General features: G+C 47.3%; 2 protein-coding genes across 2 annotated transcripts; one reads left to right on the forward strand and one right to left on the reverse strand.

Moving 5' to 3' along the window:
• Positions 1–36,862: 36,862 nt before the first annotated feature.
• Positions 36,863–52,548, reverse strand: LOC311528151 (uncharacterized protein). The gene is made up of 4 exons (XM_084642842.1): positions 52,302–52,548; positions 42,086–42,273; positions 39,193–39,327; positions 36,863–37,402 (listed from the first exon to the last, which is right to left on the reverse strand). Exons 1-4 carry the CDS (start codon positions 52,358–52,360, stop codon positions 37,260–37,262), a joined length of 525 nt encoding a protein of 174 aa, XP_084498968.1. The 5' UTR covers positions 52,361–52,548; the 3' UTR covers positions 36,863–37,259.
• Positions 52,549–67,064: 14,516 nt separating this feature from the next.
• Positions 67,065–68,502, forward strand: LOC311528573 (uncharacterized protein; the record flags this gene model as incomplete). The annotated part of the gene is made up of 3 exons (XM_084643784.1): positions 67,065–67,358; positions 67,792–68,192; positions 68,362–68,502. The coding sequence occupies exons 2-3, from the start codon at positions 67,842–67,844 to the stop codon at positions 68,500–68,502; spliced, it is 492 nt and encodes a 163-aa protein (XP_084499910.1). The 5' UTR covers positions 67,065–67,358; positions 67,792–67,841.
• Between the last annotated feature and the right edge of the window lie 3,166 nt (positions 68,503–71,668).

Consider the following 71,668-nt stretch of genomic DNA (forward strand, 5'->3'; position numbering starts at 1 on the left):
CTCAGTGGTAGCGGATGACAGGACAAGGAGTAATGGTCTCAAGTTGCAGTGGGGGAGGTTTAGGTTGGATATTAGGAAAAACTTTTTCACTAGGAGGGTGGTGAAACACTGGAATGCGTTACCTAGGGAGGTGGTGGAATCTCCTTCCTTAGATATTTTTAAGGTCAGGCTTGACAAAGCCCTGGCTAGGATGATTTAGTTGGGGATTGGTCCTGCTTTGAGCAGGGGGTTGGATTAGATGACTCCTGAGGTCCCTCCCAACCCTGATATTCTATGATTCTATGAAAAGATATGAAGAGGGGGAAAATTAAGAAAACAGAGGAAAAGAAGGCAGAGAAGGAGTAATAGGGAGAAAAATAATTCATTTCTAGTAATATTTGATTTTACAGGCAATGTCATATTCATTGGGATCAGAATTCAAATATTGGCTCCAAAAATCTGAAGACAAACACGACTCTCAGCCCAGGATGGGCTCTGCCCTTCATTGTGTATCTTTGAATAATTGTATAGCTACTTGTACAGTGACAAGGTTTTTTTAACCTATGCAGCCACCTGTACCACAGATATCCAAATCCAGAGTCAGAATCCTAGTTACAGCCAAGAAAAGGAAAAGACATTGCTCTCCTCGTTCAACAATTTATTACAGCACTGTACCTTGGCTCCCATCTACACCACTTTAACCCTTCTGCTGCTAATGACTCTACCAGGGATATTCCACAGCCACACTGTACCTGACCTGTGTTACTAAACCAAGAAACATAGGACCTACCATATCAAGTCAGAGCAATGATCCATGTAGTCTAGTAGCAAGTGGCAAGTACCAGATGCACTAGAGGCAAGAGCAAGAAACCCATTTCCAGTTAATGGACTTATCTGCACAGAGGGAAAGCTTGTCAGCTGCCAGATGATTTATACTCTGATGCCTGAGGGTTTATATACCATAATACATTCACCCTACCTAATGCATTTGTGAATGTTCTGATTATCTTTGTAAATGTCCCATCCTTCTTTGAAATTCTACTAACATCTTGACCTCAGGTACATCTTGTGGCAATGAGTTCCACAGGCTAATTAACATTCCTTGAGCTACACAGGCATGACGCTGAAATTCTAGGGCCAGGACTATGAAAAAGGGCCCTACCTAGATTCAAGCGTTCGGAGTACTGGAAAGGCTATGCACGCTGTGCCATGATCTGATTCCATTTTCTATTAAGAAAGCAACCCTTGTTCAAGACTGGTGGGAGAGAAACTGGAGCAGGATTGCCAGGTGATTGAACAGTTGGGAGGTCTGCAAGAAGTAAGAGAAATTTATTCAAGCCAGTAGAACATTATAGCATAGCCCTCCGGGGAAGGCAGCTCTCTGCCTTTCATCTTTCTGGCAGTTCACTTTGTTTTTGAGATGATAGCTTGAGCTTACTCAATTGAAGAGTCCTTCTGCAAAGCAATCCTTGTTGAATTGGGACCTGCAGACATTGGGGCAGTTCCCAGTAGCAGGCCATTCCCAAGGCCTCGTGCTTTGCCCACAAGCTACGATTACATTTTTAAAGCACATGTTGTGGGGGAGGGAAAGACTGTGTGGCAGTGTAGGTTAGTCTGCATGTGTTACCAGGAAAAGATTACAGAGACAGAGACTTCAATCAGGCCACATAGCCTGAGACCTCAGGGTAGGACTGTCAAAGGAAAAGGAGACATGTGGGTGTCCAAATCCTGGTGACCACCGAGTGGCTAAATCCCTCAGGCTCCACAGCCAGTTCCAGCCTTCCAGTGATAGTCTGGCCCCAAATCACAGAGAACAGCCTACGGTTGGGGCCTCCTTACTCCGTGCCAGAGCGATGCAGATAGAGCCAGAAGTGCAGGTGAGCAGAGGAGACCATGGGGGAAAGGCTCCTTTTTTCTGGCACCTGTCAAGGGGGTGCCTCAGCCCTCTCTGATGTGATGGCTTCCCGGGGTCCCATCACTGGTATTCAGGCTTGGGTCTCCCAGCTGGCAACAAAGTTCTATCTCCCAGCCCTAACCTCTCAGTGACCTCCTGAACCCTGGGGACCTGCCCTTTGTCTGTAAGGGGGGCTGCACCATAAATGAAATTAAAAGGGATTTTCCTGGTTATTCTACAACCAGCTCATTCACACTGGGATGGGCAGGTGGGTGAGCTTTCACCCCAATGTGGCCAGGAGGTCATTGCACAAAACTGTATCATCCCCTTCCATATTTCATCCACTAAAATCCCTTCCAGTTTGAATCTGAATTAGGGAGCTGCTGAATTTCCAGCAGGGCTGGCTTACAAGATGGCTGGGAAGCCCAAGGGGACTGCATGTTGGGCCCTGGCTGCGGTTTACAGCCCCCACACAAAGGAAGCTGGGGAAGTGATGGAGAGACTGCCTGCAGGAAAGCAGATAGGCTGCAACTGCTAAAATAGAAGGGTCTATGGGGGAGGGACCAGGACTGTGAGTGAGACTCTGCCGGGAGGCCAGGGCCAGACTCTCCCTCACCTCTTGACTAGGAGGAACAACTGGACTCTTTTTTTGCTTCTGTCTTTTTTTCGCCTCTGTCTTCATGAACAAGGTCAGCTCGCAGACTACTGCACTGGGCAGCACAGCATGGGGAGGAGGTGACCAGCCCTCTGTGGAGAAAGAAGTGGTTCGGGACTATTTAGAAAAGCTGGACGTGCACAAGTCCATGGGGCCGGATGCGTTTTATCTGAGAGTGCTAAAGGAGTTGGCGGATGTGATTGCGGAGCCACTGTCCATTATCTTTGAAAACTCAAGGCAATCCGGGGAAGTCCCAGACGACTGGGAAAAGGCTAATGTAGTGCCCATCTTTAAAAAAGGGAAGAAGGAGGATCCTGGGAACTACAGGCCAGTCAGCCTCACCTCAGTCCCTGGAAAAATCATGGAGCAGGTCCTCAAAGAATCAATTCTGAAGCACTTAGATGAGAGGAAAGTGATCAGGAACAGTCAGCATGGATTCACCAAGGGCAAGTCATGCCTGACTAATCTAATTGCCTTCTATGACGAGATAACTGGTTCTGTGGATGAAGGGAAAGCAGTGGATGTGTTGTTCCTTGACTTTAGCAAAGCTTTTGACACTGTGTCCCACAGTATTCTTGTCAGCAAGTTAAAGAAGTATGGGTTGGATGAATGCACTATGAGGTGGGTAAAAAGTTGGCTAGATTGTCGGGCTCAACGGGTAGTGATCAATGGCTCCATGTCTAGTTGGCAGCCAGTATCAAGCGGAGTGCCCCAAAGGTCGGTCCTGGAGCCGGTTTTGTTCAATATCTTCATAAATGATCTGGAGGATGGTGTGGATTGCACCCGAAGCAAGTTTGCAGACGACACTAAACTGGGAGGAGTGGTAGATACGCTGGAGGGTAGGTATAGGATATAGAGGGACCTAGACAAATTGGAGGATTGGGCAAAAAGAAATCTGATGAGGTTCAACAATGACAAGTGCAGAGTCCTGCACTTAGGACGGAAGAATCCAATGCACCGCTACAGACTAGGGACCGAATGGCTCGGCAGCAGTTCTGCAGAAAAGGACCTAGGGGTTACAGTGGACGAGAAGCTGGATATGAGTCAGCAGTGTGCCCTGGTTGCCAAGAAGGCCAATGGCATTTGGGGATGTATAAGTAGGGGTATTGCCAGCAGATCGAGGGACGTGATTGTTCCCCTCTATTCAACATTGGTGAGGCCTCATCTGGAGTACTGTGTCCAGTTTTGGGCCCCACACTACAAGAAGGATGTGGAAAAATTGGAGAGAGTCCAGTGGAGGGCAACAAAAATGATTAGGGGACTGGAACACATGAGTTATGAGGAGAGGCTGAGGGAACTGGGATTGTTTAGTCTGCGGAAGAGAAGAATGAGGGGGGATTTGATAGCTGCTTTCAACTACCTGAGAGGTGGTTCCAGAGAGGATGGCTCTAGACTGTTCTGAGTGGTAGCGGATGACAGGACAAGGAGTAATGGTCTCAAAGTTGCAGTGGGGAGGTTTAGGTTGGATATTAGGAAAAACTTTTTCACTAGGAGGGTGGTGAAACACTGGAATGCGTTACCTAGGGAAGTGGTGGAATCCCCTTCCTTAGAAGTTTTTAAGGTCAGGCTTGACAAAGCCCTGGCTGGGATGATTTAGTTGGGGATTGGTCCTGCTTTGAGCAGTGGGTTGGACTAGATGACCTCCTGAGGTCCCTTCCAACCCTGATATTCTATGATTCTGTGAATTTAAACAGCCAGAGAGCAGGGCTATTAGAGGGGCCCAGTGCGGGGGCTGCAAGGATTAGGGATGCCTTGAGGGAGCAATTTGAGGCTGAAAGCCACCAGTAATTTCTGTTGCCCTGCACGGGAGCGAACTGCAGTGGTTCCAATGTTAGTAGGAATCTGTGTTTGCTACGCTGACTTACAGTGCCAGTTTCTTTCCTGGGCTAAGGTATCTTTAACTTTATGCAATAATAAAGAATGTTTTCAAAGCCAAAAAATTCATTTATTGAAAAGAAACAGAACTGCTTGGGAAACAGAAAGGGTAAGGGGCGGGGGGAATGGTGCAATCACAGATTTGTGTATGTCCTGTTCTCATACTCAGAGTGCTGTGCAATGAGTGCTGCACTTCAGGATGGCTATACTGCATGGTGATGGGGGTTGAGTGAAGAGGGTAAGGGTCGTAGTTTTCAGGGCTGGGTGGTGAAGCTACACGTGTTGAAGTCAGCTGGTGGTGGTAAGAACCCGGATGTTGGGGAAAGTGGGTTGGAGGTGACATGGGGACACAAGGGAAAGAGTTTTGGGACAAGGGCTGCGGGGGGTGGAGGGCGGCGCGGGCGTGGTTCCGCTTTGCCTGCATGGCTTTGAGCGCTTGGATAGAGTCCGCTTGGTGCTCCATTATGCTTATCAGCCGATCCGTGTGTTGCTGCCGGAGCACCGCACTTTTGTGCCGGCGCTCCTCATTCTGCTGGTGGATCCTCCTTTCCCTGTCCCGCCACTCCTGCACTTTTTGATTTTCATTACTGGAATGCTGCATTACTTCATGCAACATGTCTTCCTTGCTTCTACGTGGCCTCTTTCTGATTCTTTGTAGTCTTTCGGCCGGTGATAACACAGACGGCTGAGATCTCAAGGTTGCATCTGTAAAGCAAAATGCAACACTTAACAGAGACAGCATTGTTCACACCAGACAGAGCAGTGATTCCCCCGTACTTAAGGGCAAGCACAGTCTACACAATAGCATAATTTGCCCATCCCAAAGCGAGCGCCCATAACCCATGGGAGCCCCAAAATGGTGAGTAAGCACTGGGTGAAGGGGGACTGATTGTTTCACGGCCGTACTGTCCTCTGGGGTTCTGTGCCTTGGGGAGAGCCAACAGTGGCAGGGGACCCCTATACTGAACACTGTCCCCACATTTTCCACAGGATGAGTTCGTTCTGGAAGATATCTTGCCGCTGAGGGTGACCTGGGAAGCAAGGGAGAGTCTTCTAATACAATGCGGCTTCCGCCCTGGCCCATATGCAGCTTGCCTGTGTGCAGCAATGGTCCCCCCGCCCCTCACGGCACAGTGGCGCAGACAAGTTAGCCTTACTGGGACAAGGACCACAGTGGCTCTCCCAAGAAACCTGCACAAGCGGATTGCCCAGGTTCTGGATGAGACCTTTGAAGAAATCACTGAGGCCGATTACCACAATGTGAGAGAGCACATCAATGCCCTATTCTGCATCGAGGCATGCATGCAGCCATAACCCTCCTCACCCCAAGAGCCCGCACCGAATAACTTCCTTCCCAAAATAAAAGCTGCTTACTGGGAACCTCCTCTGGTGTTTGTCCTTCCCCAAGCACCGGCTTGGCTGGCTACCTTCCTCCTGGCTTGCATGCATCTAGAGAACAGCTTCTGGCTGCATGCATCTAGGGATTCCGGGGTGTCTTCCAACGTCTCAACACCCTTGCTCCCGCTTTGCTCCTCCTCCTCCTCCTCCTGCCTAGTTGCACTGGGCTCTGAAGTGTCCATGGTGGTCCTCGGAATGGAGGTGGGGTCGCCCCCAAGTATCGCATCCAGCTCTTTGTAGAAACGGCAGGTTGCAGGGGCAGCACCGGAGTGGCGGTTTGCCTCGTGGGCTTTGCGGCAGGCATTCCGCAGTTCCTTCATTTTAATCCTGCACTGCAGTGCGTCCCGGTCATGGCCCCTTTCCATCATGTCTCTTGATATCTGCTCGAAGGTATCGTAATTTCTACAGCTGGAGCACAGCTGGGACTGGACAGCTTCCTCCCCCCAAACACTGATGAGCACCTTGCCATTGCTCCATACTGGGGATCGCCTGGTGCGTGGAGGAATGGTCACCTGGAAAGATTCGCTGACAGCACTCCATGCCTGGCTGAGCAAACAGGAAGGGGATTTTCAAAATTCCCAGAGAATTTAAAGGGTGGGTCTGACGGTTGGTCACCTGAGGGCAGGACAGTAGAGTTCAAAGTGATGACCAGAGTGGCTAGAACAGGCATTGTGGGACACTTCTGGAGGCCAATCACAGCGCACTAACAGACCAGGGTGTCCACACTGGCACCGTGGTGCTCCAGCGGGGGTGCACCAAACGTTATTCCACTCGCCGAGGTGGAGTACCAGGAGCACTCTAGCCGCAGAGTCAGAGCACTCTACATGCCTTGCCAGTGTGGGCGGGTAGTGAGCTAGTGCGCCCGGGGCTCCTCTAATGTGCTCTAATTCACAAGTGTAGCCAAGCCCTTACTGGAAGGCATTTGATTCAGCCTCTGATGAGTCACTCCTCATTCTGAAGGTGCTCAGAATGGCTGAGACAGTCACAGATGAGGTCGTAAATGCACTGGAGGCATTCATGTGCCAAGTTTACCATTTGACGACCAACATTATGACACTTGCAGAGCTATGTTGGTGGATGTTTTCCAAGAAGTAGACAAACAGAGATAAATTGCCACTGATGAGGGCCGCATTTATACCTCCCACCAAGAGGACAAATTATCAAGGAATGGAATGAATCTGAGATGACTGAGTGCATCCAAAACCACCTCCCCTGCCAGGCACGGAGGATGGACTGATTAGACCAGTTATGACCAGTTATGTCCCAAATCAGTCCCTCAGCTAATCAAATGCTGGTGTGCAAAGACCAGATGCTCACCATCCTTCAAATATTTGGCCAGCAACCTGCCTTGTACGGAGATGTGCATGTGCAGCACGGGCAAGGATCAGTGTGACAAAGTGTCTAGCAGCAGTGTCTTAGATGGAGATGACACGGATGACGACTTTGATGAATAAAAGTTTTCAGTCGTACATGTCAGGGCCAACTTCTCTATGATTCCCGAAGAGCAATGCCTTTTTTTATGTAAGTAACGCATCCCTGCAGTAAAGTATAACTACAAACAGTTGATTTTTAAACATTTTCTCAAATACGTATCTACATAATTGCTCTAGGTTTGTCATGTTTGGTACCACTGTATTTGTGGATGAAAGGGCTTTCAAAGGATACCTAACTCGACCCATTTCCAATGACACTATTATCAAAATTTCCACCACCCACAGCACCTGGAGGTGGGTGGTGGGGCAGCAGGTTCCCCTAGCCATGTTGCAGAGGGTGACACCACTGCAATGATGATTCTGTAGATTTTTATGAATCAAATGATCCCCCACACCCACACACTTACCTTTCTGTCACTAACTTGCAACATTTTATCACATTATGCTCCCAAGTACATATCACCCACATATCCAGCACACAGGGGGACAGAACACACACTGCCCAGGAGGCTACGTATGTGCTCTGAGTGCCGGGCTTCCTGCTACAACCTGGACCAAGAGGTTTTTAAAAGATTTAAGAAAACAAACATTAAAAAACTCCCAAATTTCAGATCCCCTCAAATGACTATACTGTATGAACAGAGACAGCAGGCTGAGCACCCACAAAGGAAATCCTACCAAGAGGAAACAAAAATGGAGGGAAAACAAATCTTACCTTGCTCCTCCCAGAAGCAACTCATCTGTTACATGCGGTCTCATGAGGGTATGTCAGCATCACCAATCAACTCACTTTAAGTGCCACACTTGGAGGCCACCCCCACAGGAGGTGCAGAAATGGCCATGTAATTGTATATACTATAAATACAGCCCACGCACGGCAAGAAAGGCTTCTCGTTTTGTGAATTTGTGAAACGTTAGGTGGAGCAAAATGGGCCCAGCTCTCCTGCCAGGTGCTCAAGTATTTTAATTATGCTAAGTGTTGACATGATGTAGACAACTAGGAAGAAAGCCAGGCCATCTCATGGCTCCTGTTCTGGAAACAGAGGCATGGTACATTCCCTCAGCATGGAGGAGAGGCTGCCAGCTGTATCTTCAGGACAGAGAGCTGTCAGGGGCCTTCCATAACTACTGGGAAGGCTCTGGGAAACAATGTTGATCTTTCCATGCCTGTTGCTTTAGGTGGTGTTATGAGAGTGCTCTAGAAAAGGGATGTGTGTCTGTTCACCTGTAAGCAGTTAACAAACCATCTTCACTGGTTTTGTAGAAGCAACAGACATTGTGGTGTACTGCAACTGGCTCCTTATGGGCAGCTCTTCACATGCTGCTCTTCACGGGTGACACCCTGATCTTTTTACCAGAAGCACTATTCCCGAATGTCAACAGCAAGTAGCAAGGGTTTGGTCTCAAAGGCAGACAAACAAAGGCAATTACATCCAGTGTCAGGTCAGCCAACGGTGCATGCAGGAATATTGCAAAATCTGGCGGCAGGTCAAGTACAGGAACTTCAGGCCAATGAGAGCAGGAGACCCAAAGCATGGCTGCAGATGCAGGGATTTAACACCGCTCCTGATACAAAGACTTCAGTTGTCTGATTTTGGCTTGCCTCCCAAAACAATACTTAACTGTCACATACTGGTCAGGTGACTAGTCCCTTTTGCCAGGTAACAGTGTACTCTCACTTCTGCCAAGACCATCCTTTCACACCCATCCATTCCATCTGGCAGCGCCACATCCATAGCACTGGAAGCCAGTCAAGCCATGGTCCAGAATTATATTCCAGATCTTTATATACAAAGATTTTTCAGACCTATATCATCCAAGAAAGGAAAAACTAAAGGAGAGTTCTGACCTCATTCCTTCCACTAATAGGAACAGACACTGAGTCAAAGAACGTCACGGGGACCAATTTGAAATTGCTCTTATGGTTATGATAGTAACTATGATAGAGGGTCAGGGGCTGTTTTCCCAGTGACCACCCCATCTCACAGAGAGTCCACCTTAAAATCAAGGCTTTTGCTTTGAAGATCAGCAGCAAGTCTTCCCGTCTCTTGAAGACATGAAACCTCATTCTTTTATTAGCAGGTGCCTACCACTGGAGCCAACATTGCAAAACATTTACCAAATGTACCATATCAAGGAGACTGGAGAGGAATGTTGCATACTCTCTGCCCTGCATGTGTACTGTCTTTGCTCCTTTAAATGCAAACAGCTTCCACTATCTCATTCAGACAAACATGGAACACCAAAAAAGCCATATCTGCATTCCCTCATCCACCAAACCAGTTACCCTATCAAAGAAGGAAATCAAGCTGGTTTGGCATGATTTGTTCTTGGTAAATCCATGACCAACAGGACCCACTGAGAAAGGAGAAGGGTTGCCTTGCCTTTGCCCAAATTCTCATGGCCCTCCCCTCCAACAGAATATCCTTTTGTGTCTCTGCTCTCAGCTGCAAAAGCCTCTCTTATCTAACAGTTACTGCTCTGCAACACTGAAATAGCTGCTTGCACAATCAGCTTGTCAAAATAACCCGCCTGGCAGCCCTTCAGCATTTCTTAGCACTACGGCTCGATTTTTAGTACTGAAGTTCCTGTCCTACTGGCAGGAAACAAAGTGGAATAATTCACATGTGAGGAACTGCCTTCTCTGTGGGATTAATCAGATGATCTGAAGAAGCTTCACTTCTGTTTGTGTGCTTGTTTCTGCTAATATATCTGCTGCATAGGCCCAGATAACTTGGTAGTGCCTGGTACATCCCATTATATCAGAGCAGAGTGTTGATGTTGAAAAAGCAGTGCATTTCTCTGGCATGAACTATGGTGGATCAGACACACCAGTAGGGCAGGGAAGGTCTTGTGGTTAAGGCATTAGACTAGGACTTGAAAGGCTTGAGTTCAATTCCCCACACAATCGCAGACTTGTAGGGCCTTGGGTAAATCACAGGGCTTGGCTACACAGAACACTCAGGAAGACTGCTTTTTTTAAAAAAAATCACTTTTAAAGTGGATTAGTTGAAATGCCTATTGGGATGCTCTTATTCAGAATAAAGCATTCTGAATTTTATTTAGTTTAACTTACCTTGAAGTGAATTAAAATGAATTAGACTAAATTGAGGAAAGATCACTTTACTTCCGAGTAAGGGCATCCACACAGGGTTCAATGCAGTTTAACAAATCTATTTGAAATTCACACCTTTAGTTCATTCAGATTAACATTCCTGAATGTCCCAGGAAGACAAGCCCTCCAGCTCCCTTGTGCCTCAGTTTCCCCATCTGTCAAGTGGAGACACAGCCCCCTACCTTCCAGGCATGTTGCGAAGGATAAAATCATTAATGATTATGCTGTGTTCAGATACTATGGTTATGGAGGCATCTAAGTAGGACAGTAATATTTCTATGGGATTGTTTTCTTTGCCTGTTTTACCCATTTTTATCTTCAAAAACCCAAGAGGAGCAAAAGACTTAACAACAAGAGGAAAGTCAAAATGACATTATCAGTGGCTGAATGCTGATATTCTGAACACAGAGGTGATTCAGATTCCAGATTTTCCAGGACTGAGTTTCACTCCCTAGTGAGATACAGGTCCCCGCCACTGGAGCTCCCAGCCCCCCAACAAATTCTGGGTGGATGAGATAAAGTCCAAGATTAACTATGGTTCAGAGAAAGTCTTTAATAAGTTAAAACACACTGCATGGCTGTGTGTTTGTGACAAGGACACAGTGTCTTTAGATGATCCCTTCTCCTTCCCTACTGCACCATGGTATTGCTTTCTGCCTAAATGAACATGAGGTACACAAACACACCCATGTTGTATCAGAAATAGTACATGCTGGATAACGTCACAGGTAACTAATCTGGATTCAAATGCGCCCCAGAATCTTTCCTGGAAGATCTGGAAGTGTTAGTCTTGGAAGTTAGGTATTGTCAGTTAGGCTGGGATAAAAAGACACTAAGCATAATGAAGTGTCTCTGGCATTCCACTGTGTCTGAAAACCTGCCATTCGTCTTCATCAGGAAAGCACAATGACCTAGAGGCCTGGACTAGGAGGTGACCAAAGGGCTCTGCTCAGTAGTGAGTGACCTTGCCAGGAAACAGGGGGCCCAGCCCAGCTTTTAGATGCATGCTTGGCTTTCTCCAATGAAGCAAGACATGTAAATCCTGGGCTGTGAAAATCACTGACAGTATCTCAGAGTGAAATGGGACTAAAGAATAGTGCTCATAAGAAAACAAGAGAACCACTCACCCCAGCCCAAATTGAAACACCCATCCACCCACCAACCCACAGCTAAAAGGATTCAGCTACCATTCAGAAGATTAAGGAGAAGGCTCAGCCCTGTCTATGGGGTGGGAAGTATATGTGCCACCCCAGAAAGGAATTTTGATTCCCTGCTGCTCTGATGGGTGGGGAGAGAAGAGGTAAATAGAAACCATCCCTCTCAACTTCCAAGCCTACCTATTCATGGAAAATGACCTGCATGCACAACAACTGTGTTTTGTTGTATGTCACACCATCATTTACAGACTCTACTGGTTCTTAACTATAAAAGCTGCTGGGCAAGGTGGCACAGATCAGGGAAGAACCAGTAACGCCCAGAAGGCCTGAAAAAAAAAATTAGGTCACGAATTAGCAGTGAATCCTCCCAAATGAAAATAGCAGCATATTGCCCACCCATTTGGAACCTAGATTAGGACAAAAGTTCTAAGATGTAGCATCACCAACATCTATAGAAGTGGGGGTTGGACTAGATGACCTTCAGGGGTCCCTTCCAACCCTGATATTCTATGATTCTATGAAGTGCAAGGTGCTATTGCATCTATTTGCCTTGCTCATGTTCACCATCAGCTCTGCTGAGCTGGCTTTTTAAAACCAGAATCTAAAACATATTCTCTTTCCCCATATTCTCTTTCTCCCTTTGTCACTTGTGGAACTGCCCTCTTCTAAGGCCTGATTATTCCCTTCCAGGATTTTCTTTTTTCACTATTCTCCCATACAAATTCTTCAGTCACACAGTGCAGTGCTTTAACAAACAAAGCCAACCTGACACGCAGGCGGCAGTTCCATGACTCCATAAAAATGAGAAATATTCACTCAAAAGGCCTCAAGGCCTCATCTCTTCAGTAATGATTCCCTCTCAAACTCACATGAGCAGTAGCCCACCGCCTCCCCTTATCTCTAGTCTATACATAGGGCATCTGATTTTCAGTTTTAACTAACAAACACTCTCTCTCTCTCACACACACACACACACAGAAGAGAGAGAAATAGGTGTTTATCTAACAAATATCAGGCAAACCCTGGACCTAATTAATGGTATCTAAGGGCTTATCTACACAAAGTAGTAATGCTGACTATGGGGGTATGATTTCTAAAGCACACCACTGTGTTGTGCTTTAATAGGTCTGTGTAGACTAGGGGTTCTCAAAATGGGGGTTGTGACCATGAGGTTATTACATGGGGGAGTCACAAGCCGTCAGCCTCCACCCCCAAAGCCTGGTTCACTTCCAGCATTTATAATAGTGTTAAATCTAAAAAATGTGTTTTGAATTTATAAGGGGGTGGGGAGGTCACACTCAGAGGTTTGCTGTGTGAAAGGGGTCACCAATACAAAAGCTTGAGAACCACTGGTGTAGACCCTGCTGGTGCGGACTAAAGGTTCCCGAGTCTGCTTTTACTTAGTGCTGTTTGAAACACTAGGGAACGTTACAAAGATTACTCGTTATAGTATCTACATTACTCATTACAGTATATACAAAGAGAAATCCCCCATCCCCCCCAAGACTGATTTTTGGACATCGACATAGTACTAAAAATTGCTAAAATTGACATTAATACTCCACCCCTTCCCCCCTATCTATGCTCTATCTTCCAAAGTAGATTTACTGTGGCAATGCAAGACTTACAAGCAACGCTCCCTACACACTTTGGTGTGTGCACTAGGGGGTACGACTACAAAGCAAAAAAGAAACCCCCCATGGCAGCGAGTCTCAGAACCTGGTTCTACAGACCTGGACTCACAGGGTTCCCACTATGGCACTAAAAATAGCTATGGTAGATGTTATGGCTCAGGCTGCATCTCGGGCTCTGAAGCCTGGAGTGGGCTGGGTTCCAGAGTACAAGCTCAAACATATACATTGCTATTGTGCTGTAGTGTAAGCCCAAGTCTGTAGACCCAGGCTCCAGGCTCACTGCCATGGGTTTTTTTGCCGTGTAGATGTACCCTAAAGCACTCCATATTTGGACATGACAGAAGCACTTGAAAATATTTTCAACATCCAGCAACTTAAACGACTGTTAAAAATCGAACAGTTGGCAGAAAGGTTGGCCCCTCTCCACTCTCTGTCCTTTCAGATGAAGGAACCACAGTGCATCAACTGTCTCTCCCACAGGACTGCAGGCCAAACTTCACTGCTTCAGACAGGTATCTTGCATGTTCTGGTCTCGGGCTCAGGTGGAGGATTGAGCCAAAAGCAGGAGGGCAAAGGGGGAAGCCAGCATTATAGAATTAACACAGAGCAGTCATCAGACGAACACTTCGGGGGGCCCACACTGATAGCCAATGAACAGGCAGATGATGCTTTGCTGCATGGGAAGGGGATTAGACACTCAGAGCTCTTCTCTCTTCTCAGACAGGTTTCTCCCACAGAACTCACCAAGGAGCAAAAGCCATTCATGTATTTTTAGCCCAAGGAGGAAAAAGGGAAGACTTTAAGCCTAAAATGTAGGCTTTAAAAATGAAATTCTAGGGGAACAAAAAAACTTGAGCTGAAGTGTTTTCATGGTTTTTTTCCTTTTCCTTTCAGAAAACAGCTGGGGGTGGGGGGGCCGTAGGAAACACAATCACTGCCTTGCACAGCTGGAAGAAAATACCTAAGTGATAGCTGATAATAGCCCCAAGAGGCCTCAACTGCTCCTGCATCACAGGCCAGGCAGCAGGGCTGCAAAGCTCGAGAGGTCACGTTGGTGGCTCCACAGAGAGGTGACCGTCAAAGACTGACCAATTGTGAGATCGTTCTGGAACAACAGACAAAGCCCTGACTGGGATGGTTTAGTTGGGGTTGGTCCTGCTTTGAGCAGGGGTTTGGACTAGATGACCTGAGGTCTCTTCCAACCCAAAATCTTCTATGATTCTATGAACAGAGTGGATCCTGAGGATGCTGTCTTGGCAACAGAGATGTAGTGGGCAGACAGTGGCTGTCATCAACAGTACCAGCTACTTTCCTCATCTATCAGTTAAGACTTAATCCTGGGCCTGGGAGTTTTTCCATGGATTTGGACGGGAGTAGGGTCAGTGCATGGAGCTGGGTTGGGGGAGTGCCTATGTCCCCGAACTGAACGCCGTGGGATAAACCGGAGAGACCATTCCAAGCACAAGGTATCCAACTAACTCGCCAGGAACAAAGGGGACCCTCCACTATAGGTAGTCATATCAAATGCCATGAAGCTGAAACCATTAAACTCATCTTGCCCAGGCATTCCAGAAGAAGGCATTATGCCATTTTAGTCACTCAGAGGTTTCTGGGAAGAAGCTTTAAAAAAATGTCATTTATTATATATAAACACACATTTTCCGAATAACTTCTTGGAGCCCACATTTGTTCAATTTTGTTCCATAATTTCAAATATGGATTGGAAAAATGCATGTTTAGAGTGAAACTTCCCTCGCCCACCCACACAATGAGAGTTCCTGGTGGATTCTCCATCCTTTGAAGCTTTTAAAACAAGACTGGATGTCTTTTGAAAGATGCGTTGTAGCTAAACCACAAGTTAAGGGCTTGATGCAGAATTTCCTGGGTGAAATTCTACTGTCTGTGTTACGTAATGGTCCCACTAGGGTAGCCTTAAAACCTATGTGTCTGTGTGTGACATCATGATTTCTTTGTTCACAGCAAGTGGTGTCATAAACACCCAATTAGAACTCCATTGCAGAATCCAGGGAGGGCAGAAGCTGGCTGGGGGTGGTGGTCTTATTGAAGAAACACGCTGGGCCTCTTCAGTGGCAAGACAAAAAGAAAGTCACAGGCAGAGCAGTTGGAGCTTCCACTGTGAAAGAATCTTGCAAGAGAAGTCCCAGAACTGGACCAGCGCACTAGAACATGTATAGAGGGAAGCAGTACAGCTCTACAAGGGGAATGGACTGGGACACTGTATATTTTATCCCTGGTTCTAATGTCTGAGATTCTATGAAAGTTGGCTGCTTTGCCTTGTTCAGTTATTTTTACTTTCAAATGCATCCCAGTACAAGAGCACTTCTTTAACCCAGAGAGAGAGCTTCCAGATGAAAGCGACTCCAAAAGGATGGGCTTCCACCTGGAGGAAGTCTTAAACTATTGCAAGGACAAGTCCAGGCCAGAACCTGGTTTCTTGCACTCTCCAATTTCACTTATGGATGCATTTGCCCCCATCCCCTAAGGGTGGAAGGATAGTTGTAATTTGATACATTTGGTTTCTACAAGACAGACAGACAGACATATTTGTCCTTCCTCCTAGGAAAACAGAAATCTTCTGGGGTGAAGCAACAAGAAAGCAGCAGCATTATTTTAACTCCTGTATTTTAACTTTGTCAGAATTCAGTTGGGTTCCTGAAAACAATTGTCATTACAGTGTAGATGGGAAAAAAAAGAAACATGGAACTGCTGTCCACATGACTGCAAACAGGACACAACAGGAGACAGTTCCTCTCATGGGAAGAATATGAGCTGGACAGTTCCTAGCAGAGTGGAAAGGTTATGGCATGTGACAAAGCTCTGTCCTTGGCTCCATGGGTCCTGTGTTTCCTGGAGGATTTTGCTATCCTCAGAGGCTCACTGTGACCCTCCACGTAACCCTTCTTTCTCTAGAGACAAGGGTCACAGTCTACTGAGCCATTTTCATCATAAGCCAGCAAGGGAGGTGAGGAGAAATTATCCTTCCTTGCACAGTCTCTGTTGTCTCCCAGTCTCAGTGATTAATCAGGGGGCAAAGGTGTGTGGGGGGGGGAGAGCCCGGGCCCACCCTCTACTCCTGGCTCCAGCCCAGGGACCCTAATAGTATCAGCTATGGTAGCTGACCTTTTAGAAACAAGACATGTACAATTCCCTGGGCTACTTCCCCCACAGCAGCCCTCACTTCCTCAAGCTCCACTTCACCCTTACCTCAGGGCCTCCTTCCTTGTGCCTGATATGGTGTGTACTACTCAGCTTCTCCAACAGCACAACTTCCTCCCACAGCTCCTGACATGCACACCCACCTGACTGACTGGGAGGCTTCTAACTAGTTTCAGCCAGCCCCTGATTGGCTTCAGGTGTCCCAATCAAACTAGCATTCTCCCTGCCTTCTGGAAAGTTCTTAATTGGCCCCAGGTGTCTTAATTGACCTGGAGCAGCTTCCATTTCACTTAACCTGGTACCAGGGATTTGTTTAGCCTGGAGCTAATATATCTCTCTCCTACTACTTTTCTATAGCCATCTGGCCTTGCCCCGTCACAGGCAATAATTGTCTCTGTAAGAGGATGGGGGATAAAGGATCATATAGGTGTTGTAGCAACCAGGCAAGGTACTAACAAACTTCAACAGGACTTTATTTTTAAAGTGGAAACCTCTTTACCAAGCTGCTGCTGCACCCTCGGTAGCTCTCTCTCAGCCTCCTCAACTTCCCCCCACCTTCCTGTTTCCTGTCCTTTCAGACTCCCAGCAGCCAGTGCTCCCAGTTCTAATAATTACAAGCAGCATCAAAACACCACATTCCCTCCTATCTTAAGAAACTCTCCCAATTAAAATAAACATTGTTGTTCTAACCACAGAAACAAATATGAAACAAGACACTATACTGTTGGCAGAAATATTACACTGAAAACACTGTAGATACTACATAACAGTCTCTAGTCCAGACAAGTGGTTGTCTGGGTCTGACAGGCCAACTCTCAAGCCCTGGTTCCAGTGCAATGTCTTGTTGTGTTGATACTACGGTGAAGTCATCCAATGCAGACTGGGTGTTGGCATAATCTCCTCTTGGTGCATAGGCAGGTGCAAGATAAGAAGCATTCCATACCCGCCCATCAGAAAGTCGATAGGTGTAAGGTCCCTTCTTCTCTATGATTTTAAGAGGAGCTGTGAATTTATGGTCCCCTTTATGTAAAATTCCAGGTTTTCCTATTCTAACGAAGGAACCACACTCAAACTTTGGTTCCTTACCACCCCGCCACTTGTCTGTGAAAGCCTTAGACTTCGCTTGGTTCTGTTCAACTGTTTTTCTCACATCATGCTCGGTTGGGGCATCAGGTCGTGCCTTTAACAATCCAGCAATGGTTAGTTTAGTATTCATCTGTTTCCCATGCAGTAACTCTGCGGGTGATCTTTGCATTGTGGCATGTCATGTAGCCCAGTGTGCTGCAAGAAATCAGTAGTGAAGGTTATCCACAATCGCCCTTCCAGTTTAGCTGTTTGCAAACTCTCTTTCAAACTTTGGTTAAACCGTTCGATTTCCCAATTGGCTTGAGGGTAATATAGGGATGACCTTCTGTATAAAATGTTCCTCTATGCTAGAAAAGTTTCAAACTCCAGGGAAGTAAATTGATTGCCATTATCTGAAACCAGTTCTTTAGGGTTACCGTCCCTGCTAAAAACTGAAGTGAGGAACTTAATTACTGTAGCAGAAGAGATTTGCGATGTAAACGCTACCTCACGCCATTTACTGAAATAGTCTATTAAAGTGATGGCATAACGGCAGTCAATTGGAGCAGTATCAAAGGGTCCTACAATGTCAATCGCCACATTTTCCCATGCAGATTCAGGAAGAGGAACAGGCTGTAATGGAGGGGTACATATCACTGCTGTCTTATCATGCTTTTGGCAAGAGAAACAGGATTTTATGAGTGCTTCAATTTGAGAGTCCATCCCTGGCCACCAATACAGATCCCATAGTTGTTGTTTGGTTCTGACAATTCCTTGATGAGTATCGTGTGTCAGGTGTATGAGTTTTGACTGTAATTCTTCCGCCACAAGTAGCCTCATGTGTGTACCTCATAGCACACAGCCATCAAGCAAAGAAAGTTCATCCCAAACTCTAAAATAAGGCAGCAAAACTGGGTCAAGGTTTTTAGGGTTACGGGGCCATCTCTTTGTCAGAAATTCCTGTAGTTTTGGTTGAATTGGACACGCTGAACAAGCAGCTTGAAATCATTCTTTTGTAACTGCAGTGAGAGTGCTTGTAATAAGCGCAACCACTACATCCTCATCCTCCAGTGGACCACCTGGTGAAGGCAAAGGCAGGTGAGAAAGTCAATCAGCTACCACATTTTGGTTTCCAGGCTTATATTCCAGTTCATAATTGAAAGAGAGTAGTCTTGCAGACCATCAAGCAATACGATATCCTGCTCTTCCCAGTCCTTTCGTGGTGAGCAATGTCATCAAAGGGCTGTGGTCTGTGCACAACTTGAACGTGCGGCCCCACAGGTAAGTTCTCCATTTTTCAGTAGCCCAGACACAAGCAAGTGTTTCTTTTTCGACTGTAGAATATTTTCTCTCAGCATTACTTAGTGTCCTTGAAGCAAATGCAACAGTCCTCTCTGAGTTGTCCTCATGAAGTTGTGTGTGAACAGCCCCAAGTCCATAATCAGAAGCATCAGTAGTTACAATTGTGGGCAATGTAGGAGTGAATAGTGCAAGTACTGGACTATGTACAATCAAGTCTTTCACCATTTCAAAACTAGCTTGTGCATCCATTGTCCACACTAAGGTTGAACTCCTCCGTAGTAATTCTTGTAACAGTTCAATGACAGAAGCATAACTGGGAATTAATTTTGCATACTAGGAGGTAAGACCCAAGAAGGAACGTAAGGTCTGCAAATCTGTTGGAGGAGGAGCATTTGAAATTGCCAGGATATGATCTGGATCGGGTTTTAGTCCAGCCTGTGAAATTGTATGCCCCAGAAAGGAAAGTTCAGTTTGTCTAAAATTGCATTTGGACCTATTGAGCTTGAGGTCTGCTTTGCTGATGCAGTTTAGTATAGACTGCAGGTTATTGTCATGCTCCTCAGAAGTATTTCCAAACACGATAATATCATCCAGATAGCACTGAACTCCATGTTGATTCTTCAGAATCAATTACATCATTTTTGGAAGCAATTAGGGCAGATGCGAAACCGCACGGAACACGTTTAAAACAAAATAGTCCCTCATGTGTAATAAATGCTGTGAAGTCTCTGCTATCTTCATGCAACATAACCTGGTGGTTGCACTCTGCAAATCAAGAGTAGAAAACATCTTTGCTCCATGGAGTTCTGCAAATACTTCTTCTATGTGAGGAAGAGGATGGCTGTCAATCACAATAGCTTTATTTGGCTCCTTTAAGTCCACACAAAGGTGAATGCCTCCACCCTTCTTCTGCATCACTGCTATAGGTGAAACCCATTCCGAGGAGTCAATCTCCTCAATAATGTCCTTTTGAACAAGTTTTTTAAGTTCCTCTGAAACAGCTTCCCTGACTGAAAATGGTAAGCGCAGTAACTTCTGTCCTACAGGCATCACATTATTCCACATTTTAACTTTATGCAGAAACCCATAAGCACAGCCGAGTTTCTCCTCAACCTGGTGTTGTGTCCCAGCTGAAACTGGTGTGTGTACCGCAAGAGTGCTTTGCTGAGGAAGACCAATTCATCCATTAGCTACCCTGAGATTTAAAGCAGCCAATAAATCTCTGCCAAGGACAGGATTGGCTTTGTGGACAATGTAGAGCTCTGCAGTTACACAGCAATCACCAAAAGTAACTATTACTGGCAGACAGCCATGTACTGGAATATGGTTTTTCAAATAGCACACCAAGTGAAGTTTGGGTTCAATAAGAGGTACATCTTTAAAATAATGCAAATAGATGGAATCAGGTAGTATAGATACTGTTGAGCCAGTGTCCAACATTAGCTGAATAGAGTGTGGTTTGCCTGAGGGTATGGCAAAAACATTTACAGTGCACTTTATCTGTTCTGGAATATGCGCAGTAGTGATTTTGTCCACGCTCAGCACAGTAACCTCTGGTATTGTAACTGCATGCACCTGTTGATTGAACAGGCTGCTACGACATACTTCAGCAAAATGTCCAATCTTTTTGCAATGATTGCACTGAGCGACTTTTGCCGGATATCCTGTGTAGCTTGTAAGGTGTTGTGGGGATCTACAGCGAAAACAAGCTTTTACTCTATTTTGAATTTGCTAATTTGGTGGTTTTCTATTTGTTTTCCTCCTGTAATTGTTTGTCTGCAGCGATAGTGAACTTTTCTGCAAAGGAGTCACAGCCTTGACTGTGCTTTCTATATCCATGCTCATTATTTTGGCTTCAGCTGTAGCTGACTCAATCTGAGTAGCAATGGTTATTGCTTTTTCTAGTGTAAGTTGTTGTCAAGGTTCCTCCCCCACTCTGAACTCTAGGGTACAGATGTGGGGACCTGCATGAAAAACCTCCTAAGCTTATCTTTACCAGCTTAGGTCAAAACTTCCCTAAGGTACAAAATATTCCACCCTTTGTCCTTGGATTGGCCGCTACCACCACCAAACTAATACTGGTTACTGGGGAAGAGCTGTTTGGACGCGTCCTTCCCCCCAAAATACTTCCCAAAACCTTGCACCCCACTTCCTGGACAAGGTTTGGTAAAAAGCCTCACCAATTTGTCTAGGTGACTACAGACCCAGACCCTTGGATCTTAAGAACAATGAACAATCCTCCCAACACTTGCACCCCCCCTTTCCTGGGAAATGTTGGATAAAAAGCCTCACCAATTTGCATAGGTGAGCACAGACCCAAACCCTTGGATCTGAGAACAATGAAAAAGCATTCAGTGTTTTACAAGAAGACTTTTAATAAAAAATAGAAGTAAATAGAAATAAAGAAATCCCCCCTGTAAAATCAGGATGGTAGATATCTTACAGGGTAATTAGATTCAAAAACATAGAGAACCCCTCTAGGCAAAACCTTAAGTTACAAAAAAGATACACAGACAGAAATAGTTATTCTATTCAGCACAGTTCTTTCCTCAGCCATTTAAAGAAATCATAATCTAACACGTACCTAGCTAGATTACTTACTAAAAGTTCTAAGACTCCATTCCTGGTCTATCCCCGACAAAGACAGACTATAGACAGACACACAGACCCTTTGTTTCTCTCCCTCCTCCCAGCTTTTCAGTAGATGATCACTCTATTTGGAAGCGTATTTGCTGGGATCCAGGCAGGTTTCCTAACTGACATAGGGATGCTGACAGTACTTGTCATCTTCTGCTACCAAAAAAATGGTAGAAAAATATCTAACCCATGGGCAGATTAATGGGGAATGGCAGGTGTACAGTCCACTGACCTAGAGAGAATTTCAGCCTCTCTCCTCAATACTGTAGGTATGCACAGCTCAGTTTGGACTTTGGAGGGGCTGCAGCCCTTAAAGAGCATTACAGTGGAGTTGACACGCAGAAGATATAATGAGTATATGGTATCTGGGTTGCAAAAGAACTGTCTAAACACTCCCTGCTCAGAGTTTCCTCTGACTTCCTGGATAATGGAGGAGACCCTTCCACCTCTCATCTGGGTACAGGAGCAAAGGGAAGCTGGGTGTCCTGTCTCAATGCCCAATGGCTCTTTCGAAAAATCAGTCATTAGCACAAGCACCCTCAGGACTGTGTGACACATACCAAAAGCTACCCCATACTCCTGCAATAGCTTTGCATGGAGGTGCAAAGTCCATACCGAAGACTGGTGGCACCTTCCGTGCTAATAAGGAGTACTAAATGAATGAATTAGAGCTATACCAAAGATGGCACGCGAGCCCATTTTTACTGGCACGCTGCAGCCTGCTGGGATCCCTTGCGCGGGGGCAGGTGGCAAGGGGCAAGGGGCAGAAGCTTGGTCCTGCCGGCTCCCCTGCCTCTTCCCGCAGTGTGCTGGATTCCTGCCCCTCTTCCTCCTCTTCATCCCTCCCTCCCTGCCAGCCCTTGTGAGCAGTGTGCTCACTGCTCCTGGTGGAGGCAGAGAAGAAGTGGGGGCAGGGCCTTGGGGAAGCGGGGCATATCCCTTCCAGCCCATGACTCCAGCCCACACCACCAGCCCTCTGCCCTGACCCTACCTCACACACACCCAGCCCTCTGCCCTGAGCCCTGCACAACCCCCAGACTCCTGCCCTGAGCCCTGTACCCACCTCACACACACCCAGCCCTCTGCTTGACTCCTTCACTCCCCCCCCCGACTCCAGCCCTGACTCTGGCACCCCCACACATACCCAGACCCCCCACACCCCATGCCCTGACACCTGCACCCCCCTCACATGCCCCCAGCCCTCTGCCCTGACTCTTGCACCCCCCACATCCACACCCCCACCCTTAGCACCAAACAGGAGCTCCTGCACCTCCCCCCCCACATTCCCACCTGCACCCCTCCCACCAAATGGGAGCTGCCCAGGTAAGCACTCCACACCCAAACCTCCTGCCCCAACCCTGAGCCCCCTCCCTCATTCTAGCTCCTGGCCAGACCCTACACCCCAACCCCCAGCCTGCTCCTTCACCCCCAGCCCTGTGCTCAGTGCACTCCCACCCTCAGCTCAGTGCAGAGAGAGGAAGAGAATGGGCTAGAACCAGGGAGAAGGTAGGTACCCACTCTATGTGGGCAGGGCCGGGATCCCAGACCGGCAGCGGGCTGAGCGGGGCCAACAGCTGGGATCCCAGCTGGCAGGAGCCGGCAGATGGAACCCCTGAGCGGCAGCGGGCTGAGCCGCTCAGCCCACTGCCAGTCTGGGGTTCTGGCTGCCAGTCCCTTGCCAGCCAGGGTCCTGGCCGCAGGCCCCACTCAGCCCGGGGCTGTCCTAGGTGAACAGAATCCCAGACCAGCAGCGGGCTGAGCAGGCCAGTGGCGCAAGATCAACATTTTAATTTAATTTTAAATGAAGCTTCTTAAACATTTTGAAAACCTTGTTTAGTTATATAATATATAGACTTATAGAGCGAGCCCTTCTAAAAAACATTAAAATGTAAGGGTGAACCCTTAAATTAAAGTAAATAAATGAAGACTTGGCACACCACTTCTGAAAGGCTGCCGAACCCTGGACTAAAGCATGTACACCAAGGAGGACTATAAGCCTTCCGTACAAATGCTCATATCAAAAATAACCTGAATTTTGGGTTTTAGCCCACGAAAGCTCATGCCCAAATAAATTTGTTAGTCTCTAAGGTGCCACAAGTACTCCTCATTCTTTTTTCATCAACATTGTTGCTTTATGCTGTTAAACAGATGGCAAGTCCCACCCCAACAGGTGGGTGAATTTCAGCAGCAGAGGAAGCAGTCCCATCTATACACACCCACAGTGTGGGTTACGTATCCGCTTGTGAAGCACCAGGGAATTCTGTCAAATGAACCATGTTCTATCCTGGAGACGGCAGACACGCTCGGGGAAGAGCAGTAGTATTAGAAGCAGGGCCGGCTCCAGGCACCAGCGTCCCAGGCCGGTGCTTGGGGCAGCACTGGGAAAGGGGTGGGAGTCCGTGTGCCGTCAGGGTGGCACTCATCTTTCCGCGGCAGCGGCAATTCAGTGGCGGCTTCACGCTGCAGGCTGTGCTGCGGCAGCAATTCGGTGGCAGCCCTACTCTGGAGGCTGCGCCATTGGTGGGAATTCGGTGGCAGCTTTACTCTTCTTGCTGCCACAGCGGCAATTCAGCAGCAGCTTCTGTCTTCAGACATCCTGCTTGGGGCGGCAAAAACGGTAGAGCCGGCCCTGATTAGAAGGGTGTAAATGATCAGCAATAATACCCAAGGGATAAAACATTGAGAAGCTCACTGAGTAGAGAATCTGTTACTTTATGACATGTTTTACTCCCTTCTTTTCTGTGCCATTGAGGAGAGGAGTAATTTGCCAGCACGGGAAGTCTCCATAATGCCATTTAAGAGGCAGAACAGCTGGAGAGGCAAACACAAGTAGATTGGTTTGCCAAATAAATCAGCTTAAAGTCTTTTCCTGCACAAATGAATTGGGCTCACTGGGTATTATGTGTCATATTAAATATCATAAAACATGCTTATTGGAAAAACAAATCCTCTGGTTTTCTTGAATCCATCTATCATGGCTGATCCTGGGGAAGGGGTTTTCTAAGGCTGTGGCAACACACAGCTTCAGAGACCACAAAGTGGTGGGGAAAGCAAATGGAGTGAAGAAACTACTGAATTGAACAAGTGTTTTAGAGGAAGCTTGTATCAGCAGATCAGCATCAGCACCAAACTCACCCAGCCCCAATGGCCTTTCCTGTTTTGCAACCTCCTTCCTGTTAAGGGAAAGGACAATTGGTGGAGAATGCACTGGACTGAGGCACAAATTCCATGCTCCGGTCCCAACTCTGTCACAGACACCTTGTGTGACTTGGCCACTTACTCTCTCTGCGCCTCAGTTCCCCATATGTAAAATGGAGATAATAAAGCTCCCTTTTCCCCCACCCTTTACCTGCCTTGTCTATTTAGACTGTGAGCTCTTCAGGGTAGGGCTCTCCCTTACTATGTGTTTATACAGCACCCTGCACCATCAGGCCCTGATCTGGATTGGGACCGCTAGCAGCTACTGCAATCAGGCAGTCCTCGGACTTACGACACAATTGGTTCCTGAGAACCGCATCGTAAGTTGAAAACATCGTAACTTGAATCCCATAGGAAAACTATAGGATCGAGCATTGTAAAGTCAGAACAGGATGTCAATTTACAAATAAGAGATCCAGATGATCTACTGTCAAACGCAAGAGCTGCAATAGCACTAAAACCTCCACTTCTAGGCTGGGTGAAACCTAGCTGTACACGGCAAGTGCACACACAAATGCTACATCATCACCTTATTCCCTTTTACTGGTTGAACACTGCAATTGACAAGAATTTTATTCTCCCAGGTGGGCCCTTCAGAAAAAGAGGAACTCATCATTTTACTCCTCTCTTCCTAGGCTCCTAAGGAAAGATCAGCAGCGTGCAATCTGGATGGACTTGTGAGCATATGCAACTGTATCAAATCAGCACCCATACCAGATTCAGGGCTGCTTGTCAGTGAGTCACTTAGCCCAGGCCCTGGGATTTCAAGATGGACAGAGCCATCACTTAGGTCAGGGCTGAGACAGAATCCAAAACTTATCAGTGGTGCATTTTAAACAAGTGAGATGTTATATGATTAAAATATGACCACATAGATCATTGCTGCTACCACTGTTATGCAATTGCAACAAATCTTGTACAAAATATGTCATCTAGGGTGTCAATGGAAAAGTTAGGGCTTACTGAATGTGATGATCCTATTTGTCTTCATGTATCATTTTTGTATCTGGAGTTATGAATATTGACTATGTACCTGTTGGTAATAGCTCAGCTTACCTGATCACTCTTGTTACAGTGTGTATGGTAACACCCATTGTTTCATGTTCTCCATGTATATAAAATCGCCCTACTGTATTTTCCACTGCATGCATCTGATGAAGTGAGCTGTAGCTCACGAAAGCTTATGCTCAAATAAATTTGTTAGTCTCTAAGGTGCCACAAGTACTCCTTGATTATGTACCTGTATTTCAAATGTGTTTGCTCCTGGGTAACACCCACAAGGTATTTACATCCAGTCTAGCCAGCACATTGGGTTGGAAATGTTTAAGTTGATGGGCCATGGAAGAAGCCTATCCCCACCTAATGAACTTTCCAGATGGACTTTCTAGCTAGAATATGGGTAATGGGCCTTGCTATGACACATTGAAGCATGCAAGGGCATGTGACTTGATCATGTGGTACTAAACGCCATCTTGTGTGCCTGTACTTTTCCACAAACTATGTTGAGGGCTTTTTTGAAACAATGAAGTTTCCCTCCACATGGCAGAAGCTATAAAAGGTCCTGGAAACATCTCCATTTTGCCTCCTTCCTGCTCAAACCTCTGGATTATGGGTTTATACCAATGGGAGCATTCTAACCAAGGGATGGAGGTCCTTCCAATGATTTGGAAGTAACCAGAGACTTAACAAGCCAGCAGTTTATTCCATCTCTGTTCCAAAGCTGATCTAAGAACTTTGCAATTACTGATTGTATTTGATTCCTTTAACCAATTTTAACTCTCATCTTTTTCTTTCTTTCCTTATATTTTAGATACTAAAGGATGGGCAACAGTGTGATTTTTGGGTAAGATCTAAGTTAGATATTGACCCGGGTGTGTGGCTAGTCCTTTAGGATCAGAAGAACGCTTTTGTTTGATGAAATTGGTTTTGAATAACCACTCATCTTTAGGTCTAGTGTCTGGGTGTTGAATCCAGGACTGGAATACCTAAGGAGGCTGTATTTCTGTCTTCTTGTTAGCCAGTGTGGTGAGACCGAAGTTTACTTTTGTTGCTGGTTCGGTACATCTTATGGAAGAATAACCACCAGTTTTGGGCTGGTCAGCAGCTTGTCCTGAATTTGGTATTCTCAGTTGTGACCCACTGAGGCACAGTGACAACAAGGAATGAGGAGGGTCAGATTTTTCATACTACAGCTTTGTTTTTCTCTCTACCAATCCGGAAAAATAAAGGGAAAGTTGCAGCAGACTTTATTTTGCTTGTATAAAGCGAATAGCTTGCATACTTGAGAATGAGCACTTAAGAGGCATCCATTCAACAGAAACGATCCTGTTTTTACATTTAAATGCAACTTTAAAATACTAATTAAATTCTGTTATTCACAATTCCCTTTTTACAGTTATATTTATATATTTACAGTTGTATTTCTTTGCTTATCAGTCAGGCAAAGCTTTTGACACGGTCTCCCATAGTATTCTTGTCAGCAAGTTAAGGAAGTATGGGCTGGATGAATGCACTATAAGGTGGGTAGAAAGCTGGCTAAATTGTTGGGCTCAACGGGTAGTGATCAATGGCTCCATGTCTAGTTGGCAGCCGGTATCAAGTGGAGTGCCCCAAGGGTCGGTCCTGGGGCCGGTTTTATTCAATATCTTCATAAATGATCTGGAGGATGGTGTGGATTGCACTCTCAGCAAATTTGCGGATGATACTAAACTGGGAGAAGTGGTAGATACGCTGGAGGGGAGGGATAGGATACAGAAGGACCTAGACCAATTGGAAGATTGGGCCAAAAGGAATCTGATGAGGTTCAATAAGGATAAGTGCAGGGTCCTGCACTTAGGACGGAAGAACCCAATGCACAGCTACAGACTAGGGACCGAATGGCTAGGCAGCAGTTCTGCAGAAAAGGACCTAGGGGTGACAGTGGACGAGAAGCTGGATATGAGTCAGCAGTGTGCCCTTGTTGCCAAGAAGGCCAATGGCATTTTGGGATGTATAAGTAGGGCCATAGCGAGCAGATCGAGGGACGTGATCGTTCCCCTCTATTCGACATTGGTGAGGCCTCATCTGGAGTACTGTGTCCAGTTTTGGGCCCCACACTTCAAGAAGGATGTGGATAAATTGGAGAGAGTCCAGCGAAGGGCAACAAAAATGATTAGGGGACTGGAACACATGAGTTATGAGGAGAGGCTGAGGGAGCTGGGATTGTTTAGCCTGCAGAAGAGAAGAATGAGGGGGGATTTGATAGCTGCTTTCAACTACCTGAAAGGGGGTTCCAAAGAGGATGGCTCTAGACTGTTCTCAATGGTAGCATATGACAGAACGAGGAGTAATGGTCTCAAGTTGCAGTGGGGGAGGTTTAGATTGGATATTAGGAAAAACTTTTTCACTAAGAGGGTGGTGAAACACTGGAATGCGTTACCTAGGGAGGTGGTAGAATCTCCTTCCTTAGAGGTTTTTAAGGTCAGGCTTGACAAAGCCCTGGCTGGGATGATTTAACTGGGAATTGGTCCTGCTTTGAGCAGGGGGTTGGACTAGATGACCTTCTGGGGTCCCTTCCAACCCTGATATTCTATGATTCTATGTCATTTTCCATTTGGCAAGGTCTGACTTCTAACCACTCCCATACCAAACACATTAGAAATGAACTGAAATGCATGGGCATAGTTTGGGGGGCAGAGGGCATTGTCCCCTGAAACTGCAAGCCTTGGGCAGGTGTAGAATTTGCCCCTCCCCCCACATGCAGCCCCATTGGTCTGACTGGAGCTGCCCCCTCCCCCAAAATGTAGAAGTCAAATTACACCTAATGCAATGGTCTTCTTTTTGTGTGGTTTAACTTTTATTTACATAACACTTTGCCCTATTGATCTCTCATATTTTTGACTCCAGCATAAATCAAAGACATCAGAAAAGCTCTAAAAATACCAGTGCATTAGTTCTGTTGCTGAAGAAGCTGCAGAGGGGGCAGAAGAGATTAGTGCGTCTCCAGAGGCCGCAGTATACATAATGTCTATTCTTTAATAAAACGTTTTGAAGAGTGGTGGATAATAAAAATGAATTCTCTGGAACCTGCACAGTTGTCCACAATCAGGTTGTTTAAGTTCTAAAATAAATTTATTAGGCCTCAAATCTGACCTAAAAGCCTTTGCTTTGACAAAATTGTTGGAGAAATTTTTCCAAAATGAGATTTTTTCCCCTCCCAGCTCTTTCAGTGTCACTTTGCTACCACAGTTGAGTTTTCCCCTTGTACGTACCAGAAAAGGGCTAAGATTATGTCCATCTTGAAGCAAACACTTGCAAAGGCTCTGATACAGCAAGCAGCTTGCTAAAATGGTTAGGGTTTTCTTTTTTGGGGGGGTGGGGAATGATGAATGTCTACAGACACCACCAAACTGTTTGCTACAGCTGAGACAAGGTGGCCTTTGTCTCTAAGTAGGGTTGCCAGGTGTCCAGTTTTTTACCTCAATGCCTGGTCGAAAAGGGACCCTGGCAGCTCCAGTCAGCACCACTGACCGGGCTGTTAAAAGTCCGGTCGGTAGCGCAGCAGGACAGGCACCTGCGGGAAGCTGCTGGCATATCCCTCTGGCTCCTAGGCACAGGGGCGGCCACAGGAGCGCTGCGTGCTGCCTCTGCTCTGAGTGCCAGCTCTGCAGCTCCCATTGGCTGGGAACTGCGGCCAATGGGAACTGCGGGGGCAGTGCCTAGAAGCAGGGGCAGCTCACGGAGCTACGTGGCCATCCCTGCGCCTAGGAGCCAGAGGACATGTGCCGCTTCCAGGAGCTGCCTGAGGTAAGCGCTACCTGGAGCCTGCACCCTGAACCTCCTTCCGCACCCTAACCCATTGCCCCAGCACTGAGCCCCCTCCTGCACTCCAAACCCCTGGGCCCCTGCCCCAACCCAAAGCCTGCACAGCCTCCCCCCTCCCCCCACAGTACCCCAACCCTTTGCCCCAGCCCAGTGAAAATGAGTGATTGAGCGAGGGTGCAGGGAGAGCGAGCGACGGAGGGAGGGAGGAAGGATGGAGAGAGCATGGGGTGGGGCCTCGGGGCATGGGTGGGGCATTGGAATTCAGTTTTCTGCAAATAGAAATTTGGCAACTCTAGTTCTAAGACATGTAGGACAGGCTTGGTAATGGACTTCTTATAGAAGGCAGTAACCTGTTATGGGGTGAAGAGCAAAGGGTCTGAGCCAATGCCAACAGAGGTGATGGTTGTATAGTTGGTGGCAAATGCTCAGAGTGGGGCCTGTTCCAGCTACACCCTGAGCAGAGAATTAAACTATTACAATAATTAACTGCAGTGGGCTGTGAACTCCTCATACTCTGTAGTCAGATGGGAACTCTCAGGAGACCTGCATGTCCATGAGAGAGCCAGGAAGATGGGAGCTCCTGGGTAAGGCTTGTCAGAGCTACCATTCTTCTAGCAATGGAGGGCTGAATGGAACCATTAGTGCTGTTCCTTAGTCAGCCAGACACAAAACACTTCTAATCCTCTGCCTTGCTCTTCCAGCTCCCATCGGAGGATCCCAAAGTGCTTTCTCAGCATGAAAGTGTTAAGCCACAATGGCCCCGTGAGCTATGCAGAAGCCACATTTTACAGGTGGAAGAATAAAGGCAGAGACCTCAAGGCCAAAGTCTTCATAAGAGCATCTGTTTTGACACACCTAGGGCTTTCAGAGAGGCTGAGAATCCACGACTCCAATAAGAGGGGACGAAACCCTGGGTGTGCAGCTGCCAAAAATGAAGGCACCCCAAATGAGTGGATCTTGGACACACAGCAGGTCAGTGGCAGCAGAAGTAGGACTAGAGCTCAGCTCTCCCCCAACTTCAAGTCCATGACCCCTCCCAGCAAGCATGACCACCCCCAGAATGTCCCGAGCACCTCCCTGAACCCACAAACCAGACCTGCTGTTCTCAGGTCTGAACCACAGTCAATTCAAAAGTCTTGCTAATGCAGCATTACGGCAGAACACACAAGGGTAGCACATCATAGTGCCTCACACAGTGGGGCACAGATGCTGCAAGAACAGTGTCTCTGCCCACAGGAAGACCAAACATAGACAGTGACTCTGTTCTCCCATCCCAGCCTCTCTCTGAAGCAAAACACATCAAAGGCTGATCTGACTGTACAGCAGCCCAGATCAATTATCTCATCACTATGAAATAAGTCATGAGGGAGGGAGCATAGAACAAGTCCCACCCTTACAGAGCTCAAATGCAGAGATTTTCTGCGGCCTTATGTAACAGAAATATTTAAAACGGACATGATTGTACTGAATAAAATAGTCCAATCGACAACATCTTGTTATAGCTAGGTACCTACAGTGTGCCCATCACCTTAATGTGTGTGTGCTGTCCAGAGCTGTCTATCACAGACACGCACATAATTGTGCTTTTCTCTCCTACCCCACTCCAAAGGTTTGGAAAACTAAACAGAAGCATCAAGATTTACATTTCATTTTGTGCCTAATTCGATGAAAAGTACTAGAGCTCCCACAATGTTGTAATGGTTCCAAAGCTACAGAATACACCCGCCCATGACCTACGTCTTTCTTTCAGTTCTCCTTGTGGAAGTCTGCAGGTTTCTGTGATGGGGAAGCAGGATGTAATTTGTCTTGAATCAGGCCCTTTACAATACCATGGTATTTCAGCCAAGCCCAGGCCAGCCAAAACAAACCCCAGGACCAGTGCTAGATGAAAAAAAATCTTTTTTTCCCTTATAGGAAATTTTGACTCTTCATTGAAAACCCAAAACTGAAATGTTGTTTGACTTATAGCTGAATTGGATTTTACATTGCAGATTTTACATTGAAAATGGACACCAAAACAATTTCCAGACAGAAACAGTGACTTGTTTTTTAGAGTAGCAGCCGTGTTAGTCTGTATTCGCAAAAAGAAAAGGAGGACTTGTGGCACCTTAGAGACTAACCAATTTATTAGAGCATAAGCTTTCGTGAGCTACAGCTCACTTCCTCAGATGCATATCGTGGAAACTGCAGCAGGCTTTATATATACACAGAGAATATGAAACAATACCTATTCCCACCCCACTGTCCTGCTGGTAATAGCTTATCTAAAGTGATTTCCAGCACAAATCCAGGTTTTCTCACCCTCCACCCCCCCACACAAATTCACTCTCCTGCTGGTGATAGCCCATCCAAAGTGACAACTCTTTACACAATGTGCATGACAATCAAGCTGGGCTATTTCCTGCAGGAAATAGCCCAGCTTGATTGTCATGCACATTGTGTAAAGAGTTGTCACTTTGGATGGGCTATCACCAGCAGGAGAGTGAATTTGTGTGGGGGGGTGGAGGGTGAGAAAACCTGGATTTGTGCTGGAAATCACTTTAGATAAGCTATTACCAGCAGGACAGTGGGGTGGGAATAGGTATTGTTTCATATTCTCTGTGTATATATAAAGCCTGCTGCAGTTTCCACGATATGCATCTGAGGAAGTGAGCTGTAGCTCACGAAAGCTTATGCTCTAATAAATTGGTTAGTCTCTAAGGTGCCACAAGTCCTCCTTTTCTTTTTGTTTTTTAGAGTGTCCCTACATTTGCTAAATACTACCCTATCTCAATCCCTCTGTCCTCTGGGTAGAACTACTAAGGCCTTGTCTACACCATGAAATTAGGTTGAATTTACGGAAGTCGGTTTTGTAGAAAGCGTTTTTATACAGTCGATTGTGTGTCCCCCCACACAAATGCTCTAAGTGCATGTAGTCGGCGGAGTGTGCCCACAGTAGTGAGGCAACCATTAACTTCTGGAGCGTTGCACTGTGGGTAGCTATCCCACAGTTCCCGCAGTCTCTGCCGCCCATTTGAATTCTGGGTAGAAATCCCAATGCCTGATGGGGCTAAAACATTGTCGCGGGTGGTTCTCGGTACATATCGTCAGGCCCCCCTTCCCTCACTCCCTCCGTGAAAGCAATGGCAGACAATCGTTTCGCGCCTTTTTTCCTAGGTTACCAGTGCGGACGCCATACCATGGGAAGCATGGAGCCCGCTCAGCTCACCGTATATCTCCTGGATGCTGGCAGACGCGCTACTGCATTGCTACACAGCAGCAGCTTATTGCCTTTTGGCAGCAGACAGTGCAGTATGACTGGTAGCCGTCATCGATGAGGTCGGGGTGCCTGGGCAAACATGGGAGTGACTCAGCCAGGTCATTTCCCTTTTAAGTTTAGTCTCATGCTGATTCAGTCCTACCGGCAGTCAGGAGAAGACTATGGCCAGCAGTCATACTGCACCGTCTTCTGCCGAGCACCCAGGAGATGACGATAGCTAGCGGTCATACTGCACAGTCCGCTGCCAGCAAGTTGTATAAAGATAGATGAAGTGGATCAAAACAAGAAATAGACCAGATTTGTTTTGTATTCATTTTCTCCTCTCTCCCTCCATGAAATCAATGGCCTGCTAAACCCAGTTTTGAGTTCTATCCTTGAGGTTTTGAGTTCTATCCTTGAGGGGGCCATTCCGGTTCTTGCAAAGCCACCCCCTTTGTTGATTTTAATTCCCTGTAAGCCAACCCTGTAAGCCATGTTGTCAGTTGCCCCTCCCTCCGTCAGAGCAACGGCAAACAATCATTTTGCGCCCTTTTCCCTGGATTGCCCGAGCAGACGCCATAGCACAGCAAGCATGGAGCCCGTTCAGCTCACCGCAGCAGTTATGACCATTGAATCATAGAATATCAGGGTTGGAAGGGACCTCAGGAGGTCATCTAGTCCAACCCCCTGCTCAAAGCAGGACCGATCCCCGACTAAATCATCCCAGCCAGGGCTTTGTCAAGCCTGACCTTAAAAACTTCTAGGGAAGGAGATTCCACCACCACCTCCCTAGGTAACGCATTCCAGTGTTTCACCACCCTCCTAGTGAAAAAGTTTTTCCTAATATCCAACCTAAACCTCCCCCGCTGCAACTTGAGACCATTACTCCTTGTTCTGTCATCTGCTACCACTGAGAACAGTCTACAGCCATCCTCTTTGGAACCCCCTTTCAGGTAGTTGAAAGCAGCTATCAAATCCCCCCTCATTCTTCTCTTCTGAAGACTAAACATCCCCAGTTCCCTCAGCATCTCCTCATAAGTCATGTGTTCCAGTCCCCTAATCATTTTTGTTGCCCTCTGCTGGACGTTTTCCAATTTTTCCACATCCTTCTTGTAGTGTGCGGCCCAAAACTGGACACAGTACTGCAGATGAGGCCTCACCAATGTCGAACAGAGGGGAACGATCACATCCCTCGATCTGCTGGCTATGCCCCTACTTATACATTCCAAAATGCCATTGGCCTTCTTGGCAACAAGGGCACACTGCTGACTCATATCCAGCTTCTCATCCACTGTAACCTCTAGGTCCTTTTCTGCAGAACTGCTGCCTAGCCATTCGGTCCCTAGTCTGTAGCGGTGTATTGGATTCTTCCGTCCTAACTGCAGGACTCTGCACTTGTCCTTGTTGACCCTTATCAGATTGTTGACCCTCAATGCCCTTCTTTTGGCCCAATCCTCCAATTTGTCTAGGTCCCTCTGTATCCTATACCTACCCTCCAGCGTATCTACCTCTCTTCCCAGTTTAGTGTCATCTGCAAACTTGCTGAGGGTGCAATCCACACCATCCTCCAGATCATTTATGAAGATATTGAACAAAACCGGCCCCAGGACCGACCCCTGGGGCACTCCACTTGATACCGGCTGCCAGCTAGACATGGAGCCATTAATCACTACCCGTTGAGCCCGACAATCTAGCCAGCTTTCTATCCACCTTATAGTCCATTCATCCAGCCCATACTTCTTTAACTTGCTGGCAAGAATACTTTGGGAGACCGTGTCAAAAGCTTTGCTAAAGTCAAGGAACAACATGTCCACCGCTTTCCCCTCATCCACAGAGCCAGTTATCTTGTCATAGAAGGCAATTAGATTAGTCAGGCATGACTTGCCCTTGGTGAATCCATGCTGACTGTTCCTGATCACTTTCCTCTCCTCTAAGTGCTTCAGAATTGATTCCTTGAGGACCTGCTCCATGATTTTTCCAGGGACTGAGGTGAAGCAGACTGGCCTGTAGTTCCCAGGATCCTCCTTCTTCCCTTTTTTAAAGATGGGCACTACATTAGCCTTTTTCTAGTCATCTGGGACTCCCCCGATCACCATGAATTTTCAAAGATAATGGCCAATGACTCTGCAATCACATCTGCCAACTCCTTTAGCACTCTCGGATGCAGCGCATCTGGTCCCATGGACTTGTGCTTGTCCAGCTTTTATTAAATAGTCCCGAACCACTTCTTCTCCACAGAGGGCTGGTCACTTTCTCCCCATGCTGTGCTGCCCAGTGCAGTAGTCTGGGAGCTGACCTTGTTCATGAAGGAGGCGGCAAAAAAAGCATTGAGTACATTAGATTTTCCACATCCTCTGTCACTAGGTTGCCTCCCTCATTCAGTAAGGGGCCCACACTTTCCTTGACTTTCTTCTTGTTGCTAACATACCTGAAGAAACCCTTCTTGTTACTCTTAACATCTCTTGCTAGCTGCAACTCCAGGTGTGATTTGGCCTTCCTGATTTCACTCCTACAAGCCCGAGCAATATTTTTATACTCATCCCTGGTCATTTGTCCAATCTTCTACTTCTTGTAAGCTTCTTTTTTGTATTTAAGATCAGCAAGGATTTCACTGTTAAGCCAAGCTGGTCGCCTGCCATATTTACTATTCTTTCTACACATTGTGATGGTTTGTCCCTGTAACCTCAATAAGGATTCTTTAAAATACAGCCACTTCTCCTGGACTCCTTTCCCCTTCATGTTATTCTCCCAGGGGATCTTGCCCATCAGTTCCCTGAGGAAGTCAAAGTCTGCTTTTCTGAAGTCCAGTGTCTGTATTCTGCTGCTCTCCTTTCTTCCTTGTGTTAGGATCCTGAACTCAACCATTTCATGGTCACTGCCTCCCAGGTTCCCATCCACTTTTGCTTCCCCTACTAATTCTTGTAAACACCTTGCGCATTATCGTGCAGTTTATGCACAATCAGGACCTGAAAAACCAGGCGAGGAGACGACGGCAGCGCGGTGATGAGGATACGAACACAGATTTCTCTAAAACCACGGTCCCTGGCAATTTGGAGATCATGGTGTTAATGGGGCAGGCTCATGCCATGAAACGCCGATTCTGAGCTCGGGAAACAAGCACAGACTGGTGGGACCGCATAGTGTTGCGGGTTTGGGATGATTCCCAGTGGCTGCGAAACTTTCGCATGCCTAACGGCACTTTCATGGAACTTTGTGATTTGCTTTCCCCTGCCCTGAAGCACAAGAATACCAAGAGAAAAGCAGCCCTCACAGTTCACAAGCGAGTGGCAATAGCCCTGTGGAAGCTTGCAATGCCAGACAGCTACCGGTCAGTTGGTAATCAATTTGGAGTGGGCAAATCTACTGTGGGGGTTGCTCTGATGCAAGTAGCCAACACAATCATTGAGCTGCTGCTATCTAAGGTAGCGACTCTGGAAAACGTGCAGGTCATAGTAGATGGCTTTGCTGCACTGGAATTCCCTAACTGTGGTGGGGCTATAGACAGAATGCATATCCCTATCTTGGGATCGGACCACCAGGGCAGCCAGTACATAAACCGCAAGGGGTACTTTTCAATGGTGCTGCAAGCACTGGTGGATCACAAGGGATGTTTCACCAACATCAACGTGGGATAGTCGGGAAAGGTTCATGAAGCTCACGTCTTCAGGAACACTGGTCTGTTTAAACGGCTGCAGGAAGAGATTTACTTCCCAGACCAAAAAATAACTGTTGGGGATGTTGAAATGCCTATAGTTATCCTTGGTGACCCAGCCTACCCCTTAATGACCTGACTCATGAAGCCGTACACAGGCAGCCTGGACAGTGGTAAGGAGCTGTTCAACTATAGGCTGAGCAAGTGCAGAATGGTGGTAGAGTGTGCATTTGGACATTTAAAGGGTCGCTGGCGCAGTTTACTAACTCGCTCAGACCTCAGCAAAACCAATATTCCCATTGTTATTGCTGCTTGCTGTGTGCTCCACAATCTGTGTGAGTGTAAGTGGGAGACATTTATGGTGTGGTGGGAGGTTGATGCAAATCACCTGGCTGCTGAATACGCGCAGCCTGACACCAGGGCAGTTAGAAGAGCACAGGAGGGCGTGGTGCACATCAGAGAAGCTTTGAAAACCAGTTTCCTGACTGGCCAGGGTACTGTGTGACACTTCTTTTTGTTTCTCCTTGATGAAAACCCGCCCCCTTGGTTGCCTCTAAATGCCCTGTAAGCCACCCACCCTCCCCCCTTCGATCACAGCTTGCTTGCAAAGGAAATAAAGTCACTATCATTTTAAAACCATGTATTCTTTATTAATTGATTATAAAAATAGGGAGATAACTCACAAGGTAGCCTGGGTGGGGTGTGGGAGGAGGGTAGGAGGGAAGGCAAAGGCCACTGTAAAACTCGTTGAATGCCAGCCTTCTGTTACTTGGGCTGTTCACTGGGGTGGAGTGGTTGGGTGCCCGGAGCCTCCCACCCTGTGTTCTTGGGCATCTGGGTGAGGAGGCTATGGAACTTGGGGAGGAAGGAGGGCGGTTAAGCAGGGGCTGCAGCGGCAGGTGTGATCCTGCTGCCGTTCATGAACCTCCACCAGACGCCGGAGCATGACCGTTTGATCCCGCAGTAGCCCCCGCATTGACTCATGCCTCCTCTGATCTTCCTGCCGCCACCTCTCCTCACGTTCCTCGTCCACTGTCCTGTACGCTGCTATTGTGACCCTCCACACAGCTCTGTCAATGCCGGACGACTGCATGAGCTTAGAGAACATTTCATCGCGCCTGTGTTTTTTTGCTGCCTTGTCTGAGATAGCCTTTGGGACGGAGGAGGGAGGCTTGAAACATTTGCAGTTGCTGGAGGAAAAAAAGGGAATGAAGTATTTAAAAAGATACATTTTACAGAACAATGGCTATACTCTTTCACAGTGAACAACACTATTAATATTACATAGCACATGTGATTTTGGTACAAGGTCACATTTTGCATCTTATATTGAATGCCTGTGGCTTTGGTGTTAGAGATTGTTAGGATATAGATATTCAGGCCTGTCTGTAAAGGCCTGTACTTTAAGAATTTAGGTGTATTCTTATCACTTGGCTAGTTAGAGGTATAAAAGAAAGAATCAAAATCACTGTCTGCCAATGTAAGGTCCTTCTCTTACTGTGACAGTCTGGGGCCCTGTTCTTAGGCTAAGGTCTTTGGCTAAGCGACAGAGGCAGCCATAAGCTGGGAAGCGACTGGTCACATCCCCACATTCCAAAGTAGTCACATGGAAAGAAGGTGCTATTGGGCTGTTAGGAATACAATCCTGTCCTGATAGTGCCTATCAGCTCCAGAGAAAGGGAAGTGTCTAGAAAATGTAAAAGAAAACTTAGTTTGATAGCACCCTGTCTGGCAAGAACTCACTTATCAATACTGGGATGTGAAATCCTCACTTCTGTATTGTCTTGCCATTATAGTTCCCACTTTGCTATTGTTTGTCTGTATAATCTCTGTCTGGTTCTGTGATTGTTCCTGTCTGCTGTATAATTAATTTTGCTGGGTGTAAACTAATTAAGGTGGTGGGATATAATTGGTTACATAATCATGTTACAATATTTTAGGATTGGTTAAGGTATAGCTAAGAATATTACTATATAAATTAGGGGCAAACAGGAAGTAAGTTGGGATTCGGAAATAAGGAAAAGGAACTTGTATTTAAGCTTGCTGGAAGTTCACCCCAATAAACATCGAATTGTTTGCACCTTCGGACTTCGGGTATTGTTGCTCTCTGTTCATGTGAGAAGGACCAGGGAAGTGGGAGAGTGAAGGAATAAGCTCTCTAACAGAGATCACACATGCAGGGCCGGGCAACAGAATCCGGCTTGCAGGCGGCCATGGTAAGCCATAGTCTTTCGGCTTCTGCAACCTTCATAACAGCAGCCCCCTCCTTTCCCATACCAAGTAAAGCACGTTGAGTTGGCCATTTAGTGCTGCAGTTTTCCTGTTAATGTGCAGCAGCACAAACCAAACTAACCCCCTCCCCCCATCCAATTCTCTGGGATGATCGCTTTTCCTCTCCCCCCACCGCGTGGCTGGTATCAGGGAAGATCCCTGCTAGCCAAACGCGAACAGCTCAGCGCCAATGCCCTTCCCCCCCCACTTTGTTAACTGCGGGGAGGATTTCTTTTCAGCCACAGGCAAACAGCCCAGTAGGAACAGCCACCTCTGAATGTCTCCTTAATTAAATTCCCCTATTTCAACCAGGTTATCATGAACAATATCACTCTCCTGAGTATAACACAGAGAGATAAAGGACGGATGTTGCTTGAATGCCAGCAAACACCGGGACCATACGCTGCCAGGCTTTGTCATGCAATGATACCAGATTACTTGCTACTAGCATGGCATGGTAAAGTGTCCTACCATGGAGGACGGAATAAGGCTGCTCTGCCCAGAAACCTTCTGCAAAGGCTTTGGGAGTACCTCCAGGAGAGCTTCATGGAGATGTCCTTGGAGGATTTCCGCTCCATCCCCAGACATGTTAACAGTCTTTTCCAGTAGCAGTACTGGCCACAAATGCATCCCAAGTCCTCAGGACTACTTAATCATTAAAAAACACTTGCTTTTATAACATGTATTATATTTAAAAAGGTACACTCACCAGAGGTCCCTTCTCCAGCTTGTTTGGGTTGGGAGGGTATTTCAGTCAGGGTGATAAAAAGATCCTGGCTGTTGGAGAGAACGGTGTACTGTGTGCTCTCCCCAAGCTCGTCGTCCTTCTCCTCATCTTGCTCGTCTGCAAAATCATAGAATCATAGAATAGCAGGGTTGGAAGGGACCCCAGTAGGTCATCTAGTCCAACCCCCTGCTCAAAGCAGGACCAATTCCCAGTTAAATCATCCCAGCCAGGGCTTTGTCAAGCCTGACCTTAAAAACCTCTAAGGAAGGAGATTCTACCACCTCCCTAGGTAACGCATTCCAGTGTTTCACCACCCTCTTAGTGAAAAAGTTTTTCCTAATATCCAATCTAAACCTCCCCCACTGCAACTTGAGACCATTACTCCTCGTTCTGTCATCTGCTACCATTGAGAACAGTCTAGAGCCATCCTCTTTGGAACCCCCTTTCAGGTAGTTGAAAGCAGCTATCAAATCCCCCCTCATTCTTCTCTTCTGCAGGCTAAACAATCCCAGCTCCCTCAGCCTCTCCTCATAACTCATGTGTTCCAGTCCCCTAATCATTTTTGTTGCCCTTCGCTGGACTTTCTCCAATTTATCCACATCCTTCTTGAAGTGTGGGGCCCAAAACTGGACACAGTACTCCAGATGAGTACTCCAATGTCGAATAGAGGGGAATGATCACGTCCCTCGATCTGCTCGCTATGCCCCTACTTATACATCCCAAAATGCCATTGGCCTTCTTGGCAACAAGGGCACACTGCTGACTCATATCCAGCTTCTCGTCCACTGTCACCCCTAGGTCCTCAGGCATGGCGGAGAGTACCTCATCATCGGAGTCCACGGACGGGGTGGGGTAGTGGTGGCAGCCCCCCCTAGAATTGCATGCAGCTCAGCGTAGAAGCGGCATGTTTGGGGCTCTGTCCTGGAGCGTCTGTTTGATTTTTTGGTTTTCCAGTATGCTTGTCTGAGCTCCTTAAGTTTCACGCAGCACTGTGTTGAGTCCCTGATGTAGCCTCTGTCCCTCATGGCCTCGGAGATTTTTTGAAATGTTTTGGCATTTCGTCTTTTGGAATGTAGTTCTGATAGCATGGATTCCTCTCCCCATACAGCGATCAGATCCAGTACCTCCTGTTCGGTCCATGCTGGAGCTCTTTTTCAATTCTGGGACTGCATAGTCACCTGTGCGGATGAGCTTGCCTGGCCAAACAGGAAATGAGCTTCAAAAGTTCCTGGGGCTTTTCCTGTACACCTGTCCAGTGCATCCAAGTTCAGAGTGCTGTCCAGAGCGGTCACAGTGGTGCACTGTGGGATAGCTCGCAGAGGTCAATACCTTCGAATTGCGTCCACACTAACCCTAATTCAAAATGGCGATGTCGATTTCAGCGCTAATCCCCTTGTTGGGGAGGAGTACAGAAATCAGTTTTAAGAACCCTTTATGTTGAAAAAATGGCTTTGTTGTGTGGACGGATGCAGGGTTAATTCGGATTTAACGCTGCTAAATCCGACAAACTCGTAGCGTAGACCAGGCCTAAGGCTTACACATGGAGATAAATATCATTCAACTAAAATTAGGATAAAACTTATCACAATAGGGATTTTCAGAATCATTCAGCATTGGCCTAACCGCTCCCTTTGACAGCAATGGGATTTTTATCTTTGACATCAATGGGGAGCAGAGATAGGCCAACACTGTGCATTTTTGAAATCCCGTCTTTAATATTTAGCATATTAAAGATTTCAAGACAGAGGAAGGTTATGGCTGAAAGTATTGCTTCTTGCTCCCTTAAAACTGGGACCACAACTGTGACATCAAGGTTACCTGAGATGCCTACATAGAATTAGATGCTTTACCACATACATTCTTGCTCTATCAGTCAAGCAAGGAGAAAGAATAGAATTTTGGCCTAGGACTCACTAGCCGAGATTCTCATCTTTCTCAAAAGTACAGGGATCCTCCACTAGCATTCTCCATTATACCTTCCCTGCAACTCCAGGCATCAGGCAATGGTGAGACTGGGTGCTTTCCATTTTTTGTTACTCAGCACTTGGCTACCTACGAGTATCTCCTCTTTCCCCATTGCACCCTCTGTATTTTCTAGGAGCAGAAGCAGACAGGGGAGAAAGGAGTGAGATTTCTAACCTCATTCCTAGAAGCACTGCACCTGGAAAGTGAGATTCCTGGAGCCAACCCTATTATGAATATCTAGATGGAGTAGATTCTCAAAACCAGACAGACAGTCTCATGAACCTGTGTACAGGCCCATTCCCCAAAGTGCTTAGTAATATTGATCCCCAAGGTCTTCTCCAACAGAGCCAACAGGCTTCATCAAGAAGGAATGTTCCTTTGGGCAGCATCTCCTCCCATGGTGCTACTCTCACAAGCACTGACTAAGTTGCAGATGCATTATAAAGGGCCTCAGACTCCTCCCCTTCCCAGAAGTCTTTGCTCAGAATTCTACAAGCAAGCCTTCCTTCCCCCACTCAGGCTGGGATGCTTGCTGCTCTGCCTCAACCTCCCAAGTCCATCCTCTAGGCAAGGACAAATCTCCCATGGGCCATTTCCTCCGACCACTAAAGCTTAATAGTAATGAGGTAAAAGGGCAGACTTGAGCCACTCTGCTCTCCGGGCCTTAACAAACAAACAGGGAGCATCAGTCCACCTTCCTAGGACGCATGGTCTGTCCTGCCCTAAGACTGCTCCCTCCTCCCCAGTGGCAGCTCATTCTGGCACAAATTGCATTCAGGACTGGGATGCCATTCAGCTCAGAAGAAGATAAAATGCTGCCTAGCAGATCCCTGAACATCGCTTAACATCATCGAGCCAGGAAGCCCTCCCAGTCTCAGCACAGGAGTCTCTTTGAGTTGCCTACACTTACCCATGAAGTAGTTCTTCACTTTCAGGTATCCTACAATCAGCCAGAGGATGGAAAGCGTATCGAGCCTGGCCTGCACATCCTTGGGGAAGGGCAGCAAGCTCGTCAGTTTGCTCAGTTCCTGATTGAGGTGGTCCCGGTGCCGCTTGGAGGGGTTTGACTGTACGCCCTCGGGAGGTGGTGGCTTCGGGCTAACGGAGGGAAAGAAAAATGCAAATAAGAAGGAAACCATCAGCGTAAACACAGCACAAGTCACATCCTCCTCTGCTAGGCCCTTCCCAAACTCCATCTCGGCACCACTATAATCTTAATAGTCATCAAATAGTTGCTTGCATGCTCTTTGTTCACTTGTTTAAGAGAACCCCAAGAAACCAGTATCTAGCAAGAGAAAGGCAGCATTAGCCAGTGGCTTGACCCAAGAGCCTTACCTGAGTTCTATTCCTGGCTCTGCCACTGAGCTGTTCTGAGACTTTGGGTAAGTCACTTAAAAAAACCCAAGGAAATTGGCAGGTTGTTTTCAATGGTGGGTTACAGGCATGCAGCCTGAATGTCATTAAAGGGTCTAGGTTGGCACCAGCATGGGTTGTGATGGGAACAACCTCCCAAAGACAGACTTCAGGAAGACTCCCCATTCAAGATTACACTGTCATCACCTGCTCACTACAGTTACCAAGCACAAGCAGAATGACCAGAGACACTTGCATTTGAACTCCACTTGAGCTCTGTTCATATCAAAACTCTCTCAGCGATTGTTAGTAACACTAGAAGGAAATCCTGTACCCTGGAGCTGGACAGCTGCACTTGGAAAATTAACACCCTTTCCTTAATACTCTTCCCCTTCTTTCCCAGGAAGCAATGGGAGAGATCCACAAGATGCATACAAGGCTATTCAGCACTTGATACTGCATTATGTGACCCAGCTATCCATGCTCAATAGCAGCTCTCACCCCAAGACGTCCACGCTGAACCAGCACTTGTGCAGCAAGGTGCTATTCAGTGTGAGCAGAAGTATTATGGTCAGAGTATTGCCAAGTGTTTTCAGCTCACAAGAAGTAATTTTTAAGCCAGAGATATTTTTTTTAAATTGAGGGTTCTTTTTATTTGCCTTCAGGTTTCTGAATGTCTAGGATAAAGACATGACCTGAGTGTAAGCTAGCACAGTGGGGTACTGATCCATGATTGGTTCCCCTACATGACACCACACTACAAATAAAGAAGAAGAAGAACCCTGAGAGCTGAGATTCTCACCTAATCACCTGCCTCCAGGAGCTGGTACTTTAAGAAATGCATTAAATATCATGAGTGTAGGCAACATTGCGATCTGGCCCATATTTGTTACCTGACACATTGAGGGTGAAATTCTGGCCCCAGTGATGCCACTGGGAGTTTCGCTATTGACTTAAGTGGGGCTGGGATTTCACCCAAATCTCCTTGGCTTGAGTTTCCCCTACTGGCTAATGAATTTAGTCTTCTTTTGAAAGAAAGAAGAGACCAGCCGGAGACATGTGGCCTTCCTTGATCTGGATAGATTGTTATCCCTGCAGTCCAGCTGATCTTGTTTTGATGTGAATTGTCTAATTGCAAACTCCCTGCACCTTGCTCTGAACAACAGGAACTCTTGCTGTTTAAGGCAACATCAGTTAACAAGATCTGCCAGTGTTTAAAGCTGATTTCCCTCCCCCCACCCCGATATCAAAACTCAGCTGGCAGGACTGATTCCATGTTTGGGGAGAGGGGCAGAGGAGTTGTCTTTGAAAATGATACGATGTGGCTGCCGTTGTGTCTTCATTTCAAATAATTCTAAGTTTTGGATAGAAAATTAAAATCCTATTTGCATGCTGCTTTGTAATGATAGGGTATATATTGCCAGAGGCTAATTCTCACTGAGGTTAGATATTGTGACTTGTTAGATATAAGTCATGCATGACAGATTGACACCAGTGTTTTCATATATTCAACATGAAAAAGGCTTAAACACTTTTGAAATCATACTATGCTCATCCTTTTAAAAAAAAAAGGATAAAGGATTTTTTGACTGTGGGTGTGATACCCTGGCATCCCCTTATTCACCACTGTCATATAATTAGGATATGTTTTGTACAAAGTATGCCATATGAGGTATCATTCTGAAAGTCTTGATCTGCTAGACATTAATATTTCATTGGATTGTATGTGCTACCATCTTCTGTGAAGTTATGAAGTTTGGGTATGTACATGTTACTGAAACACGTGAGGTTGAAAACACCCACAAGCAGCCTTTCAGGTACAACAGTAAAATGGCCAAACAATGTCAATGGCTTATTGAGGAAATGCACACAAGCACAAGGATTACCCCAGGAACTGTGTTACAATAGAAACCTCTCAGAGATAGCACTACACAATGGGAACTGTTTGACCCAGGTCAGAGCAAAAGAGCTTTCCAGCAAGTGGGAAGAAGATATAAAGGGGGGAAATGACATCATGATGGTACCTCATTCTCTCAACAACAACACACCTGGAAACATCTGAGGAACAAAGACTGAACTGGGGGAAGTGATGGTCCCAGGCTAAAGGGATTTCTAGTCTATATATGAAAACCTGGGAAAGCCAACCTACCCATTTTAAACAAAACAATGTAAAACTTTAGAGCCTACAAGTTGAAGCCTTAAGAATCTGCCTGCCTGTTTATCACTCAGGGTTAGAATCTGAAAATTCATATCCTACCTATCTAGTATGTTAAGCTCAGTTTGCAGTTTTGTTTATTTACTAGATAATCTGCTTTGATCCATTTGCTATCTCTTATAATCACTTAAATTCTATCCTTTTGTAGTTAATAAACTTATTTTATATTTTAATCCAGACCAGTGTGCATTTGAGTAAAGTGTCTGGGGAAAATCTCAGCTTGGTTACCACAAGTGTGCATGATCCTATTCACATTGAGTGAGAGGCAGACCAGGTGTTAAACCCATATAGGGGCCAGATTTGCTCTGGGGTCCTAAACTGGGAGACTGGTGGTGAGAGAGCCTGCATGTAACTGCAGCTGGGTGTGTCTCTACCTGTGTGAATGCTGGTGAAAGTGTAAGCTTGGAGGGCTTTGCAGCTTGTCACAGCAGCACAATGTGAGAGGGAGCCCAGGCTGGTGCATCACAGGGCTCAGTGGTACCCCAGTTCCAGGTGGCACCCCGGTGCAAACCTGTCACAGTAGGATTAAATTGCTTTATAATTATAAAACATTTTTCAAAGAATCCATCACACTTTCATTACAGAACCTGATCATCAGAAGTTTAACCTTGGGCTACAGCAATGGATCCATGTAGAGATAGGGATGAGAATTTAACAAAAAAATGCTTCAATAGAGTTTTCAGTTCCAGATTTTTAGGAGTGAGAAAATAAAATAATCTAGGTTTAGCAGTTCTACATCAAACACGTTTCTTTGCTCTCTTGTTACTCAAAAACTGCCCATGAGAGTCCAGAAAGGAGAATAAATAGGAAGCTTTATTTTTCAGATTTTAAAAAGGGATTGATCACTATTTCACCATAGTATTTTTTAGGGCTGTCAATTAATCGCAGTTAATGCATGGGATTAACACAACACAAATTAATTAGATTTTTTAAAACAGTTGTGATTAATCACAGTTTTAACCGCACTGTTAAACAACAATTGAATACCAATTTACATTTATTATAAATATTTTGCATGTTTTTCTACATTTTCAAATATATTGATTTCAATTACAACACAGAATACAAAGTGTACAGTGCTCACTTTATATTATTTTTATTACAAATATTTGACTGTAAAAAATTGTATTTTTCAGTTCACCTCATACAAGTACTGTAGTGTAATCTCTTTATCGTAAAAGTGTAACTTATATAAATAATTTTGTATATGCAACTGCAACGATGTAAACCTTTAGAGTCTACAAGTCCACTCAGTCCTACTGCTTGTTCAGCCAATTGCTAAGACAAAGAAATTTGTTTACATTTACAGGAGATAATATTGCCTGCTTCTTATTTACAATATCACCTGAAAGTGAGAACAGGCGTTCACATGGCACTGTTGTTGCCAGCGTTGCAAGGTATTTACGTGCCAGATATGCTAAATATTCATATGCCCCTTTATGCTTCAACTTGTAGGCTCTAAGGTTTTACATTATCTTGAAAGTGCAATTTAAATAAAACAAAGAGATTGCACTACAGTACTTGTATGAAGTGAATTGAAAAATACTATTTATTTTGTTTCTCTTTTTTACAGTGCAAATATTTGTAATAAAAATAATATAAAGTGAGCACTGTACACTTTGTATTCTGTGTTGTAATTGAAATCAAATATATTGAAAATGTAGAAAAACATCCAAAATATTTATAATAAATTTAAATTAGTATTTTTAGAAGGTTTCAGAGTAACAGCCGTGTTAGTCTGTATTCGCAAAAAGAAAAGGAGTACTTGTGGCACCTTAGAGACGAACCAATTTATTTGAGCATGAGCTTTCGTGAGCTACAGCTCACTTCATCGGATGCATACTGTGGAAACTGCAGCAGACTTTATATACACACAGAGATCATAAAACAATACCTCCTCCCACCCCACTGTCCTGCTGGTAATAGCTGATCTAAAGTGATCATCAAGTTGGGCCATTTCCAGCACAAATCCTGCAGTTTCCACGGTATGCATCCGATGAAGTGAGCTGTAGCTCACGAAAGCTCATGCTCAAATAAATTGGTTCGTCTCTAAGTATGCACATTGTAGGGAGAGTTGTCACTTTGGATGGGCTATTACCAGCAGGAGAGTGAGTTTGTGTGTGGGGGGTGGAGGGTGAGAAAACCTGGATTTGTGCTGGAAATGGCCCAACTTGATGATCACTTTAGATAAGCTATTACCAGCAGGACAGTGGGGTGGGAGGAGGTATTGTTTTATGATCTCTGTGTGTATATAAAGTCTGCTGCAGTTTCCACGGTATGCATCCGATGAAGTGAGCTGTAGTTCACGAAAGCTCATGCTCAAATAAATTGGTTAGTCTCTAAGGTGCCACAAGTACTCCTTTTCTTTTTAGAAGGAGTCAGAAACTAGCTTGTTCACAGAAGTACAGTAAAGTTAGTTTACACAAACTGTAAGATTATAAAAAGCAGAACAAAATGTAATGCTCTTATATTGCTCCATTTAAGGCACCTAATGCATTTTAGATCTGGGACAAATTTCCTTAGATGGGGCCCACTTTCTAGTAAAGGCAGAAGATCATTATTCACGCACAAGATCCTTCCAGGAGATGGGGACACAGGAGAAATAGGCAGACTGCAATGATACAAGAGGCTCTCCTTAGAAAAAACGATAACTGAGTATGATGAGGCAGTGGGAGCCTTTTGGTGAGTTGCCAATCAGGTGCAAGAGTGAAGGATCTCTTGTAGCGTCCAGATGAACCTTGAGAGTGCTCTGTGGAGGAATCTATGGTACCTACTCACCAATGATGCAGGGAAGTGTCAGAAAGAGGGAGCTAAATTTAGGTTACTAGGAAGAAGGCTTAAATTTACAGCTTCCACAATAACTTCCTCTTAAATGCTCCTGGCTCAACACACAAGGAACTCCCAGGGTCTCCATGGATGAGAAGATGTTGTAAAGAGGCACAGGTTGTTCATTAGACACTGCAGAAATCATAGGGAGAGGGACAGCTTGTACAGAAGAGCTGGGGTTCCACTTTAACCAGACTGCTTACTCATAAAGTAAAAAGTGTATACCAGGGAAATTCCAATTTGCTCAGATCTGAAGCTTTACAGCCCTGCCCTTATGTCTCATCTTGACCTGACCAGACTACCCGTCCACTGCTGCTGGTGGAAGGACAGTTCAATCCTATGTCACTGTGACAGGTTGGATCACAGAAACCCCTTGGGGGCTGCCAACTGATGTACCAAGACTACTTCTGCCCCTGCTTTCCCTGCCAGCTTGGGACTCCAGCACCCTGCCTGGTTGAGCCAGACACGCCAGTCTGCTCCAACACAGACCCAGGGTCTGAACCACATGCCCCAAAGCTGCAGACTTAACTGAAAGCAACTTAAGAAGTGTTCTTGTCTTTTAACTCTCAGATGCTCAACTCCCAATGGGGTCCAAACTCCAAATAAATCCGTTTTACCCTGAATAAAGCTTATACAGGGTAAACTCATAAATTATTCGCCTTCTATAGCACTGATAGAGAGATATGCACAGCTGTTTGTCCCCCCCCCCAGGTATTTATACATACCCTGGGTTAATTAATAAGTAAAAAGTGATTTTATTAAATACAGAAAGTAGGATTTAAGTGATTCCAAGTAGTAACAGACAGAACAAAGTGAATTACTAAGCAAAATAAAATAAAACATGCAAGTCTAAGTCTAGTACAGTAACAAAACTGATTACAGTTAAAATCTCACCCTCAGAGATGTTTCAATAAGTTTCTTTCACAGACTGGACTTCTTCCTAGTCTGGGCCCAATCCTTTCCCCTGGTACAGCCCTTGTTCCAGCTCAGGCGGTAGCTGGGGGATTTCTCATGATGGCCGCCCCCTTTGTTCTGTTTCACCCACTTATATATCTTTTGCATAAGGCGGGAATCCTTTGTCCCTCTGCATTCCCACCCCTCCTTCTAAATGGAAAAACACCAGGTTAAAGATGGATTCCAGTTCAGATGACACGATCACATGTCACTGTAAGAACCCACTATCCACTTGCCAGCACACACTATACAGGAGGACTTACAAGTAAAACAGAGCCATCTACAGCCAATTGTCCTGGTTAATGGGAGCCATTAAGATTCCAAACCACCATTAATGGCCCCACACTTTGCATAACTACAATAGGACCTCAGAGGTATATTTCATATTTTTAGTTTCAGATACAAGAAAGATACATTTATACAAATAGGATGACCACGCTCAGTAGGTTATAAGCTTTGTAATGATACCCTACAAGAGACCTTTTGCATGAAGCATATTCCAGTTACATTATATTCACACTCATTAGCATATTTTTATAAAATCATATAGAGTGCAACTTCACAGTCACTTCCCTGCTTGTCCTCTTTGCTGAGGCTGCCATGGCAGTGGCATCTGTGAAGCGCACACACATCCACTGTGGAGCTGGAGCAAGACCAGCTCCTCTCTTAAAGGCAACTGTCACCTAGAGTGAAACATCTCTGAGGGTGAGATTTTATCTGTAATCAGTTTTGTTACTGTACTAGACTTAGACTTGCGTGTTTTATTTTATTTTGCTTGGTAATTCACTGTGTCACTTTCACACAGCAACCTGGGAGATGATATCCTAGCTCATTACCCATCCTGTCACCCATCTAGTCCTCTTGAATCTGGTTTCTCCAGCCCACTCACACACAGTAACGCAGATTCAAAGCAGTATTTAATCCAGCTGTAATGCAAAGGATAACTATTTCTCCTCAAGAGAATCTCCTCCATACGTCCACCACTCTCACACATCATACAGCTGACATTCTTGGCAACTGTTATTTCTTTTAAACCAACAACAACCTGTGTCCTAAACCAATCTGATTTGCCAGTGCCCTGCTCCATGAGTGATGCTTTTCACCAGGGCTAAGTGGGCCTAATATGCGACCATTGTGATCTGACAATGTTTGCCACCTGCTTAGCACTAATACAAACGACTGCAAAGTGCTGGAGAACGGAGATTCAAGCCCTCACTATGTTCTAAAAACTTCACCTAGTGGATAAAGCGCTGGCCTGTAATTCAGGAGTCCCAGCTCTGCTGCTAGCCTGCTGGGTGATCTTGGGCTGGTTGCTTGACCCACCTCTCTGTGCCTGTTTCCCAGATGCAAAATAATGATACTGACCTCCTTTGTAAAGTGCTTTGAGATCTACATGTGAAAAGTGCTTTATAAGGGCTGGGTATTATTTCAGATTGCCTCATTTAACTCTAAGTTGTGATCACTTCTCTCTGGAAGAAATAAAATCCTAATTCCTACCAGAAAATGTTGACCATCAAGATAGTTCATAATACCAAGTTACACTAACGTTCTTTGCAGTCCACTCCTGCCTCTCCCCATACACACTGGCCTTAACACTGCATAAAAGCACTGCCATGTGACCCTGGTGAAAAACCACCGAAAGACACTTTCTTCACACATTGAACAAGGGTCTGTGTTAGAATCAGGAAGCCAGTATCATCCTTAAAACTACTCTGCCCCTGCTATACTGTAGTGCTTAGAACCTTCCCCAACCCTGCCAGCCTGGCTTTTTACTCCAGATTTAAAGAGAACAGTGCAATTATGCTCATAAGCACCTCCAGCTCCCAGCATGAGAAATGAAGAAGTCCCTCCACATCCAAACTAGACAGCCTACTTCTCCCATTTTAAGATGGTTCGGTGGAGTTCCTACAGCAAGTTTTTCTACACTAGTACTTGAGATTTTTTTTCTGCAGGGCTAATACATTACAAATTGGTCTGGCGAGGTCCTGTGTCCCAGTCAAGGCCATGAGACCCCCTACTACGCCATTTCACTCTCTTTAATCTCTTTAATTCTCCATTAGTATGACCCAAACAAACACAAACTGCAATCATTCCTGCCAGCAACTGGACAGGAGTACCCATCAACACTGCTCCTTCATTGGCCAAAGGAGTTACTGTGGAGTAGTAGGAGGCTCCCCACTCTGTGCTACAACAAATATTTTCCCAATAGGGGGTGCTATCGTTATCAGCTAGCATCATACATTGAACCACATGCATCAGAAGGCACAGCATGGCATATTTTTCCTTCCTTCTAAACTTTGCCATACCTATGACTATCTGTCTTCCAGTCCTGGCACATTCTGAGGAGGGACTGCCAGATACCCTGAATGCTCTGGGTCTGGGACATGGTCACGTGTAGAGTTAGTCACAAAACTTCTGAAAGAACAGTGTTCCATCAGAAAATGTGTCAATTTAAATGAATTTTTTTATGGGAAAAAGTCAAAATGAATCATTCTGATGATGTCAAATTGTTTCATTTCAACTTTATTGTTTCAGTGCATTTCATTAAAATTAAGTTTAATATAATATATGAGTAATAATCTGATATGTATATAAAACATTTATATTATAATGTTTCAACACTAAACCAGTAGACATTTTGAAATGGTAAGTGCTTGGAAATCTCAAGGGGACAGCAGGGGAAGCCTGATCCCCCATTTCCCCAAAACTTGTGGAATCATTTACACCCATGCAAAGTGAGAGAGAAGCACTCATCTTTCTGATCTGAAAGAATTTTGCACAGCCTTAGTGACTGCACAGGTACAAAGCAGTGGAGAATCAGAGCCATTATCTTTTGCCCTGACTTATCACTCCAGCAAGGGCAAAGGTTTCTCTCTCTCTCTCTCTCTCTGCAGCTCCAGTGGAAGGAATCGTCTTTCCTCTAGGGCACTGGACAGAAAAACCTGATTCATTTTATTAGTACAAGAATAGCCCAGTGTCTCCACCAAGCTGATCTACTTGTAGGACATCCTAAGAACCTGGCCCAGAGCCTGGATTGTCATCCTTAGATTACTTAGAGCAAATGTCCCAACTTTCCACAAATCACTGCCCATTTCATTTTGTGGTGATTTCTGTCAAGTTCTCACAGCCCCAAATAGAATTTATAACTTTAAAAAACCTGGAAAGGATTTTGACTAGAATTCTCAAACCAGGAAACAACACCCTTGTGCTCTCTTTCTTCCCTGGGAATTGCTTTTTTAAGAGTCAACCTGTCTTTGGAGCGCAGCTGCTAAGTGAACCCGGGGAAGCACATGTATTCAGTGAGAACTCTTGTGTGGGTCTTTGGGACAATTTCGAATTTCAGAGCCAAACAGTACAATCCAGAGGGGATTTAAATGACGTCAGAGAAGCCGCAAGCTATTTCAGCAGCCCCATCCCAGAGACCCAGGCTTCTCTCTGAGTGTATTTTACAACCAGTTATGGAGCAAATACTTTAGACATAAACGAGCCGAAGAGGGAGTAATGAGACAGCAGAGAACCAAGCCTTGTGAGGTCTGTGCAGTCCCGCTCGGGGGTGACCCGAGGGGACTGGGAAAATGAACTGGAGCCAGGGGACAACCTGCCTGAGCACTGGAGTGAGCAGGAGCTAGGGGCAAAGGAAACCCCTGCCCTTTGATTAAAGCAAACCAGCATCAGCACCTACCCAGCAGAGCCCAGACAGCCCTGTAAAGCCCCAGGGTGAGCACAGGCGATGTACACACGCTCCGGGAAGGGGAGCTGCTCTCTCTCACACACCTACCTTTTCAGCACCGGCTTTTTCCTCTCTTTCATGGCATAAACGCCTCCCGTCTGCAGCATGACAAGCCTGGGACACAACCCACCGCCAGGAGAAAGTTCTCTCTGCTCTTCCTGGCACGCGGTGGGGCGGCGCGGAGGAACCCCAGACTCCCAAGGGAAACAGGGCAGCCTGGATCCCACCGAGGCCGCCCTGCCCCGGGACGGGAAGGGGGAAAAGCCCCGACGCTGCTGCAAGCCGTGGCACAAGCCCGCCCCCTCCTGCGGCCGGCCCCGGCTGCCCCACGCCTCGCGCCCGCCCCCTCCTGCCGCCGGCCCCGGCTGCCCCACGCCACGCGCCCGCCCCCTCCTGCCGCCGGCCCCGGCTGCCCCACGCCACGCGCCCGCCCCCTCCTGCGGCCGGCCCCGGCTGCCCCACGCCTCGCGCCCGCCCCCTCCTGCGGCCGGCCCCGGCTGCCCCACGCCACGCGCCCGCCCCCTCCTGCCGCCGGCCCCGGCTGCCCCACGCCACGCGCCCGCCCCCTCCTGCGGCCGGCCCCGGCTGCCCCACGCCTCGCGCCCGCCCCCTCCTGCCGCCGGCCCCGGCTGCCCCACGCCACGCGCCCGCCCCCTCCTGCCGCCGGCCCCGGCTGCCCCACGCCACGCGCCCGCCCCCTCCTGCCGCCGGCCCCGGCTGCCCCACGCCACGCGCCCCCTCCGGACCCAGCTGGGACGAAGTTGACGCGGCTGGGCAAGTACAACCCAGCAGGGCGGGGCCGCGCGCCAGCCCCCTCCGCTCCCGGCGCTGCACCCGCCCAGGAATCACCGCCGCGCGGGGAGGCGGCTGAAGGTGGACCGGACAGCTGACACCGAGTCTCTGGTGGGGTGGGGAGCGGGGCACGTTGCTGCCCACTGTCCCCCTTTCCTGCTGCCCCCTTGGGGCCCGCATGGCCCTCGCCCCCTGCTGCCAGCTCCGCGGGGGAAAGGCAGGCAGCCGAAAGGCAGGGAATCGCCGAGGGGCAGCACCGTAGAGCGAGAACGGTCTCCTGCCTGGCTGGCGAGCTCCCTGCCTCCTGCTGCCCCTCAGCCTGGCTCCCCTGGGCGGAGGGCGTGTGCTAAGACCACCGCCCGGCCAGGCAGAGCAGGTGGGAGAGAATCCCAGAAAGGCGGGGCTGGAGGGGACCTGGAGAAGGGTCCCAGCAGGAGGGAGTCCAGGCACTCAGCGCTGGCCTTGTGCCTTGCCTCTTCAGCCTTCCAAGATCAGCTTCTTGAGCAGAGAGCTGCTTCCTAGCCAATGTGCAGAGTGCCCCAGGTGGCAGCTGGCCAGGATTCAGCAGGGAATTTGGTCCTGGTTGGATCATTAGCTTCCCTAGGCGCAGGTCGGGTACTGACATAGGAACATCCAAATGGCAATACTGGGTCAGACCAAAGGTCCACCTAGCCCAGAGGTGGGCAAACTGCAGCCCGCGGGACCATCCAGCAAGGTGTAGTGTAATAAAGTGCTCTCCGTAGTAATGTGCTACTTACCTGTACTGAGCATGATCAGTACATCTGCTGAAGCCACTGCCCTTCATCCTGCCCTTACTATCCATAAAGTTCTGCGGACAGCTTTAGACAGGGGTTAAAAAGGGGCAAAGGGGGCAAAATGGAGTAGGAGGGTGGCCAGGGTCTGAGCAGGGGGCGGAAATTGACTGGTCGGGGGGGTGAAGCAGCTGGAGGCAGCAGTAGGAGAGGGGCTAAAGGGCAAAATCAGGAAAGAGTGGGGGAGGAGCAGGAGTTAAGCCCAGGAGTGAGGCACTTGTGCAGGGTGTCAGAGGACAAAATCTGGCAGGGGCAGAGGGGGTAGCAGTTACTCCTGAGGGACTGAGACACCAGCCTGGGAAACAAGCAGGGAGAACTGGAAGTCCTGGCACAGTCAAGGAATTATGATGTGATTGGAATAACAGAGACTTGGTGGGATAACGCACATGATAGGTGTACTGTCATGGATGGATATAAACTGTTCAGGAAGGACAGGCAGGGCAGAAAAGGTGGGGGAGTTGCACTGTACATAAGGGAGCAGTATGACTGCTCAGAGCTCAAGTATTAAACTGCAGAAAAACCTGAGTGTCTCTGGATTAAGTTTAGAAGTGTGAGCAACAAGGGTGATGTCGTGGTGGGAGTCTGCTATAGACCACCGGACCAGGGGGATAAGGTGGACGAGGCTTTCTTCCGGCAACTCACGGAAGTTACTATATCACAGGCCCTGGTTCTCATGGGAGACTTCAATCACCCTGATATCTGTTGGGAGAGCAATATCGCAGTGCACAGACAATCCAGGAAGTTTTTGGAAAGGGGACAATTTCCTAGTGCAAGTGCTGGAGGAACAAACTAGGGGCAGAGCTCTTCTTGACCTGCTGCTCACAAACCAGGAAGAATTAGTAGGGGAAGCTAAAGTGGATGGGAACCTGGAAGGCAGTGACCATGAGATGGTCGAGTTCAGGATCCTGACACAAGGAAGAAAGAAGAGCAGCAGAATATGGACCCTGGACTTCAGAAAAGCAGACTTTGACTCCCTCCGGGAACTGATGGGCAAGATCCCCTGGGAGAATAACATGAGGGGGAAAGGAGTCCAGGAGAGCTGGCTGTATTTTAAAGAATCCTTATGGAGGTTACAGGGACAAACCATCACAATGTGTAGAAAGAATAGTGAATATGGCAGGCGACCAGCTTGGCTTAACAGTGAAATCCTTGCTGATCTTGAACACAAAAAAGAAGCTTACAAGAAGTGGAGGATTGGACAAATGACCAGGGAAGAGTATAAAAATATTGCTTGGGGATGCAGGAGTGAAATCAGGAAGGCCAAATCACACCTGGAGTTGCAGCTAGCAAGAGATGTTAAGAGTAACAAGAAGGGTTTCTTCAGGTATGTTAGCAACAAGAAGAAAGTCAAGGAAAGTGTGGGCCCCTTACTGAATGATGGAGGCAACCTAGTGACAGAGGATATGGAAAAAGCTAATGTACTCAATGCTTTTTTTGCCTCTGTCTTCACGAACAAGGTCAGCTCCCAGACTGCTGCGCTGGGCAGCACAGCATGGGGAGGAGGTGACCAGCCTTCTCTGCAGAAAGAAGTGGTTCGGGACTATTTAGAATAGCTGGACAAGCACAAGTCCATGGGGACGGAGGCGCTGCATCCGAGAGTGCTAAAGGAGTTGGCAGATGTGATTGCAGAGTCATTGGCCATTATGTTTGAAAACTCATGGTGATCGGGGGAAGTCCCGGATGACTGGAAAAAGGCTAAAGTAGTGCCCATCTTTAAAAAAGGGAAGAAGGAGGATCCTGGGAACTACAGGCCAGTCTGCTTCACCTCAGTCCCTGGAAAAATCATGGAGCAGGTCCTCAAGGAATCAATTCTGAAGCACTTAGAGGAGAGGAAAGTGATCAGGAACAGTCAGCATGGATTCACCAAGGGCAAGTCATGCCTGACTAATCTAATTGCCTTCTATGACAAGATAACTGGCTCTGTGGATGAGGGGAAAGCGGTGGACATGTTGTTCCTTGACTTTAGCAAAGCTTTTGACACGGTCTCCCACAGTATTCTCGCTGCTGTAGGCCAGGGGCGAAACCCCTCCAGGCAGTGGCGGATTAACTCCCGGGCCCAGGGGGCCCATGCCCAGGGGCCTCGGGCAACTTGGGGGGCCCTGGGAAAATCTCATGATGTGAGGGCAGGATGATTTAGCTGCTGCGCCCTCTCTTCTGCTGCCAGTGCTGGCTATGCGTGGGGAGGGGTGGCAGGTTCGTAGATCTATCACCTCCAGAGAAAGGGAAGAGCCTAGACGATATAAAAGGAAATTTAGGTTGATAGTTTTCTGTCTGGTAAGAACTCACTTATCAATGAACACAGCTGGGAAACCCTTATGTCTTTATAGATGTAGTTGTGAAATCCTCACTTCTGTATTGTTTTGTCATTATAGTTCCCACTTTGCTCTTGTTTATTTGCATGGTCTCTGTCTGGTTCTGTGATTGTTTCTGTCTGCTGTATAATTAATTTTGCTGGGTGTAAACTAAATAAGGTGGTGGGATATAATTGGTTAGCTAATCATGTTACAATATGTTAGGAATGGTTTGGTAAATTTCAGTAGAATGATTGGTTTCAGAGCAGCAGCCATGTTAGTCCGTATTCGCGAAAAGAAAAGGAGTATTTGTGGCACCTTAGAGACTAACAAATTTATCTGAGCATAAGCTTACCTCACGAAAGCTTATGCTCAAATAAATTTGTGAGTCTCTAAGGTGCCACAAGTACTCCTTTTCTTTTAGTAGAATGATTTGTTAAGGTATAGCTAAGAATATTACTATATAAATTAGGGGCAAATAGGAAGTAAGTTGGGATTCAAAAATAAGGAAAAAGGAACTTGGATTTAAGCTTGCTGGAAGTTCACCCCAATAAACATAGAATTGTTTGCACCTTCGGACTTTGGGTATTGTTGCTCTCTGTTCATGCGAGAAGGACCAGGGAAGTAGGAGAGTGAAGGAATAAGCTCTCTAACAAGCACTTTTAAGCTGTCACCCTTACATGTTCCTGGGCTCCATAGGCTGGGTCAAGCAGCACTTTCAAGCTGCAACCCTTATCTGCCACAGGTTTAGCACATCCCTATCCCCACTTTCGTGTCACAAGGGTACTGGTCGTAACCCACTTGAGGAGCTAACCCCCCAGGATTTGGGGCGCTAGGGGGATCTTTAGCTTAGGTAAAAGATTTGTTTATGGCTAAACTGATGACTCAATGGTTTTCTTTAGGCTAGACAATAGGAGATGATCACTCTTGCTATGTTTCAGAGTAGCAGCCGTGTTAGTTGGTATTCGCAAAATAAAAGGAGGACTTGTGCCACCTTAGAGACTAACAAATTTATTTGAGCATAAGCTTTCGTGAGCTACAGCTCACTTCATCGGATGCATTCAGTGGAAAATACAGTGGGCAGATTTATATACACAGAGAATATGAAACTATGGGTGTTTTCATACACAATGTAAGGAGAGTGATCCCTTAAGATGAGCTAATACCAGCAGGAAAGCGGGGGAGGGAAGAAAATCTTTTGTTGTGATAATCAAGGTGGGCCATTTCAAGCAGTTGTCAAGAACATCTGAGGAACAGTGTGTGGGGGGGCAATAAACATGGGGAAATAGTTTTACTATTCAGGGGACACCATCATAGTGCCTAATCACATCAGCCACACTATCAGAGGCTCGTTCACCTGCACATCTACCAATGTGATATATGCCATCATGTGCCAGCCACGCGCCCCCGCCATGTACATTGGTCAAACTGGACAGTCTCTACATGGCAAAGGGGCATTGCTGGTACATGATGGCATATATCACATTGGTGGATGTGCAGGTGAACGAGCCTCTGATGGCGTGGCTGATGTGATTAGGCCCTGTGATGGTGTCCCCTAAATAGATATGTGGGCACAGTTGGCAACGGGCTTATGCCAGCAATGTGCCAGCAATACCCCTCTGCCATGTACATTGGTCAAACTGGACGGTCTCTACGTAAAAGAATAAATGGACACAAATCAGATGTCAAGAATTATAACATTCATAAACCAGTCGGAGAACATTTCAATCTCTCTGGTCATGCGATTACAGACATGAAAGTTGCGATATTACAACTGAAAAACTTCAAAACCAGACTCCAGCGAGAGACTGTTAAATTGGAATTCATTTGCAAATTGGAGACAATTAACTTAGCCACTCCCAGTCTCTATTCAAGCCTAACACCATCACAGGGCCTAATCACATCAGCCACACTGTCAGAGGCTCGTTCACCTGCACATCTACCAATGTGATATATGCCATCACGTGCCAGCAATGCTCCTTTGCCATGTACATTGGTCAAACTGGACAGTTTCATAGTTTGTATGTATAAGAACATCTGTATTTTCCACGGTATGCATCCGATGAAGTGACCTGTAGCTCACAAAAGCTTATGCTCAAATAAATTGGTTAGTCTCTAAGGTGCCACAAGTACTCCTTTTCTTTTCGGTAATATCAATGCATTAGTTATAAAAATTACCATGAGCAATAACAACAAATCCTTTGCAAATGTCCATCTACATGTTTCTTATGCCACACCTCTGGCTCAATACCATTGGGGTTTGGGCCTTTTAGGGTCACCCTGTGGCTTCCCTTTGCAAATTGAAGGTGTCTCTTTTCTTTTTGTCCTGTAGGATCAAACACTGACCTCTCTTGCTTAACACAATTCTCTGGTTGATTGGGTGGGCTCTCTGTCCTAACAACTATTAGTAAGGTTTCAGCGTAACAGCCGTGTTAGTCTGTATTCGCAAAAAGAAAAGGAGTACTTTCTTCTCCCAGTCATTCAGGTAAGTTGCATCCACACAGACAGAAGCGACCAATTCCAAGGCTGGAGTCTGTCTTAAAGAGATACCGCTCAAATCCAAAGAGTCGGAGAGTGGGAGTTTGCTTGCTCTCCCCTGCATCCTAAAGCATTCAGCCATACAACTGTTCTGCTCTGCAACACCCGGAATCAAATCTGTCCTCAGACCCTGAAGCGCAGACTGTTTACTTACAGAATTAGCATGGAGACATTCATGTTCCAACACCATTGTCTTCCCAACAAGCAGGCCAAATACAGCCACATAGGGCTGTCTAAATTCCTTAGCAGCTTTTACTCCATCTGAGACCTTCTCAAAGATATCCACACTGGATCTTTGAAAAGGAAATTCAGTGGATCCATTTACAACATAAAATCTCTGTCTCTTAGGAACTGAAACTTCCTTGATTAAATCACTTTCACCCGCTTCGGTTGCAGTCAATTGCTTGCAGAGACTACCCTGAAGATTCCTTTCCTCAGGAGCTTTTCGAAGCAGCAGTTCAGCCCTCACAGAAATGCTGCCTTTACCCTCTTCACCTAGGGCTTGCGCCAAAGGAACACTTTCCTGAGCAACAATAGATTCTTTCTGGCTCTCACTTACATCCAGGATCACCTTGAGCTCATCAGGTGGATTTCTCTACAATCCCCTTTCAGGTCAACTGCTAGATTTCATTGACAAAAAGTCAGAAGCATTCTCCTTCCCTTTGCCATGCACATGCTCAGGAATCTTTTCCTTCTGGCTACCAGTTTCCAACCTGTCAGTAGCTAACACAGTTAAATCACCTTTAGGCTCTCCTTGCGCCCTGGCTAGGCTATCACCCTGATTAGACCGGGTTGCTACATTCTTTTCCAACCACACTTTACCAAAAGGCAAAATACAAGCACCAGAATTGTTTGGTCTCTGGGATTTTGCAAAAACACTGACTGGATGCAACCTAGTTACAGTGCCATTCTCCCTAGCAGACACAAACTTAGGAGCAGTGCCTTCCTGGGCCTTAGTTGAATCCAGAACCAACTCTGAGACAACTGCACTATTCTCAACCAGTACAGGCTGAAAGGCACCTTCTGTCTGCTCCACAGACAAAGAAGAGACGGAGACACATTCTCCTTCACCAGACACCCAGCTTGGGATCTCATTTCCCTTGTCGCAGCAGACAGGGCTGTTCGCAGACAACTGCTTGAAAACCGGGGAAGCTCCCTCCATTGGCAAGTCAATACCCCTGACAGACACGGGCACATTTCCTTCACTGTTACAATTCTCCACACAGGTAACGTATAGGGACACTCATCTTCCACTATCCTTGCCTTCCCAAACTGCTGACTAGACAAAGCAAAGCCGTCAGCTCACGAGCCTGGCATTCCATTCAAGGTGGATTCTGGCTAAAGGCACACTTACAGTAAACTCATAGAAGACTACAACATTCACACTCTGATGTGGTAAGTAATCTTCCTCTTGGACAAGATCTGCTTAACTCGAGCCATGGTAGAAGCCATAATTTGCCCTCAACTGCTTTTACCATTGACTTTTACACTCTCTATGAATTTTTCACTACCACTTCCATAGATAGCATTGGCACAATTTATGGGGCACCCCCTACTGAACTCACAGTAACAGCATTTACTTAAAAGGTGTTGGGGTACATTTGGTTACACTCAGACAGCTGCTCAGGGTTATACAACATACCAACATCGTTATAAACTGGACTTTCAAGAGGATACACTTTCTGCTCTTCTTTCATTTCTTTTCTGACTTGAAGCTGAAGTCTGGCTGTCTCCTTTTGCATCAGGTGATCTTTTTTCTTCCTTTCATCAGCTTGTCTCTCTATCTTGGCTATCTTTTGTTTTCCAGCTATCGAATTTCTGCTTGTTTCTGTTCATGCTCAAGTTGCAGTTTATATGCTGCCTTTTGCATTCTAATTGCTTCTGCAGCTTCTGTAGCCTCAGGTAAGGGCTGTGCTCCTGCCTTCTGATCACTGGCCATTAACAGATCTCACAGTTCTTGATTTCTAGCCTCACAGGTGTAGTAGGTTCAGTAACAGCTGGAGCAGAGATCCCCCATGATGCAGTGCTTCCCTGCTATTCTGGTCCCATAGTTCAGTGCGGTTTTCTGTTCACCATTCTGTATGCGCACGGAGAAGTCTCCCTGTCCCATCTGTCATGCAAATGAGGCTAGGGGAGTTGCCTCTCTTCTGCATTTTGTATGCTAATGGAGAAGTCTTAATCTTGTCACCCTTGTCAGGAGTGGTCTAGGTGTGTCTCCCAACACCCTTCACTGCTTTCTGCAAGTCTTTTCTCCGATCGGTTTTGATTCAAGCAGAGACTGGTTGGGCGGGGGTTATTGAGTCAGACAGGCCAGATGCTGCACCCTGGCTCCCCAAGAACACAGATCTGACTGGTATCATTGACCTTCCCACTCTTATACAAAAGGAGACTTTGAACCCTATTGGTGGCCACTGGGCCGCGTCTGTCAGCTGGGAGGGAGCTGGTTGTGTGGGGGTTGGGCCTCTTGTAAATGCTGTTATTGTTGGTGGGTTATTAGTCTAGTTGCTCCTGTTCTTTCCTTAGCCCCAGGCCTTTCTTCCCTCTCCCCCATTAGCTCCCTCACCTGTTGTGTTGTTACTGGGGGATTGTGATCGATTTGTACCCTTGTGCATGGATGACAACCTCAGTCTGTTATCGGGCCCTACACCGTTCCCCAGGTCCCACGACACCGTTCCCCAGGGCACAGCAGCCCTTGTGACTCAGGTGCTAAGAGGGCCCCCGGGGGCGGAGTCAGCAGGTGCCAAGAGAAGGACCCCGGTTGGTTCCATCCCCCGCAGGGAAGAAGCTCCACTGAGCCGCAGGCAACAGGGAGAAGGCTTGAGCTAGGCCTCAGAGCAGGGCTTGCAGGGCTACTGACTTCTCTTTCTGGCCCTCCCACTGCCCTGCTGTGGGGCCCTGGGAAGGTCACTTCTGTTAGGGGCCTTATTCCTTCACCCACTTACTTCCCTGGTCCTTCTCGCATGAACAGAGAGCAACAATATCCAAAGTCCAAAGGTGCAAACAATTCAATGTTTATTGGGGTGAACTTCCAGCAAGCATGATTCCAGTTTCCTTCCTTAGTATCCCTCTTCCCAGCTCTGACATCACAGAGCCTTACACCTGTGTCCCTGTTCCCATTCCTGCCCTTAGCCAAACATGATTCCAATTTGCCCACCCCCATTCCCTGTTTCCATCCCCCACCCATCCACCCGCTCCCTGATTGACTGCAGACTGTAGAGTAAAACTTGAGTTCCGCTTAGCTATACCTTAACCAATCATTTTCCTGAACTTTAACTAACCAATCCTAACATAGTGTAACATGATTATGTAACCAATTATATCCCACCACCTTAATTAGTTTACACCCAGCAAAATTAATTATGCAGCAGACAGGAACAATCACAGAACCAGACACAGATTATACAGACAAACAATAGCAAAGTGGGAACTATAACAATACGGGGACAAAACAATACGGAAGTGAGGATTTCACATCCCAGCTATTGATAAGTGAGTTCTTACCAGACAGGATGCTATCAAACTAAGTTTCCTTTTACATTTTTTAGGCACTTCCCTTTCTCTGGAGGTGACAGGCACAATCAGGACAGGATTGTATTCCTAACAGCCCAATAGCACCTTCTTTCAATGTGACTAGTTTGGAATTTGAGGATGTGACCGGTCGCTTCCCAGCTTATGGCTGCCTCTGTTGCTTAGCCAAAGACCTTAGCCTAAGAACAGGGCCTCAGACTGTCACAGTAAGAGAAGGACCTTATACCAGCAGACAGTGATTTTGATTCTTTCTTTTATACCTCTATAACTAGCCAAGTGATAAGAATACACCTAAATTCTTAGAGTATAGGCTTTTACACACAGGCCTGAATATGTATATCCTAACACTCCACCCCTTTTTTTTCTTTTCTTTTGGGATCTTCCTGCCCAGGTATCCCTGGAAAAGCATAGGACATATGGCGACACATTTCCTGATAGGGCCAGGCATCAAGGTGGAAGGTGTCGATATTCCATTTGTCCCACTGCCCCTTGTGTAGTATAGTGCCCTGCACCTTCTCTCGTACGGGCATACCACACCTATTCCAATTAGTGTTCCAGACTTCCCATTAGAGTGGGCCCGAGAAGGTTGGGTCCGGGTTGTCTAGTACACTGCAGGGTTTGGAGGGCTTATTACTTATAGGTTATCTCCATATGCAATGTAAAACAAGTACAGTTAACAATACAAAATCCACAGCAACACCGAGTCCTGACCACTGCAGCATGGTCCAACGTCTGAGACACCCCCAAAACACTGCCTCTCCTCCTTCGACAGGGTCACGATCTGATGTGTCCAGTTGCTGGCAGTTGCAACAAGCTGCCCCAGCAGGTTTTGCTTGCTTTTGTCCATATCATAAGTCCACTGAATGTTCACAGAGAAATGGGATATTGTCCAAACCAGCTTGACCACTTGGTATGGAATCAGGCAGTATGCCCTGGTTTGATTATTCACAGCAATAAGATTCACAGATCCATTTGTGCACCAAAGTCCAGATAGCAGCACGTACATGTGTGTAGTTTGGTTATGGGCTGGTCTAATTGTGCCCCCAGTAATATATACATTCCCAGCAAAACCCCTTATACACAGTACACCCAAATGTCCACCCCTTATATAGGCCATTGATTCTGCTCCTCCATAGTCATAGGAGAAGGGCACATCCAAACATCTTCTGTTGATTTACACTATTTTACACACCCCTCCATTGATTCCCAGTGAGCTCCTCCCCTTCTCATTATTTCCAAAGGGCTTGTGGGGACCACCTTAGTTGCCATTCCATTTCCAGGTACCACGGTAGCTATTACACAGGAGCTGGCCTCCCAGTTGAGCATTTTGCGTTCCCATATACATCTCCCCCCCCAGCCCCAGGTCAGCCTTTTGAAGCCATCCCCCTCCCACATCATGAGATTTTCTGTTCATGAAAACACAGCAATGCTAGCAACAAGACAAGCACCACCAGACAAATAACACAAAACATAGATCCATGGTATTCTGAGTTATTCTTCCGCTGGCGCCAGCTTGCTTGTAGAGTGTCTGAAAAACAAAAGAAACAATTTCCACCCCCCTGGTGGGGACAGATAATTGCTTATTAATAATAATACCACTTTCTTTTACAAATTTCCTTGCTAATTGCAGGAAAAAACAGAAGAATTACCTCCAGCCTGTCCTTATTTTGTTCTATAGTCAGTCTAGTGAATTACCCCACTCACTGGTCATTTATGAAATTCATGAGGTGGTGTACCTCAGTTTCCCCTCTTGTACAACAGACCATGTTTGCAATAGTTTCTCTGCTGTACCAGCTTTAAGTTTATTCTCAGGTAATAGCTGAGACACAGCTTCAGATTCTAGCACTGTACACATCCTGGGAAAATGCACATTCCTTCCAGATAGTTTAACCTCCATAACATTATATTAGCCATATTAATTTTACACAAGGTGTAACTGCCTCCCATGCCCACAGAGGTTTCATGCACACCCACCAAAGCAACAGTCTGATCCCCCAGAGCCACCCCAAGGCTTAGTGTTCCCATCATTCCTCCCCTTTTCCTTTTCTTTTACCTGTGTGCACACACAAAATTCTCTTTTGCCTAACATTTCTTGCACTCTGATTACTCTTTTTTACACAGCTGTACCCTGATTACACTTCCATCTTGTACATCTAGACACAACCAGGGGCAGCCAAGATAAGTTCCAATAGAAACCCCTTACATCCTTTAGTGATTTTGGTTACATTACCCAATAGTTAAATAATTTTGCTCAGATTCTCTCTCCTGCTGCCTGCAGCAGTCCCTTATAGACTATTTCTGTGGGAAAAGGGCCCATTTTCCCTCAGAATAGCTGTAAAGGCTTCTGGGGACAGAAGCATAGTGGTGGTAGTAGCCACTCGACCTGACCCCTTTGGATAATTTAATTACCAAGCTTCCATCCAATGTGACTGCACAGAGTTGCACATACAGTTATATTTATATAACTGGGTTTTATCATTAAATAAAAACTTCCTTCTTGACATCTCACATAAGTATCCAAAGTACCCTCCATTAAAACTTTAGAAAAACAAAAGAGTGTGGAAAGGCAGGTTGCACTTTGAAACTTTTTTTTTCTTCCCCTTCTTTCTCTCCACTCCCCCAGGACCAAGTCCCAGCTCCAGTCTCTAAAGGTGGTCTGTTAACTCTGCTTTTGACTTTAAACCCTGTTGTGCCAAATCATCTTTCACTCCCCTAACTAATTTACAACCCCTCAGCAGCCCTTGCTGAAGCAGCACTAAACTTGAAAGATTCCTGGCAGCTTCCCATAATGCTGCCCTTACTTCAAACCTCTCACAAGTGGACTGAAGTGCCTCCTTTCCCTGGAAGGCATTCAGTACCCATGGGCAGGGACCTTCTTCCACTACCCATATACCAAGGAGGGTGGGCTCCTCAGCCACCCCCCTATCCCTCTGGGTCCCCTAACACTTCCTCCATTTCCTTTTTAATCTTATCCCAGGTTGACCCCTGCACCTGGTATGGGCCCTGGTTCTTCCTTATCCATTTATCCAAAAAATCCTTTACCCTGGCTTGCCAGAATCCGCAACTACCATCACGAGAGTTTGCGATACCGTGGACTGTTGGGGAGGGGGACTTACAGGCTGCCACTCACCTATCCAATCTCTCCAATGAAGGGATAGACACTTCTCAAACTCCTGGCAGTAGTGAGTCCTGACAAAGAACATTAAACCGTCTGAGCTCAGAAGGCCACTGGGTGAGTGTTTGGGAAAGAATTCCTACTGATTTCCTGCTGGGCTCCATCCAAAGTCAATAACTAGGGCTGCCAATTAACCGCAGTTTTGATTGCACTCTTAAACAATAATAGAATACCAAGTGCAATGTATTATCAATCTTTTGGGATTTTTTTATATTTTCAAGTATATTGATTTGAAATTACAACACAGAATACAAAAAACAATGAGGAGTTTTTGTGGCACCTTAGAGACTAACAAATTTTGGGGGCATAAGCTTTCGTAGGCTATGCCCAAATAAATTGGTTAGTCTCTAAGGTGCCACAAGGACTCCTTGTTGTTTTTGCTGATACAGACTAACACGGCCACCCCTCTGGAACAGAATACAAAGTGTACAGTGCTCCCTGTATATGACTATTTTTTATTAGAAATATTTATACCGTAAAAAAGATAAAAGAAATAGTGCTTTTCAATTCACCTCGTACAAGTACAGTAGTGCACTCTCTTTCTCGTGAAAGTGCAACTTACAAATGTAGTGGTTTTTTTACGTAACTGCACTCCTAAACAAACCAATGTAAACCTTTAGAGCCTACAAGTGCAGTCAGTCTTACTTCTTGTTCAGCCAATTGCAAAGACAGACAAGTTGGTTGACATTTTCAGGAGATAATGCTGCCCACTTCTTATTTCCAAGATCACCTGAAAGTGAGAACAGGCATTTGCATGGCACTATTTTATCTTTTTTACAGTGCAAATATTTGTAATCAAAACTAATAATTGGGGCTGTCAATTAATTGCAGTTAATGCATGTGATGAACTCAAACCAAATTACTGAATTATTTTTTGTCATGAGAATTAATAGCACACCAGGCCACTGTGCTTGGGGGCGCCGTTGTGTGCCTTCGAGGCAAGGGTGCCCCTCCTCCCAGCACACTGCTCCACTGCAGCTCCCACCTCCTTGCCCCCCACCCCCTGGAGCCATCCCTGACCCAGCTGCTCCGTACTGGGGGCCTGCCCACTGTCTGCTGCGCAAAGTGGGGATAGGAGTTGGGGGCTGAAGTTGGGATGTCCACTAGCTGGTAGCTGCTGAGCTGGGGTTGGGGAACAGGGGGCACCTGTCTGCTGTTGCCACTGGCTCAGGAGTGAAGCCTGGACACCTGGTTTCTCTGCCTTCTCAGGCTAGGGAGGGAGTGTGGCCTGGAGATACAGACAGACTGACTACAGGTCTCTGTCACTGACCCCACTGCTCTAAAGGGATGAGATTCCCTGGGGGTTCCAACACTGGGGGAGCTTTGGGAGCAGCCTGCAGGGTGAGCCCTGCCAGTGTGCGCAGATCCCAGTCCAGATGCCCCCTGGGAGGCATGGGATGACAGGGAGTCACCCCAGCTGGGGGGCAGACAGGCCCATTGGCGAGAGGCTGTGTTGCCCCAGACTCACGGCTGCTCCCTGCTCAGTTCCAGGATGGAGGTGCTCAGGAGGCTTCTTGGGAGGAAGACTCCACGGGTGGCCCCAGAGCCAGAGGGGGCAGCTGCCAGCGTCCCCAGACAGAGAGCTGCCCCTCCATCCCCATGGAATGGGAAGCAGCTCCCGGACAGCCCAGAAGATGGACCTGCTTGTCCCTGCTCACCAGGAGGAAACCAGCTCCCAGGGCTGGTGCTGAACAGAGGGACACAACAGCCAGGCCAAGATGGAGGTGGCCCAAGTTCAGTCTGGGCAGGCAGGACCCAGCCCACGAGAGGAGCCAGGCAATGCAGCTCTGGGTTTGCTTCTGCTGGAAGGCCAGCCCTGAGGAGCCCAGCCCCATGGACCAGCAGGAGGCATCCCCAGGGCAGGAGCTGGGGGATCGCTGCCCCAGCAGCTCAACTGGTGCTGGAGGGGAGAGCGGCCACTCCCTGGAGGCTCCCTGGAGCACGGAAGCTGAGTGCTCCTCCACTGCAGGTGAGGAGATGCCCTGGGTACGGGGAGGAGCATGGGGTCATTAACACCCAATCACTCTCTCAGAGTCATTGGGGGGACCCCAACCCAAGGCTCTGGCCTGAGCCACTTGAGCCCAATGACGTCAGTGGGAGTCGCAGAGCCACCCCTTGCAGCGGGAAATGGGGGGAGGTACTGGGAAGTGGGATCCTGATGCTTTGGGGCAAGTCCCAGGGAGGATGGGACAGTGAAGGGCCCCATCTGCCATGGGGCCATGGTGCTGAGGGTCTGTGGGAGGGGTAGTGTGGGGATCTCTCTGCCATGGGGCCCTGGGGCTGAGGGTTCTGTGGGAGGGGTAGTGTGGGGAACTCTCTGCCACGTGGTGCTTACATTGGAGGGGGAAACATTAAATCTTCTCTCCGCACCACACCCCTGTCCTTTCTCTTCCTCCCCCCAGCTGCAGCAAGAGTCCCCCTCTGACCTTGACTCTCTGACGCAGAGACCCCCATGGACCAGTTGGAGAAGAAGGACCTTGCCACTGAGGAAAAGGCAGAGGAGGATGAAGACCTAGCCACAGAAGGCGAGGAAGAGGAGGAAGAGCTAGAGACAGAGGAGGAGGAGAAGCAGGAAGAGGAAGTCCTGACCACAGAAAAAGAGGAGGAGGAGGACCTAGCCATAGAAGAGGACAAGGACATGACTAAAGAGGAAGTCCTGGACACAGAGGAGAAGTTGGAGGAGGAGGACATATCCGTAGAAGAGGAAAAGGAGGAGGATGAGAAGCTGTCTGCAGAAGAGGAGAAGGAGAAGAACATGTCTGTAGAAGAGATAGAAGAGGAGAAGGAGGATGAGAAGCTGTCTGCAGAAGAGGGAAAAGAGGAGGAGGAGGAGGAGGAGGAGAAGCTGTCTGCAGAAGAGGAAAAAGATGATGATGAGGAGAAGCTGTCTGCAGAAGAGGAGGAGGACGGGAACTTGCCTCCAGAGGAGGAGGAGGACCTCTCTGTAGAAGAGGAAGCTGATTTGACCGCAGGGAAGGAGGAGGAAGAAGAAGGTAAAGGAAGAGGAGGATGTGGCCCTGGTGGAGGAACACCTGATCATGGAGCAAAAGGAAGAAGAGAAGAATCTGGCCATGGAGCAGGAAGAGGAGCACCTGCCTATGGAGGAAGAGTAGGAGGACCTGGCCACGGGAGTGGAGCACCTGGCCATGGAGCAGGTGTAAGAGGAGGACCACCTGGCTGCAGAGAAGGAAGAGGAGGACCTGGCCAAGGAGAAGGACCAGGTCACAGAGGAGGACAAGGAGGACCTGGACCAGGAGGAAGAGAAGGAAGAGGACCTAGCAATGGAGGAGGACAAGGATGTGTCCATGCAAGAAAAAGAAGAGGCAGAAGAGGAGGTAGAAGACATGGCTATAGACGAGGAGGACCCAGGAATGGAGGAGGACAAGGATGTGCGGATGCCGGGGGAAGAAGAAGAGAAGGAGGTAGCCCTGGCCATGGAGGAGGAGGAGCAAGAGGAGCTGGCCAGAGAGGAGGATGAGAAGGAGGAAAAGGAGGAGGAGAACCTGGCCATGGAGAAGGAGAGGGAGGACCTGGCCATAGAGGAGGAAGTGGAAGAGGGGGAGAATCTGGCCATGGGAATGGAGCACGTGGTCATGGAGAAGAAAGTGAAAGAGGACGACTTGGATGAAGAGGAGGAGGGCAAGGCCAAGTCCTCCTCCACCTCCATGGCCAGGTCCCCCTTGCTCAGGTTGTTGTCTTCCTCCTCTATGACCTCGTCCTCCATGGCCATTTCCTCCTCCTCTTTGGCCAGGTGGCAAGAAGAGGACATGGGCATGGAAGAGGAGAAAGAAGAGGAAGACCTGGCTGCAAAGGAGGAGGAGGAACACCTGGCTGCAGAGGAGGAGGAGGATGAAGACTTGTCTATCAATTAGGTGGAGAACTTGACAAGAGAGGAAGAGGAGGAACTGGAGGAATAGGAACTGGAGGAGTAGGATGATCTGGCCACAGAAGAGGAGCAGGAGGATCTGGCCATGGAGGAGGAGGATATGGCCATGCAGCAAGAGGAAGAGGAAGAGGACCAGGCCACAGAGGAGGAGATTGTGGATGAGGCCATAGAGGAAGGTGAAGAGGAGGAGCAGGAGAACCTGGCCACAGAGGAAAACGAGAAGGAGGAAGGGAACCTTGCCCCGGAGGAGGAGGAGGACCTGGACATGGAGGAGGGGGAGGACTTGACCACGGAGAAGGAAGTGGGGGAGGGGGAGGGCCTGGACATGGAGGAGGGGGAAACCTGGATACGGAAGAGGAAGTGGAGGAGGGGGAAGATCTGGACATGGAAGAAGCTGCCCAGAGGTTGTCATGGAACATCTCCAGGGTGGTGACAAGGTACACACGTTGCCTATCTTAGCAGGAAATAAATCCGTCCTGCCCCTTGCCCATCCCAGCTCCCTGCAGAGGGGGTTGTCCAGGACGATTCACAGCACCTCATGGGGACACTTACCCTCTAGGACAGGGGTGGGCAAGTTTTTTGGCCTGAGGGCCAGGTAGGGAAGGTGGTGCCTCCCAAACCAGCCTGGCCCCTGCCCCCTATCTGCCCCCTCCCACTTCCCACCCCCTGACTGCCCCACCCAGAACCCCCAACCCATCCAACTCCCCCCACCCCCCCATGCTTGTCCCCTGACTGCCCTCCTGGGATCCCACCCCCTCTCCAACCCCCCTTTCTCCCTGTCTTCTGACCACCCCCCACAGAACCTCTGCCCCATCCAACAGCTCCCTGTCCCTTGACTGCCCCCAGGACCTCCTGCCCCTATCCAACAGCAGAGAGCAGGGATTCTTGGGGCTGAGGACTGGGCAGCAGCCAAGAGGAAATTCTGGGAGTAAGCGCTAGGGGGCAGGTGGGGAATCATGGAAGTGGAGGGTAAGCTGAGGCTGGGGATAGAAAGGTAGGGGGCAGCTGAGAGAGGCTAGGGTGGGCCAAGGGAAGGAAGGAATCGGGAGAGCAGGGCCCAGCTGTCTTGCCAGAGGATCCTGCTGGCTGTGTCTGGCCAGCCTCTCTGGGAAATGCCCAGGTTTCTGTGGGGCCTGAATCTGACATTCTCCTTTGTGTCTCACAGGAACTGACTGAGGAGCTGCCCCAGGACTCTGGGCCCAGCTCTGTCCTCTCCAGCTCCATGGACCCCACGTGAAACCTCCCATATCAGAAGCTCCCATCCGGCTCTGGTGCTGCTTAGACCCAGAGAGGCTGCCTCCTCCATGGCCAGGTTCTCCTCCTCCTCCTGAAAAGCCTGCACTGATGGGTAAGGGAACCCATGGCCACTCAGAGACTGGAGACTTCATTGGAGTTACATGCTATGGCAGAGGTGGGCAAACTACAGCCCGTGGCCACATCTGGCCTACAGGACCGTCCTGCCAGGCCCCTGAGCTCCCGACTGGGGAGGCTAGTCCTCGGCCCCTCTCCCGCTGTTCTCCCTCCCCCGCAGCCTCAGGACGATGCGCCACCAGGGCTCTGGCCCACCACTTCTGCCGGGCAGCACGGCGGCGTGGCTAGCTCCAGTGTGGTAAGGGGGCAGGGAGTGGGGAGTCCCGGGGGGCAATCAGGGGACAGGGAGCAGGGGGCGGTTGGATGGGTTGGAAGTTTGGGGGGGTCAGTCAGGGGACGGGGAGCAGGGGGGAGTTGTATAGGGGGTGGGGTCCCGGGGGCAGTTAGGGCCAGGGGTGTGGACAGGGGTCGTGGCAGTTAGGAGACAGGGAGCGGGGCAGGGGATTGGATATGGGGTGGGGTCCGGGGGGGTGGTTGGGGTAGGGGTCCTGGGAGGGGGCAGTCAGGAGTCAAGGAGCAGGGGGGGTTGGATGGCTTGGGGGTTAAAAGGGGGGCGGGAAGTGGGAGGGGGTGGATAGGGGGCAGGGGCCAGGCTGTTTGGGGAGGCATAGCCTTCCCTACCCAGCCCTCCATACAGTTGCACAAGCCCGATGTGGCCCTCAGGCCAAAAATTTGCCCACCCCTGTGCTATGGTGTTCCTCTTTGAGAGAGTCTGCCTACATGCAGGTCCCTGTGTCTTGACCTAGATGTCTTTAAGTGAATGTCTCCTTTGTAGTGACACTGTTTTATGAGGGGGAGGGGAAAAGGAGGTTGGTGATAGCCAATTGGCTGACATCTGCTGATGTTATGAACAGCTGTCTTTCAAAGAAGTTCAGGAATAGCAGGATGTCAGCCCAGGTCGGCCCTCCAGACAACAGAAGCAGCACTGCATGTGCATGAATGATTGAAGTGGGCATAACAGAACAGTTATGCAAGCAGAGAGAAATGGAGGGACATATCAGAAGTGCTGCCATTCCCAGTTG

The sequence above is a fragment of the Lepidochelys olivacea genome (genome assembly GCF_965140295.1).
Source record: "Lepidochelys olivacea isolate rLepOli2 genome assembly, chromosome: 11".
Lineage (NCBI taxonomy): Eukaryota > Metazoa > Chordata > Testudines > Cheloniidae > Lepidochelys > Lepidochelys olivacea.

Bases quoted from the DNA above. Each gene is read 5' to 3' on its own strand.
- LOC311528151 (XM_084642842.1), bottom strand. From the start codon at position 52,360: ATGCTGCAGACGGGAGGCGTTTATGCCATGAAAGAGAGGAAAAAGCCG. The intron at 39,328-42,085 runs GTAAGTGTAGGC...ATGATTTTGCAG, and splicing joins AGTGAAGAACTACTTCATGG to ACGAGCAAGATGAGGAGAAG. The intron at 37,403-39,192 runs GTGAGTGTACCT...TTTTTCCTCCAG, and splicing joins AGCTGGAGAAGGGACCTCTG to CAACTGCAAATGTTTCAAGC.